Genomic DNA, 72,089 nt, shown 5'->3' on the forward strand with positions numbered 1-72,089 from the left:
CTGGTATGGAACATTGGAAAAGAAACTAAACAACTTATTAGGTATTTACAAAGGACAAAAGATTATATACTCATACATAAGAGATTGGATCAGTTATAGATCATTGGGTACCCCTACTCTATTAATTTGGATGCCAAGATTCAAGGAGATCCACTTCAGCTATATTTTAATGTTGGCTAGTATAGCTATAGCTTGGAGAAGTGATGAACAAACACTCATAACTTCTTCCATAATGGCGGCAAAATTTGTAGCATGTTATGAGGCATCTAATCATGCAATATGGCTACAAAATTTTGTTACAGGACTCATATTTTAGAGGGTGTTGAAAGACCACTCAAACTTTTTTATGACAATAAATTAGGGATGTTTTATTCTAATAACAATAGAAGCTCTACTAAGGCTAAACATATAAATATTAAATTCCTAGTTGTGAAGGATAGAATCTAGAGTGGATACTTTGTTGGAATTGGTGTCCTAAATCTCTTATATTCTCGTAATTTGTAAACTTGTATAAAAGAATTGTTAATTATAAAATAATCGTTATTTTATATGTGTATTAACTCAATCCAATAAATTAAGATCCTAGGTTATTTTATGTAGCTTAAACATATATGTGGTGACATATAAGTGGATCATATTTAAGTAATAACCTAAATGGTATGTAGTATATGCATAAGGTTAGGTGCCTTATCCTAGTGATACTACGAACATGGTCCACTTTGTAATTGTTACAATTATTGTAAAGTGTTATAAATGATCTGGTCCTGTGAAAACAAGTAAGAAGGGATATCCTATACAAAGAGTTTTTATAAGATTGGACCACGAAATGATTAGTCTCTCTTTATAACGTCATTACTTGAAAAGACTTACATTTCACTACTATAGGTGGTTTGACCTTAATCTTGAGTGAGTTGTGAACTCCTACGTATGAGTGTGATCCTTTGAATTGCATGGGTGAGAATGACCAGATTCGCTGACTTAATATGCCTACCATTTTAAGGATTCGTCTGAATAGAGAGCTAGGAACTCAACTACATAAGATGAAATTCACTCCTTCCCGTTGTTAAGGTAAGTAGATGAATTACTCAAGGCGGATTACAGGTCTTAAACAGTGAGGGCTCTCACCCTCTCGCTAGCTAGAGAGTGGTCTAATTATAGTGGGACTATGACTAATTATTTATTAGAGGGAGTAGTGGTACTTAGGAGTTAGATGTAACTACAGGGGTAAAATGGTAAATTTGTCCCAATTGTGCTTATGAGTAATTTGTGAAGAGTATATTGAGTTTTTTGCCCTAAAATTCATAGCTAGAAAATGTAAATAATTTATTGTCATCAATAATGAGTTATCGGTGTTATTTCAATAAGTATTATTGATTGTATTGTATTTGTTGTCTTAATAACCTAAATTCAATAAACTAACATCCTAGGTTGACTTACGAGTCTTGAAATATACGTAGAGACATACAGGAATCAATGTTCAAGATACAGCACAAGGGTCAGTAGTATAGAGATAAGACTAGGTACCTTATCTTGGTGACAACATCACAAGGGTCAGTAGTATAGAGATAAGACTAGGTACCTTATCTTGGTGACACTATGCATACGGCCCACTTTGTATTCAATACAAATGCAATGGTCCAACAAATTTATGTAGGTGATATGAGAAATGGAGTATCTTATGAAATGAGTTTGCATAAGACCGAACCATGAAATAGTAACCACTAGATGTAATTCCATTGACTAGTTAGATTTATATTTCAATAGGATGACCTAGGCAACTTAGTCTTAATCCTAGGTGTATATGAACTGTTCGCAAGGGATTTTCCTTTGATTTGTTGAGTGTGAGTGGTCAATTCACCGACTCAATATACCTACAATTTTGTGGACAAGACTGAATGGGAGCTAGGAACATAATAATATAAGATGGATTTCACTCATTCCCAACATTAGGGTAAGTAGATGAGTGTTCCCTTAAGTGGTGTCTTCGAAACTTGAATAAATAGCTCTACCCTCTCATTGGTCCGAGAGAGGTTTCTATTTAATGGTTGGACCATAAACATGTTGTTCATTAGAAGAGCACTGATACTTAAGGATACTGAGGTAACCCAAAGGTAAAACGGTAATTTGATCCAACTGGTATTACAAACACTCTTAAAGGACTAACTTGTTGTTATTGGTCTATATTCATGGACACAGAAATATATCTGCAGTGAGAAGAGTGCAGTTGTGGGTCTTTAGTGAAGTGTACCCACAATTAACGAATATTGATTTATGTTGTTAATGAGTTTAGCCAATTAATCTCATATCGTTGGAGCTTTTGATCTGTAGGACCATGAGGTCCCCTTCCTAGCTCGTAAAGGGAATTGGGGTAATTATGTTTTGAATAGAGTTTGAAATGTTCAAATTCGCTTAGGAAAATAGTATAATGTATAATGACAAATTATAATATAATGTTTATATTTTAATAAACTTTATAATACAAATTTAATTTTGGATATGATTCAAAATTAATTTATGAGAGAATTAAATATTTGAAGGAGTTCAAATATTAATTGAATATGAACTGGATTCATATTAAAACTACAGGTTAAAATTAATGTGTATTAGATGCACATCATAACTATAATTTATGAGAGAAATACAATTGAATATGATTCACTTATAGGCTAAATTATATATGTGATATTTAATTTAGTAATTAATTAATTGGAAGATTAATTAATTATTTGATTTGATTTAATTTAATTTAATAAATTAAATTAAAACTATAGGTTATGTGATAGATGTTCATTTAAATATGATTTAAATGAAATTATAAATGAAATTAGATTTAATTACTTACTAATTGTTTGATTAATTGATTAAATTAATTATTTAATTTAATTAGTTAAATTAAATGAATTTATTGGATGACTTCCACGTACTGGAGTTATCAGAAAATGTGGGATACTTCCCATGTTTAACTCTTAATCTCTCAATCCTAAATAAACCTGGAGAATGAAGATTTTTTTAGGGATATAGAAACGTTCTGCTAAAAAACTCTCTACAAAAATTCTCTCTTTTTCTTTTCTCAATTTTGTGATTGGTTCCTACAAACCAATAACCCTAAATTCTCAGAGAATAAGGAGGTTCTCAATCGATGGTGTTCGTGTATTCAATCCCAAGACCAATTAGGATTTTTCCATTTGAGTCATCAATGAAAGTAAGTGACATTCTTTTCTTTGTAGGATTAAATTCCTAGTTTTAAAGTATGTTTAACCTAATTTTACTATTGAGATTCTAGATCTCCCATTTATTACTCCGTAATTTTTGCCAGTGTATTGGTATTACAATTTCTCAATTGCTTTCGAGTTAGGTTTTCATTATTCTGCTACGTTAAGGCTTCTATCCCTACAATTGGTATTAGAGTCAAGTCGTATAATTAATTTAGAAATTACAAAATTTTCACTATTTTAGTGGGTTGAATTGAATTCTAGAATGTGGTTTGTAAATGAATTTTTACAGTATAATTTGGTCTTAGATTTACATGTTTTGATTTAATCAGTTTGTAAAGGCCCTTGCATTTTGGGTGTTTTATCATATAAATCGAGTCTTCTGTATGTCTGTGTCTAGAATTAGGGTTGTTTATGATGAAGATTGAGACCAACTTTAGCCAAATCAGAAAAACAGTCGCAAATCTGCCCAGATCTATTTCCAGATGTCACAGCGTTGCAACAGTGTAGTGATAACGGGCAGAAATGCACATTATCATAGTGTTATCATAGTGTCAAGTTCTTAAATAATGTTGGATTGTGTTGATAAAACATATTGAATTGCATCCAAAAAGCATCAGATTCATAATACTACGGTCGTATGCATTCATCACCTTAGAACAGATGATTTTTGTATTTTTGTGCAGAATATGTGATGATGCAAGGCAGAAATTGTGATCATAGGAAATCATTGGTCGAGCGCAGTATTACCGCAAGGCTTTGCGGTGATCGTGTTCGCAAACATTTGTTCAAGAAGGATTGCCGCAACTTGGTCGGCGCAACATGGTGGACGCATCTAATGCAAAGGCTAATTAATCGCGATGGGAAGGAAAGTGATGACAGGCGCAATCCGAATTAAGTTGACAGCCGCTAACGATTACAAGTACATCCAGCTTTTCGGTGACAAATATTCGGCGCATCTGTCAAGAAATTAAAGTCGTTCCATCTGTGAATCATAAGAGAGAAGCCAGTCGTTCACCCTGGATGTTCTTAAATACCAAGGGCATCTTCAGAAAGGGGTTCACTGTTCCACTAGTTCGGATCGTATGTCTTTTTTTATAGTTTCCTTTCGTTTTAAGGCAGAGCAAGAGAAAAGAGTGGTGATGCTGGAGACGTTCAGGGCAACTCGAGAGAGAACCTTGAGACGTAGAAGCAGAGAGCGAGCCGACTCCTCGCGAAAGCGAGATTATCTTTTGAACACGAGTAGAAAAATAGTGTAAAAGCCTGGACAGCAAGAGATTGCTACCAGGCTCTTTATTCTATTCTTGCATTGTTGTTTTGTACTTCATCTTTACATTTATACAATGGAAGTTCTTATTCTACATATGTTCACTCTCCTAGTACGTACGAGTAGCTAAACTAGTCGAATGGGTTGAGAAGAACTAAGCTAACATGACCTAGGAAGTTCATTGCCTGTGATTATCTTGTGTTGTGTTGTGCCAAATACCCTTTAGAGCTACTCGAGAGAGAGTCTGAAGAAAGAACCTAAGACTCGAAAGAGCTAGGTTAGAATCTAGACTCGAGAGAGCAAGATTAGAACTGCATAAATAAGAGATAGGGACTTAGAGATAAGCTTTGTTTGCCATCCTGCATCGCATGCATCCTAGAGATAAGAATGATATTATGTGGTCGCCTTATTTGTGTGTGTGTATTCTGTTATCGCATAAATAAGAATAGAAACTTATGTGTAGGTCCTATTGACTTATCGCATATATCGCATGCGTTCTAGCATTAGAAGCTGTAGCATTTGCATCGAGAAATGGTTTACAATTGTATGCACGCAAAGCATGAATGCATCTTAGGAAGTGTTAGCCGAAACCCTTCTCAACCCGTTCACCGCATACTTATCGTATCTTTTGTCTACCAACTCTTTTCAAACTCAACCGCATTTGTTATTTTTTTTATCATTGCAAACAACAACCTCAACAACTATTTGTTTATTTGGTTACCGTAAAGTTTTCCTAAAAACTACCAACGTAACCTGTTTTCATAAGTCCCTGAGTTCGACCCTGGACTTACCAGGAAACTCAGTGGAGTTTACACTTGGATTCCGCTGAGGAAACTTGAGTGCTCAATGCAATCTCACCATCGCATATCATCCATAATTCACTTCGGCAAAATAGTGTGCTAATGGTAATTTTTCTGATTTATTTGCAGACTCTCAATCTCTGGCGAATTACGACCCAGAGATTGAGAGGACGTTTAGAAGGAGACTTGGAGACCGCCAACAACAACAACAGTTAGATAAAGAAGAGATGGCGGAGCATCCTGGAAATGGAGCACCAAACGAAAACAACGTCATGGCGAATCCAATCCTTTTGGCTAACGATCGCAATAGGCCCATTAGGGACTATGCATCGCCAAACCTCTATGATTTCTCTCCAGGAATCATGAGGCCTGCCCTCGACAGAAGCCGATTCGAAATGAAGCCGGTGATGCTGCATATAATCCAGACTGTAGGACAATTCGGAGGAAGGTGTGGCGAAGACTCGCATGCCCACCTCTGAAGCTTTATTGAAATCTACAATACTTTTGTGTTCCCGAACATCTCTGCCGAAGAAGTTCGACTAACTTTGTTCTCATTTTCTCTCTATGATCAAGTAAGGAAATGGGCATATTCTCTCGAGCCGGGAGAGATCACTTCTTGGGAACAGGTCGTGGAGAAGTTTATGAAGAAATATTTTCCACCTACTGAGAATGCCAGACGAAGGAAACTCATTATAAATTTTGAACAAGACATGGACGAATCGCTCAGCGATGCCTGGGTGAGGTTTAAAAGGTTGGGCACGGATTGTCCACACAATGGTTTGCCATACTGCCTTCAGATGGAAATCTTTTATCATGGTTTGAATCCCGCTTTGTAAACTGCTGCCAATGCGGCAGCCGCTGGTGGTCTGCTTGATAAAACGTATGATCAGGCGAAGAATATATTGGATCGCATCTCTAAGAACCACGAAGATTGGAGAGAGAATGATTAGAGATTGAGAATCAAAGACAATGATGTAAGTAATGGTGCTATTGCTTCACTACAAAATCAGATGATCGCAATGATGAACTTAATCCAGGGAATTGCGATTAGCAGCCCAACACATCAAAATGGGCAAATCAACACAATCAGTCAAAACACCGCAAGGTGTGCGACTTGCGGTGATGGGCACGCGATGGAAGATTGCCTGCAAAATTCACAGTCCGTTTACTTTGTAAAAAATAATCCCTTTTCAAATACCTACAACCCCGGGTGGAGAAACCACCCCAATTTTGCTTGGAAGAATCAACAACAAAATTTCCAACCCGTGGCGCAGAAAGAAGGGCCACCAGGATTCTTCCCACGTAACAACAGTCAAACGAGCAATCAAGCAAGTAGCTCGCAACCACTGCAATCCTCTTCCTTGGAAAGCATATTGAAGAAATACATAGAGAAAAACGAAACTGTGCTTCAAAGTCAAGCTTATCCATCCGCAACCTAGAGTTACAGATGGGCCAGATTGCGAGTCAGCTAAAGAGTAGACCGCAAGGGCTTTACTGAGTTCAACAGAACTCTCATGTAACTTGGGGGGATCAGGTAAAGAGCAATGTATGGTTATGACATTGCGAAATGGGAAGACTGTGGAGGGAGAAAAGAAGGAGCTTAGTCGGTCAGCTCCCATCGCGGCTGAACCTGAGATTTTAGTGACGCAAGAAGAAGAAAAAGAAAAAGAAGCAGTAGAACCAGACGTTGCATTGACCTCAAAGTCAACTAAGACAAGGACCGTGAAAGTGCAGTTACCCCCTTTCCTGCAGAGACCAAGGAAGAAAAAGAATGAAGAGGTACAATTCCAATGCTTTCTGTCTATGTTAAAGCAATTACATATTAATATTCCATTCAGTGAAGCGATTGAGGAAATGCCTGCCTACGCAAAGTTTCTAAAGGATATGGTAACCAAAAAGAGGGGCACTGGTAAGTTTGCCATGGTGGCATTAACACAAAGTTCAAAATCAATAATTCCATTGAAGATAAGCAATCCTGGGAGCTTCACTATTCCTTGCTCCATAGGAGGACTGTACATCGGGTAAGCCTTGTGTGACCTTGGAGCCAGTATAAATTTGATGCCTCTGTCGATCTTTAAGTAGCTAAATGTAGGGCAACTTGTGCCCACAACCGTGATTCTCCAACTGGCTGATAGATCTCTGGTGTATCCAGAGGGAAAGGTGAAGGACGTGTTGATCACCATTGAAAAATTTATCCTACCAGCCAGCTTCATCATATTGGATTATAAGGCCGACAAAGATGTGCCCATCATCTTGAGGCGACCATTTTTATCAACAGGTCATGCTCAGATTGATGTATATAAAGGGGAGATCACTTTGAGTATCAATGGACAGAAGCTCAAGTTTAACATAATTCATTCCATGAAGTTTTCGGATGAAGAAGACCTGCATGACTTAAAATGATGACCAAAATTCGACTAAAGAAGAAAAGTTTGATGAAGAGAATGAAGAAGAGGATGCCAGCGCATTCGTTGCTGCCTGTAATGCAATCATGACAAAAACAAGCAAGGGAGAGAAGATGATCGCAAATCAAGAAGAAGAACCAATAGAAAAAGAAGAAAGAAAAACACTGCAATCATCCCTAATAGAACCACCAACACTGGAATTAAAGACCCTGCCGAATCATTTAAAGTGCGCGTTTTTTGGGCAGAATGAGAAGCTGCCTGTTCTTATTTCCTCTGAGTTGAACGAAGACTAGGAGAATGCGTTGATGAGCATTCTGAGGAAGCATGTGCAAGCAATTGGCTGGACGCTCGCCGATGTTAGAGGAATTAGCCTAGCGTACTGTATGCACCGTATTCGTCTCAAAGAAGACCATAAAGCAACGATCGAACATCAACGTAGACTCAACCCTGTGATGAAAGAGGTCGTTAAAAAGGAGATCATTAAATGGTTAGATGCGGGAATCATCTTTCCTATAGTAGATAACACGTGGGTCAGCCCTGTGCAGTGTGTGCCGAAGAAGGGTGGCATGACGGTAGTCCCGAACGAAAACAATAAAATAATACCGCAAAGGACCGTCACTGGGTGGCACATTTGCAAGGACTACCGCAAGCTGAATGCAGCCATAAAGAAAGATTGTTTCCCTCTATCTTACATTTAGTCTAGCTGGAAATGACTTTTATTGCTTTCTGGATGGTTATGTCGGGTACAACCAAATTATGATAGCTCCAGAAAACCAAGACAAGACCACATTCACCTGCCCATATGGGACCTTTGCTTTTCGCCGCATGTCGTTTGGCCTCTGCAATGCACCAATCACGTTCCAAAGATGCATAATAGTCGTCTTTTCAAACTATCTCGAGGACTCTGTTGAAATCTTTATAGATGACTTCTCTGTTTATGAGAATACCTATGAAGTCTGTCTAGCCAACTTGGAAAAGATACTGAAGAGATGCGAAGAGTCGAATCTGGTGCTTAATTGGGAAAAATGCCATTTCAGGGTGAAGAAGAGTATAGTGTTGGGACACAAGGTTTCTCGGGATGGGTTGGAGGTGGACAAAGCAAAAATCGAAGCAATTGAAAAACTTCCACCTCCAACAAGCATGAAGGTTGTACGAAGCTTCTTGGGCACACTGGATTCTACAGACGCTTTGTCAAAGATTTTTCCAAAATAGTGCGACCATTGAGTGCGTTGTTAGAGGCTGACAGAAAATTTGATTTTGACAACAACTGCCTCAACGCATTTCGAGTTTTGAAGAATGCGTTGATTACCGCACCCATATTAATTGCACGTAATTGGACACTGCCCTTTGAAATAATGTGCGATGCAAGCTGGTATACGATGGGAGCAACTTTGGCACAAAAGAGAAAAACAATCTTGCATCCCATCGCATATGCGAGTAAAACATTAAATCCTGCTCAGAAAAATTATACCACAACAGAGAAAGAGCTTCTAGCGGTAATTTTTGCGTTGGAAAAATTTCGAGCATATCTGCCGGGGACAAAGATACTCACCCATACTGATTACTCGACAATAAAGTACTTAATGACAAAGAATGACGCAAAGTCGTGATTGATCAGATGGGTTCTTCTCCTTCAAGAATTTGACATAGAAATAATTGACCGAAAGGGGACGGAGAACCAAATTGCGGATCATTTGTCTAGATTGGAAAATCCTGAGGTTGTCCGCAATAATCTGAGGTGCATGCGGTGTTCCTGGATGAGCAGTTGTTCCATATTGAAGAATTGCATTGGTATGCAGACATAGTCAATTATCTGGTTTGCGAACAATTTCCTGAAGATTACACCTACCACCAATAGAGGAAGCTCAAACATGAATGCAGACATTATTATTGGGATGAGCCAAATCTGTATAAAAGAGGGACAGACCAGATTTTGCGATTATGCGTACCAAATGCTACTCAACAACGCATATTATCGCAATGTCATGACTCACCATATGGTTGGCACTTCGGAGGACAACGCACCGCAGTTAAGGCTTTACAGAGTGGATTCTTCTGGTCTACATTGTTTAAGGATGTAATTAACTACGCCATGAAGTGCGATCGGTGCCAACGCACAGGTAACATTTTATGGAAACATGCAATGCCAATGAACACCATCTTGGAGCTTGAATTTTTCGAAGTTTGGGGGATTGATTTCATGGGACCATTCCCTCATTAAATGGTAAACATTATATTTTATTAGCTGTCGATTATGTATCCAAGTGGGTAGAGGCAATAGCATGNTCATGGGACCATTCCCTCATTAAATGGTAAACATTATATTTTATTAGCTGTCGATTATGTATCCAAGTGGGTAGAGGCAATAGCATGCGCCGTAAACGATGCAGCGGCCGTCTCTCAATACCTGAAGAAACATATTTTCACTCGTTTTGGCACTCCTCGTGCCATCATAAGTGATGAAGGGTCCCAATTTGTCAACCATAATATCAAGGAGCTGCTACGCAAATACAACATCCTTCACAAAGTGGCCACTACATACCATCCGTAGATGAATGGTCAGACCGAGGTGTCCAATCGGGAGATTAAGCTGATACTCGATAAGGTAGTAAGGCCTTCGTGAAGAGATTGGGCAACAAAGCTTGATGATGCATTATGGGCATACCGGACTGCATTTAAAACACCAATAGGTATGTCCCCATATGTGTTGGTATTTGGTAAGGCGTGTCATTTGCCTCTAGAGCTGGAATATAATGCATTCTGGGCGGTAAAGAAGCTGAACTTTAATTTGAAGGAAGCAGGAGAAACGCGAAAAATGCAATTGGTCGAGCTAGAAGAATGGAGGATTAACACATATGAAAACGAGAAGATTTACAAAGAACGCACCAGGCGCTGGCACGAAAAACACATATACGGCAAAAACCTCCAAGTTGGGCAGAGGGTCTTACTTTTCAACTCACATCTGTGGCTCTTCCCAGGAAAACTAAAGTCACGTTGGTCCAGACCATTCATAGTTAGACAAGTATTTCAACATGGCGTGGTTGAATTATCAAATGATGATGGAACCAACATATTCAAAGTTAATGGGCAGCGAGTAAAGGCATATCATGGAGAAGGCTGGCATCGCCAAGTCGACTCTGTAGAACTAAAAGAACTTTGAATAAAGAAGGAAGTAGGCGGTCCCTGCATTATCAGAAGTTTGCAATCCATTAAGGACGCAAGTTTTAGGAAGCATGGAGTCTTCAACTTTTCTCTACTATTTGACCCTCTCTCTGTTTTTTTGCAACGATCGAAGTGCTGGATTGCGGAGATGTTACGCGAAGAAGCCATTTATCTTACTCCGTCACCGCAATCCAAAGAAGATAGATCGCCATTAAAGATGGATGCATCAATACACAATGCGGGTGATAGCGCAAATTTGGGGGTGTATTCTTCCTTATCTTTATTTCAAATTTTTGCTATCACAATCGCATGTTATCTTAAAAGTTTTATCACCGTATCCTCTTTGATTACCGCAATCATTTGACATAGATTAAATTTAGTACGTTACCCATAATGTCTCTTTGCCAATTATGATTTCAATGATGAAAACGTACTTCCTATTCTTTCGTATATACTAGAGTCAACTTAACTTTTGAGATAGTCACCTCATGAAATATTTTCTAGAAGTTAGAGGTTTTCTAGCTTTCTTTCAAACTCTCTTTACGAAGCTTTCTATGACATCGCATGAATTATTTCAATCTTTTGGAAATGAGGACATTGTCGCATTTTAAAAATTTGAGGGTGAGGTATTTATTTTCAACCTTTGCTCATTCCTAACAAAAAAAAAAAAAAAAAAAAAAAAAAAAGAGAAAAAATTTGAGAATAACAACTCCACTGTCAACGCAATGGGAAACCTATGTTGATAAAAGTTAAGTTGTGAAAGGCACTTACCCGTAGTTGGATGTCTGCATGACACACGTGGGAGCAAGCCAAAACGAAAGTAAGTCACCAAGATCAATGCATAAATAAATTACTGCAACTCTACTGCCAAGTAGGTATGAGTTTAGTCTGAGAAAGAGTGCATTGCTCGTAGTTGGCTGTCCGCATGACACACGTGGGGGCAAGCCAAAACGAAGGCAAGGCACTTGGATCAGCGCAAGGTCAGAAAAATAATAATGTCAAGAAATATGCAAGGATAAAATCATTTGACACCCCGGTGAAAAAGTTTCTTTTTGAAATGAATCATGCAATGTTCCGGAAATTAGTAAAGTCCTTTTGAAGGTTAAGCTTGCAGTCCCTAGGTCTTAGAAATATTTTAAGAAGATACTTGAATAAGACTTAAGGAAATTTTAGTATATAGGATTTAAACAAAGTATCCTTGAGAAATCTAGGAACAGAACATTACGGTCGACTTGCTAAAAGAAATCTTTAGCTTATGCTTGAGGACAAGCATTGTTTAAATTTGGGGGTGTGATAACGGGCAGAAATGCACGTTATCATAGTGCTAAGCTCTTAAATTATGCTAGATTGCGTTGATAAAACATGTTGAATTGCGTCCAAAAAGCATCAGATTCATAATATTGCGGTCGCATGCGTTCATCGCATTAGAACAGTTGATTTTTGTATTTTTGTATAGAATATGCGATGATGCAAGGCGAAAATTGCGATCATAGGAAATCATTGGTCGAGCGCAGCATTATCGCAAGGCTTTGCGATGATCGTGTTCACAAACGTTTGCTCAAGAAGGATTACCACAACTTGGTCAGCGTATCTGGGTGAAAGGTTAATTAATCGCGATGGGATAGAAAGCTGATGACAGTCGAATCCGAATTAAGTTGACAGCCACTAACGATAACAAGTACATTCAGCTTTTCGGTGACAAATATTCAGCGCATTAGTCAAGAAATTAAATTCGTCCCATTTGTGCAATCATGAGAGAGAAGTCGTCGTTCACCCTGGATGTTCTATAAATACTAAGGGCAACCTTCAGAAAAGGGGTTCACCATCCACTAGTTTGAAAATTCATACGTTCGGATTGCACGTCTTTGTTCATAGTTTTCCTTTCGTTTTAAGGCAGAGCAAGAGAAGAGTGGTGACACCGGAGATCGCTCCGGGCAACTTGAGAGAGAATCTTGAGACGTAGAAGCAGAGTGCGGGCCGACTTTCGCGAGAGCGAGATTATCTTTTAAACACCAGTAGAAAAATAGTGTAAAAGCCTGGGCAACAAGAGATTGCTACCAGGCTCTTTATTCTACTCTTGTATTGTTGTTTGTACTTCATCTTTACATTTATATAATGGAAGTTCTTATTCTACATCTGTTCATTCTCCTAGTATGCATGAGTAGCTAAACTAGTCGAATGGGTTGAGAAGAACTAAGCTAACATGACCTAGGAAGTTCATTGCCTGCGATTATCTTGTGTTATGTTGTGCCAAATACCCCTTTAGAGCTACTCAAGTTATTTTTAGGGTAAGTTTTGCAAAATTAATGTAATTGATTGCTTTATTTGATCCTAAGGGACAAATTACCAATTCATTTGTTGTTTAAATGTTTTATGGATATCATTTAGATAAATCCCACCATAGGTTAAGCATGTTCACGTATTTTAATATATTATAAGAACTATAATATATGGCATTAATGCATGATATATAATTTTATGAGTTATTTAATGTATTTTGTTATGTTAAATATATGGAATTGCAAAAGCATGATGTATGACATTACTTAGATAAATAAAGAGTTATATTTATTAATGTCTTGTGTGTGCTTGTTTGATTTTCATGAATTGATCAATAAGGGTTATATTAATAAAGTTGAAAATCAATTTCCATTGAGCATGATACATCCATAGAATAATATAATTGTTATATTAAAGTCATGAAATACATATGATATAGTTTTCTAATTAATTTAAATTTGATTGTTAATTAATTAAACCATGAAAGCATGATTATAGGGTTAATGATTAATTTTGCAATAGTTATCAAATTAATATTTAGTAATTGTTAACTTATAATAAAGAGTTGCATGCAAACTTAGGATCTTATGGAATTGGAATTAATTTTAAAATGTTTCAAATTAATTTAAACATTAGATTACATTAATTCTAATAAGATTAGAATTAAATCCTCTTTTTTAAAAATATATTTAAAATATGACTAAGACAGACAAATATGACTTAGTGTTATAATGGAACTCTACCGTTGAAGTTCTGTCTAGGTTGGGGGTACTTAAGATTACTATTTACGAAATACCTCCTACCTGAGAGCTGACTAACTTGAGTTGAATTAACTCTGGTCTTGTTAGCATGCAATAACACTATGTTAATTAAATGGTTTAATTCACCTTGAACATCAGAGTAAAGACCTTATTATAAGAGTTATAATAGGCATAAACTTAGATAGATTCATTAATCAGAATTTAACTAAGTATAATAAAACCCTAGAATGGTAGAATACTTTCAATGAGAGAAAAATGATATATGGGATATATCCATTTTTAGCTCTCACATCCCTAAGAGTTCATACCGTGAGATGCATGCTCGACTTCGTGTCGTCTTGGGTGCAACCTCTCTTCGAAAAGTGTTTACATGGGTCAATACCAAGGTGAATAGGATAAATGTTCATAGTAAGTGGGAGAAGGGTGTGTGTCAACATATCCTACGATTTCCTCCATTAAGTTGAACCGTGAGATTCCTATGATCCGCCTGCTTATTGTCCCAGAGCGGCCATACCTTCGAAGGGCCTGATCATAAGATTCGAAACAACGCAAACTCCATTAATGGTTTTTTAGGTTAATCTTCAACAGTTGTCTTTCCTTACGATAGCCTGTTGAAGCATACCTCTGGGATCTGAAAATAGTAAGGTCACACTTATGAGATGAATTAAGCTAGTTAATGAATCCTTGGCGAAAACGGTAGCTAAGAACTATAAGAATAAGAGTTATTCTGGTATTAATTAGCTAAGATTGTAGCAATTTAGGGGAAGGGTAGTTGATCACCCTTTGGTGGTTGTTGCTTTAAACCTCTGAAGTATCGTTGCAAAAACTAAATTAATAGTTTAATTAAGGTTCTTTGATTTTTTTTCTTCTTTTCGGAATTGATTGGATGTTTTTATTTTGTGTAATTGGTTAAGGTAAATATAACTAATACGACCAATTGTTTGGTTTTCAGTATGTCTTCCATAATTATATCCTTGCTAAAGAACGAAAAAATTAACCAGGTGAAAACTATGCAACGTGAAAATCTAACTTGAATACGATTCTAGTTATAGATAATTTGTAGTTCGTCTTAATGAAGGATTGTCCTTCAATACCAGCTCAAAATGCATCCCAAGCAATCAAGGATGCTCATGACCGCTTGATAAAGGCCAATGACAAAGCCCCAGTCTACATCTTGGCAAGTCTGTCTGACATTTTTACCGAGAAGCACAAGGCCATAATCACTGCACGTCAGATCATGGAGTCCCTCCAAGAGATGTTTGGGAAACCATCCACTTATATCCGGCACGAGGTCTTCAAGTATGTTTAAAACGTGCGAATGAAGGAATGTCAATCAGTCAAAGAATATGTTCTTGACTTGATGATTGAATTCAATGTCTCCGAGATGAATGATGCAGTTATTGACGAGCAAAGTCAAGTTTCCTTTATTCTGGATCTCTTTCGAAGAGTTTCATCCAATTCCGCAACAATACGGTTATGAATAGAATAGAGTACACCATAACTACCCTCCTAAATTAGTTACAGACTTATCAGTCTCTTACGAAAAGAAAGGGACTGATAAAAGGAGAGGCGAATATTGCCCATTCTAAACAGTTCCATAAGAGTTCATCCTCTGGAACTAAGTCTTTTTTCAAGTAGGAATAACTTACGTGATTAGTAGCACCTGAACCAAATATCCAGGCAGAATCATCATTCTCTACCAAACACGTCTCCAAGATAAATAAATCACATTTATCGTCTTTAAACTTCTTCCTCTTATGGAGAGTAGTGAGATCAGTATCAGAACCTATATAAACTCTAAATTCCATTTCAGAGAACAATTCTTGTTGATGAACTTCATCTGAGTCAGTAACAATTGCTTTCTCTTTTAGTCCCTTGACATTCAAGAAAGACTAGAGGTTATCTTGGAAACTGATACTACTGGTTTCTTTGTCATTCATCCCTTTTTGCTAAAAAAGTGAGAACCTACGTTCAAACAGTTCTTGCAACGAGTCCATGATCTTACGTGCAATGACCATGTTCTCAACCCTTTTGGCCAATGCATCAAGTATGCTAGCAAAAATGTGAAGTCGGCACATCGAATTAGCCTTCATCCACACCTCACATGCATTATGAACATTTCGCAGTGTATCAAGGTTTGGGACTTGAGGAAACTCCTCAACCATGAAAAATTCGATGTCGTTTACTATGAAATATGTTTTAAGAGACTCTTTCCAATGTATGTAATCGATCAAATTAGAAAAGGCAACTAACGAAAAATTATACAATGACATGTTGCTGAAAAGACAAACATATTGATTAGATTTTAGCAAATACTCTTGAAAAAAAATCCAATCTTGTTGAGAAAAATCTAAATAAACCTCGTGTGACATCTAGTTTTGCAATAACGCTTTGATGGTTTAGAACAAAAGCCACCGAAGGATAGTCAATTTATCCCTCCTCTGAACTGAGACATTCACAACCATTCATTACACTAAAACAACTCTTATTCCTATAATGACTAGCTATTATTCATTTGGTCAAGAAATCATTAACTTGCTTAGTGACCCTTCATTTTAGATCCTAAAGTTCCACCCCAAGCAGCCAATTTGAAGGGAAAAAATCTAATTGGGGTAAAAACTAAAGCGACCCTATCCATTTCTAGAGTTTGCCTTGATATTGACCAACCGCACAAACCATCCGAAGGGGGATGCTCCCAGGGTGCCACGAGGTCGTGGAAGAAGATCTCACGGTGCGAACAATGAAGGAGACTGCAAGACATGTTGACACACATCCTTCACCTACTTACTATAAATACTCTCTCCGGTCACCTTGATATTGACTCATGCAAACACCATCCAAAGGGGATGCTCTCAGGGGCACCACGAGGCCAAGCATGAATCTCACAGTGTGAACATTCAGGGAGAAACGTGAGTGAAATTGACATATCACATATATATTTTCCTCCCACTGAGTATTTTAAACCTAGGGTTTAGTTTACTTAGAAAAACATAGCTAATTATTTTTACTAAGTTACTATTTAGGTTTGCCTAAAAGTAACTCTTACTTTGGAAAATTGAACAACTTTTGTTCATCATTCATTAAACTCTTTAATGAAGTCTTTGATCAACGGTTGCATGTTTGTAGTAAATCTATCTAATTCACCTTTCCAAGTAGGTTCTCAGGTAAGAGTGTTTCGTTTCCGTTAGCTTAAATACCCCAGCCTAGCAGAACCCGCTTTAGACAAAAGATCCCTTATAGTTAGATTTATTACAAATTTAATCTTTTATGGAAATCAATTTAATCCTATTAAACCGATTTAAAAGATTAAACTTAGGTTTCTAATCTCATTAGAACCATAAACTTAGGTCTATCTCAATCAAATTTTAAAACCTTTTTAAAACATGATTTTACCTAAGTTAGCATGCAACTCTTTCTTATTGATTTTAGTTCTAATTTTCATTATAACATAAAAGAAAACAACTAAAATCATTCACAATGTGAAGCAACACATTCTCAAGGCATTTATAACTCTTATAGATAAACCTAAGTGTCATGCTCCATGCATTGTTCATTCATTACTACTTTTATATAACTCTTATATAACAAAGCAATGAACCAAGCATACATGCTCTCATACACCCTTATATTATAACATTTATAATATAAAGATGATGCATGAATATGCTTAATGCATGCATAAATATAACTCTTATATTATATGATGCATGAGCATGCTTTAATATAATTTAATCATGCAATCTACTATATTATAAAACTTATAATATAAAGATGATGAATGAATAAATGCATAACCTAAGTTGGGTCTTAAAACTATATGTCATACATTATGGCATATAAACAAGCATACATCTCATGTACATTAGATAAACTTCGATGAACCGGGATAATTAGCTTTAAATCCTGAAGAATAAAGCTAACTATTACAAAGAGCATTGAGTCCACCAGTTCAAACAGGCGAACCGGGTATTGAACCGTTCAGGTGAAGTCGCGTCTCCTCGACCGTGTAATAGCTCTTTTTGATTGTCTAGCAACATTGTACGAGCATAAACGATCGTTTAGCATGGATCGAGTGCCTATGACTATGCGATGAAGCATGAAAGTCACAGGATCGTGCAACGCACATCGTGTAATGCATGCGTAAACGATCAAGTAGATGACAACTATGCGGTGAAGCATGATTGTCTGAACGATCGCGAAGCAAGTGTCAAGTATCGTATACCAAGTGATCGAGTAGCCAGTGACTATGCAACGAAGCATGCTGGACTACACGATCGTTTAGTGTGCGCGCCTACCATGCGACGAGTATCATAAACTCTATGTGATTGTTTACCCCAAGCGTCCATGCGATCGAGTAGCCAATGCAACACGATAGAGTAAATGCTTTACTCAATCGTTTAGCATCAGATGCAATCGTTTAGTAAATACTACACGATCGGGTAGAACTTTTCTACACGATCGTTTAGTCAAATTTAAACTATTGTTTAGCCTGGGCTACACGATGCAACCAACCTTTGGTTTTCTTCCTCTGTGAGAACAGCATCTCTATGCTTCAAAACTTCATCATGAACAACTCAAAAAACTTCAAACACTTTGAATATAGGCTCGATTGCTTGTTAATTATGCCCAAAAACACAGGGGCCCTTACAAATTAACATTTGTAAACTTAAAGAAAGCTTTAAACAGAGGCAATCATCTCGTATCCATCAACACATCCACAAACACATTTAACTCTTAAACGCATTGTAGAAAACTTAAAACCCACAATAACTGTAAAAGAAGTTCAATACAGCAATGGAATTTGGAATATCAGAAAAACCTAGCTCTGATACTAATTGAAGGAAATCTAAATAAAGATCCAGTGAGTGGAAGCGAATCGTTCCAAATCCAATTGAGAATGAACACAAACAATTACAGTCTAAACGAAAACGATTATGCATAAACAGAAAATTACAGCATGCTTCTTTAAGGAAACAAACAAAGAATAGAGTATGCGAACCTTTGAAGAACCTTTCTTCACGTATCCCTCGATCATTCAGCAAATCATTCAATCAGCATGAACTCGAATGCAATGATCAAAACTCGATCTCAACGAACGTCTGAATGAACCTCGATCCCAATCGAGTCCAACTCGATCCTCAAACGGAAGTAGAAAACCACCACAATGGTTACCTCAGTATTCTCGGTGTGAGAATCCAGGAGTTGTGGGCTCTGTATGATTTTGGATTGAGGAAAGCATGAGGTAGACGATCGAGTAAGTAGGAGATGAATGTTGTCTATTGTATAGACGAAATACTCGATCGTTTAGAAAGATGAAGCCTATCGCATAGACTTTACTACTCGATGGTGTAGCAATGAGTAAACAAGTAACTATCATATAGTAAACTCGTAGCTCGATCGTGTATGCTCTCTATGCTATCGTTTAGTAAAACATTTTTACTTGATAGCCTTTTTGTGAGATTATTCTGAATGAATCATCAATTGAATTTTGGAAAACCATTTTCCTTTTTATCTCACAGTTACCATAAAACTTCCAATAACCTCCCATTCAATTCGGTTATTAGAGAAAAAGAATAATTAATTATCATATAATTAATATGTCATAAATAAATATAATAACCAACTTATCATATTATATTTATAACCTATAGTTTTGATATTTCATCATATGAAACATATAAACCATAGTTCTTTTTCTATTTTATGGTATTTAATATAAATCATATTTATATTAATTCCTCCAATGATAATGTATCAAATACATCAAATCAATTATATCACATATAATTGAATTTCCTCTTGTTAATTTAAACTCTTCAAATTAACCCAAAATCTTATTCTCGACTTGAACTCATTGAGCTACCAAGGCGACCTCATGGACCTATAGCTTGAAGCTCCAATGGTACGTGAATAATTGATTAAACTTTTTAATCACAAGATCCACCATCCGTTAGCTATTGGTCACTCCACTAAAGACCGACAGCTGCACTCTTCGCACTACAAATATATTTTTGTGTCCATATGATCAATCAACAGTGCGATGACCCTTCATAAATCACTCGTAAGTACAACTGGGCCAATTCACCATTTTTCCTATATAGTTACATCTAACTCCTTAAGTACTACTGATTCCTCTAATGAACAACAAGTTATAGTCCTACTATGACTAAGTCCCAAACCCAAGATTGCATGGATTCTATTTCACCCACAGAACCAACAATTGCCAACTGGATAGAAAGAGAGAACATCTTCCTTCAATGACATTTACCCCGAAAAAAAAAGCCTATCCTCTCGGGCTAGGAGAGAGTGTGGCCACTATGTTCAAGACCCGAAATCAGCTCTTAAGAGTGCAACTTATCTACTTACCCCTACTTCGGGGGAGTGAATTTTGTCTTGGTAGTTGAGTTCCCAACTCCCAAATCAGTCAATCTCCAAAATGGTAGGCTTGTTGAGTTGGAAATCTGGCCACTCTCACCCATACAATCAAAGGACCACCCTCATGAGTAGGAGTTCCCAACTCACTCAGGATTAAGGTCATGTCATCTATGGTCATTCTAGTGAAATGTAAGTCTCAATTATCAACGACGTTATATAAAGAGGCTAATCATCTTGTGGTCCAGTCTTATACAAACTCTTTATATAGGATACCCTTACTTGCATGTCTCCACATGAATGGTCAAGACCAAACCATTTGTAGCACTTTACAATATTTGTAACATTTACAAAGCGGGTCGTATCTGTAGTATCATCAGGATTAGGTATCCCTCATTTATCCATCTACTACAAACCATTTAGGTTATTACTTAAGGCATGATCCACTTGTATGTCTCAACATACATGCTTAAGTTACATGAAATAATCACGGATCTTAGTTTATTGGATTTGAGTAAATGCTTAAAAAATAACATTTATTTTATTGATAACAATATATTTACAAAATGTTTACAAACTACGAGACTACCATGAGAATTATGACACCAATCCCAACAAGACTAACGTAGATTCGAGGAAATCTACTTCAGGATCAGTTTTCACTCTCAATGGATGAGTTATAGTTTGGAGAAGCATTAAACAAAGTTGTATCGCTGACTCCACGATGGAAGCCGAGTACGTAACTGCATGTGAAGTCGTTAAAGAAGCAGTATGGCTGCACAAATTCTTGGCAGACTTAGAAGTAGTTCCAGATATGTACCTACGCCTACCTATCACATTGTTTGCGACAATAGTGGTGTTGTTGCTAACTCCAAAGAACCAAAGAGTCACAAACATGGAAAACATATTGAAAGGAAGTACCATCTCATCAGGGAGATAGTACACCAAAGAGACGTGATCGTCACAAAGATAGCCTCAAAAGACAACCTAGCTAATCCATTTACGAAGGCCCTCTCGACTAAAGTGTTCAAGGGCCATCTGGTTGGACTAGGACCACGAGCGACATAATCTTGGGTGAGTGGGAGAATGTCTATGGTATTTGAGATGGCTTAGTTTATTGTATTTTCCCTCTATGTTTCTCAACAATATAAACATTGTATATATTTATGTTTATTCTCATTGGAGTTTTAGTCCAACTCCAATGTTGGGTGAGTGGGTGAGTGGGAGATTGTTGGGGATTGTTGGGGATGTCTTAAAAACTCGCAATTCGTAATTCGTGTTAAACATTCTATTTATCAATAAAATATTATTAAGTATTTTATTCAATAAAGTTGTTAATATTGCATTCTATTATGAAAATTCAATAAAAAAATCCATGGCTATAGTATGAATACTTTAACTTTATGTAGTGACATAAATAAGATCAAGTTATAGTATATAACCTAAATAGTCTATAAGTATATGGATCGAATTGGATATCTCATCTTAGTAACACAATTGGATGCGGCCCATTTTATATGTTGATACAAATGATGTGATCCACAGATCATTCATGTAGAGACATGTGAGTGAGGGTATCCTATACAATGAGTTTGCATAAAGACTGGACCTTAAAATAGTCACTTTTCTTTATAACGACCGTTTATTGTTAAAACTAACTATTTCGTACTAAAATAACTTAGGATAACTTGATCTTAATTCTGAGTTAACTATGAATTCTTGTTTATTCGGGATTATCCTTTAGTCTGCATAGGTGAGAGTAGTCTAACGGCACTTCTCAATAAGCCTCCTATTTTAGGGATAAGACTAGATAGATAGCTGGGGACATAGCCTTGCAAGATGAAATTCACTCCTACCCATCTTAGGGTTAACAGATAAGTTGTTCTCTTAAGTGATGATTCCTGGTCTTAAACAACGAGGTCCTACCCTCTCGTGGTAGAGAGGGATATGATTCATAAGTGGTATTATGAATAAGTTGTTCAATAGAGGGTCAGTGGGAGCTTAAGGAACAAGTTACATTTATAGGGGTAAATTGATAATTTTGACCTAATTGTAAATACGAACAACCTAAGAAGGATCAACTTACCGATTATGGTTAAAATGGACAAAAATATATCTACAGTGAGGAGAGTGAAACTATCGAGCTATAGTGGTATGCCTTGATAGTTAACGAATAGTAATTAATTCGGTTTTAAAGAGTTTAACCAATTAATTAAAAATCGTTAGAGCTCATGATCTATAGGTTCATTAGGTCCCTCTACTAGCTCATAAATTAGATAAATTGAGTATGTTTAGATGAAATTAGGGTTGTGAATTTGAAACGTTCAAATTCAATTTTTGGGGTTTCAATTAATTGTATTCGATATGAGTGAAATGTTTAATTTTATAAAAAATTGAACGAATGTTTTGTTAATTTAATATTAAGATATTAAATTAATGGTAATTTAATTTAAAAGGTTTAATTAAAATTAAATTTATTTTTATTTAAATTAATTACTTTGAACTAATTTTATAAAACTAATTTATTTAAATGAAATTGTTTTATTTAAAAAAATCATTTTAACCCAAAATTGAGTTAGTGGATTTGTTCAATATTTTTTGGGAAAAATCCACTAAACTCAAATTGGGTGAAATCACCAATCACCCAATTCCACTCACTTCTTCAATGATAACTCCTAGTAGGAGTTTTCCTACATGTAGTCTCTTCTCCTTGCATGGATTGAGTCTTTATATTGAACTTACATGCTGAGATTTGAGAGAGATCTTAAGTTTTATGCAGAAAGTCTGCACCTTTGTAAACCCTTGACAGCCCACTTAATATCATCCAAAATTGAGTTCAATTTGAGTGTTTCTACCACACATTCCTTCTTGAGTTTAGTAGAAAAGACCTTGATGGCAGTCTACTTGAAGTTTCAAGCTCAAATAAGTGGAGATCCAGCTATATTCTTCGAGAATTCTACAAAAGTATTGCACTATTCAAACCCTCTTATGAACTTTAATTTGTAGCATGTTTAAAACTCAAATTAAGTTTAGTTAGAGTGCTTATTAATTCTTAATTTCTTCCGTTGTATTACTCCTTCAATCCTTTCAACTATATATTATAATACTTATAATATAAATGATGTATGGATATGTTGTAATGTATGCATATATATACTATAACATTTATACTATATGATGCATGAGCATGCTTTATGCTATTTAAATCATGCATATTCATATATTATAACATTTATAATATAAAATGATGCATGAAAATGAATGCATAATCTATGGTGATTTTTAAAACTATATGACATACATTATAACATATAATATAAAACATACATCGCATATATATTTAAACAAAAAAATTGATGGACTGGGATAGAACCTCTCTAAAAAAAATAAAAGGCTAACTATTACAAAATTTGAGTCAACCGGTTCGAAACAGGTGAACCGAATCTTGAATTGCTCAAACTGAATCGCTCTTCAAAGAACACCTTACAACTAATCGTGTAACAAATGAACCACGCGTCGAGCAGCAAGACTATGCGATCACGTAGCTAATGACTATACGATGAGCATGAAAGTCTACACGACCATGTAGCAAGCATGCATGCGTCGAGTAACAAATTAACTGTGTGATCATTTAGCAAACGCCTATATGATCTTGTAGCAAATGCAACACAGTCATGTAGTAAACTTTACATGATCGCGTAACATTAGCTACACGATCGTTTAGCAAATGTTACACGATCGTGTAGCAAACTCTACACGATCGCGTAACAAGAACTACTCGATCGTTTAGCTGTAGCTACATGATCTAGAACCTCTATTTCATCTTTTCCATCGAAACAATGCTCTGCAACCCTTCTTTGAAGCCTCCGGAACATCACAAGCGACTCAAACTAACAAATTACAGACTCGGTTGTAATATTAATGCTAAAAAATGCAGGGGCCCTTACAAACCAAAATTGTAAAATAAAGAAAGCCTTAAACAGAAAGTTTTATCTCGAAACATCCATCAACAAAACCATCCACAAACATTTATCACATAAACAGAATGTAGATTATAAAACCTACCATTACTGTAAAACAATTCAATACAAGAAAGAAATTTGGAATAAAAAACCTACAACCTAACTTTGATACCAATTGAAGGAACTCGTATGAGGAGAACCTTGACCGGAAGCAGATCGACCAAATTCCATTAATTATTGAATACAAAGTTTACAGTAAACATACAACTAGATATGCATTTACAATTAAATTACAACATGCTATAAACAAAAATGGGTTTCAAGAAACCTCACCTTTGAAGAATCTTTCTTCGTGTTTCTCCCTCGAACAAAATCACGAACTTCTTAAAGACCTTCTTCAAGATAACCTCGAACCAAAAACCTGGACACTACCATAATGTTACCTTGGTATTCTCAGAGTGGTGACCCAGGAGTAGTGGGCTCTGACTATTTTGGTTTAGAGGGAAACTTTTAATGTGGAGGAAGAAGAAGATCGAGAACTCTTACAACTCAAGACAAAGTACAAAACCCTTTTGTCTTTCTCAATTGTTTAACAACAACATTCGTTCAAGAAGAAGAAAAACTGTTTTTCTTTTATTCTACTTGCCATAAAAACATAACCACCCCACTAATGTGGGTGGAGAGAAAAGATGAGGAAAGGAATTGTAACTCCCTTCCATATTATTCAAATGATAATAATATAATATAAATAAATATGATAACTAACTTATCATATTATATATATTAATACTATATATATATTATATATTATATTTATATATCAAATATAGCATATAACCTATAGTTTTGATATTATATCACATAAAATATAACTATAGTTTCTTTTCTCTATTATATGCATTTAATATAAATCTCATTTATATTAAATTTAACAACTATGAATCCCATTCATAGAAAATATATTTGAATCTCATTCAAATATTTATTTCCTCTCATTAGTCTATAATGTATCAAATACATTATGACAGTTATATCATATATAATTGAAACAATTTAATTATACCATATATAATTAAATCCCTCTATTAATTTGAACAATTCAAATTAATCCAAAAACTGAGTCTCAACTAAATCCTATTGAGCTACTAAGGGAACCTCATGGACCTATAGATTGAAGCTTCAATTGTACATGAATAATTAATTAAACTCTTTAATCACATTATTCACCATCCGTTAACTGTCGGACACTCTACTAAAGACCGACAGTTGTCCTCTTCACACTACAGATATATTTCTGTGTCCATTGGATATAACCAATCAACAGTACAATGATCCTTCATAAATTGCTCGTAAGTGTAGTTGGGCCAAATTACCGTTTTGCCCCTGTAGTTACATCTAACTCCTTAAGTACCACTGATCCCTCTAATGAACAATAGATCATACTATGACTAAACCTCTCTCGGGTCAGGAGAGGATGTGGCACCACATTGTTCAAGACCCGGAATCAACCCTTAAGGGAGCAATTTTTCTATTTACCCCTACCTCGAGGATGGAGTGAATGCTATCTTGCATAGTTGTGTTCCCAATTCCCAAATCAAACGAATTCCCAAAATGGTAGGCTTGTTGAGTCGACGATCTGGCCACTCTCACCCATACAAATCAAAGGACTGCCCTCATAGGCAGGAGTTCATAACTCACTCAGGATTCAGATCATGTTACCTATGGTCATCCTAGTGAAATATAAGTCTATATTATGAATCGTGTTATATAATGAGACTAAATATTTCATAATCTGGTCTTATACAAGCTTCTTTATATAGAATATCCTCACTCGCATATCTAATACACGAATGATAAGGATCAGATCATTTATAGCACTTTACAACAATTGTAACACCTACAAAGTGGGCCATACTCGTAGTGTCACCAGGATAAGGTATCCAGCCTTATCTATCTACTACAAACCGTTTAGGTTATCACTTAAACATGATCCACTCGTATGTCTCCACATACATGTTTAAGTTACAAAGATAATCTTGGATGTTAGTTTATTGGTTTGTCGTTAATGTAACTAAAATATCACATATTTTATAGACAATGAATAAAATATCATATATTTTATTAAATACAAAATGAGTTTGTTCATACAATGTTTACAAACTATAGGACCTTACGAGATTTAGGACATCAACCCCAACAATCCAGAGAGTCTAAGTCTGCGAGACATATACATTGCATAATCTAGGACAAGTGGGAGATGTGTAACGGGTATATGGATGCCCTAGTTTATTGTATTTTTTTTACCATTTTTGTCGTTTTGGGTTATTGATATTATGTACATTCCACTAACTAGAGTTTTAGTTCAAGCAGGAGTTAGTTGGGTTTTATGCCCTCAAACTCGTAGATAGAAAATGTAAATAACTGATAGTCATTAAAACAGAGTTATCGATGTTATTTCAATAAGTGTTATTGATTTTATTATATTCATTTTATCTTAATAACCCTAAATCTAATAAAATAACATCATAGGTTATCTTATGAGTCTTGAAATTTATGCAAACATACAGAAATCAATGTTCAAGATACAACCCAAAGAGCTTATAGTACATGGATAAGGCTGGGTATCTTATCTTGATGACACTATGCATACGGCCCACTTTGTATTTGATACAAATGTAATGGTCCAACGTGTTTGTGTAGGTGACATGAGAGTGGGGGTATCTTATGCAATGAGTTTGCATAAGATCGGACCATGAAATAATAACCATTAGTTGTAACTTCGTTGACTAGTTAGGCCTCTATTTCAATAGGATGACCTAGGCAACTTAGTCTTAATCCTGGGTGTATTATGGACTCCTGTTCACGAGAGATTGTCCTTTGATTTGTTGAGTGTGAGTGGCCAATTCACTGACTCAATACCTACCATTTTTGGAACAAGACCGAGCGGGAGCTAGGAACATAATAATATAACATGGATTTCACTCCTTCCCGATACGTAGATGAGTGTTCCCTTAAGTGATGTCTTCGGAACTTGAACAAAGGGCCCTACCTTCTCATTGGCTCGAGAGAGGTTTTTGTTTAATGGTTGGACCATAAATCGGTTGTTCATTAGAGGAGCACTAATACTTAAGAATACTGAGGTAACCCAAGGATAAAATGGTAATTTGATCCAACTGGTGTTACAAACACTCCTAAAGAACTAACTTGTTGTTATTGGTCTATATCAGTGGACACAAAAATATATCTGCAGTGAGAAGAATGCAGGTGTAACTCTTTAGTGGAGTGTACCCACAATTAACGAATATTGATTAATATGGTTAATGAGTTTAGTCAATTAATCTCATATCGTTGAAGTTTCAAATCTATAGGACTATGAGGTCCCCTTCCTAGCTCGTAAAGGGAATTGAGGTAATTATATTTTAAATAGAGTTTGAAATGTTCAAATTCACTTAGGAAAATAATATAATGTATAATGATATATTATAATATAATGTTTATATTTTAATTAAACTTTATAATATAAATTTAATTTTGGATATGATTCAAAATTAATTTATGATAGAATTAAATATTTGAAGGAGTTCAAATATTAATTTAATATGAATTGGATTCATATTCAAACTATAGGTCAAAATTAATGTGTATTAGATACACATTAAAACTATAGATTATGAGAGAAATACAATTGAATATGATTCATATGTAGGTTAAATTAAATATGTGATATTTAATTTGGTAATTATTTAATTATAAAATAAAGTAATTAATTATTTAATTTGATTTAATTTAATTAAATAAATTTAATTAAAAATATAGGTTATGTAAGAGATGTTAATTTAAATATTATTTAATTTAATTGATTATATTAATTATATTAAGTATGTTTAACCTAATTTTACAGTATATTGAGATTCAAGATCTCCCCTTTTCTATTATGTAATTTTTGCCACTGTATTGGTATTTCAACTTCTCAATCGATTTCAAGTTAGGTCTTAATAATTCCGCTGCATTAGGGCTTTTATCCCTATAGGGTCAATGCACTGTTGATTGGTTATATCCAACGGACATAGAAATATATCTACAATGCGAAGTGTGTAGCTGTCGGTCTTTAGTGGAGTAACCGACAGTTAATGAAGGTTGATTAATTTAGTTAAAGAGTTTAATTAATTAATCTCGTATCATTGAAGCTTCAATGTCTTCCATAAGATCCCCTTTTTAGCTTAATAAGGATTAATGAGAATCAAATTAATTTTGGTTTAATTTAAATTGTTCAAATTAACTAAAAAGAATTAATTGTATGAGATACTTAATATAATGTATATTGATATAATATAAAGTATAATGTATGTGATACATTATAATATAAAGTTTTAATGAGAGATAAATATTTGAATATGATTCAAATATTAATTATAACAATATGATTCATATAGAAACTATAGATTAAAATTAATATGAATATGATTCATATTAATACCATAGACTATATGAGAGAATATAAACTATATGTTCTATTATATGTGATATAATAAACTATAGGTTATATGTTATAGTAATATGGGATATAACATATAGTTGGGTTTTAATTATATTAAATTGGTTTTTGAAAACTCCTTAAGAGTTATTATTAAATAAAATGGTGGAGGGAGTTATTAAAAACTCTCTCACTCACATTCTCTCAATAGCTTATTATTATTATTATTATTATTATTATTATTATTATTATTATTATTATTATTATTATTATTATTATTATTGTTTTTTGGAAGAGGAATTGTACGTGTTTTACAATTTGGCAAGAGAGAAAAGTTCTCTCAACCTTCATCTTCTTCTCTCTGCTTTTCTCTCTATGAACGGTTACTTCTCTAATACCAAAATTAATCCATAGACAAGTCCACCACTCTGCCATTGGATCTCTCCTTGAGAATAACAAGAAAGACTTCTTGCATTAGTGTCCAAGAAATTTTGTATTGCTGTGTTCAAGAGATTTGTTCGTGGCAAAGAGGAATTTCACTAATCATGATCTCACTGGAAAAGAAGCGAGAAGATTGGATCTTCAAGGAAATGTACACTTTGTACTTTTTCCCCTCTATATTTTGTGTAGAAGCATGCTTAAAATCTGTATGTTTATCGTAAAGTTTCCGTCTCCTCTATTTCTTAAATTCAATCAAACAAATTTCTAAGATACCGGCGTTTGTACGCTTCTGCTATGGGAATTCAAATCTCTTCACACATATCTATAGAGCACAATGATATAAAGTCAATGCTTGCAAATCCGCTAACAAAGGGATTACCACCCAAGGTCTTAAACAAGTATAGTACTACTCATATGAGGATTGTTTTGCACGAGGATTTCATGTTTTAATGTGGGTTTGTACGACTTCATTTTGATTTAGACATAGTTATTATGTAATTTTGGATAATTATTATGATCATAAATTAAGTTCCTTTTACCACGTCCCATTATGTTGAAGATTTTGATCTCACTCAAGTAAGGAAGGACCAGTTGGAAATACTAGGGGTGTGCATCAGTTCGGTCGGTCGATTGTCTTTTTTTTTTCTTTACAAGCAAAGCCAAAGTGAATGAAAATAAAAGATGAATTGATGAAGTGTTGTTAGGTTAACCCATTATTTTATTGTTTTTTTTAAAAAAAAAAGTTTAAAAAATAATATTTATATATATCGGTCGCTCGGTCAATTTTTCAAAAATTTTATATGAAAATCGAAAATCGATCGAACAATCAACCTCAACTCGGTCAGTTTCAATCGATGGGATCGGTTTCCAGTGCCTTTATGCTCACCCCTAAGAAGTAGGCATGTTATCACTAGTTTTATTATACATCCATTGTTTGATGTATGTCATTTAGTTCTACTGGAATTGTGACTATTTATGGGTTTAGTTACTTTTAATTGCAACAAAAACCTCTTTAATCCTTACTAATATGGACCAGATTGTTTAAGATAACTCCCTTGTAGATTAGCAATTTTTAAGCTCATAAGGTCAAACATATTTAATTGATATATGTCACCAAGTAGGAGATTGTTGGAAATTTCTCTATTAAGGGCCCCACATGTCTATTAAATGTGGTTTTATTGTTTTACAATCACAATTAATATAAGAAAGATTAGATAATCATACGATTTTTAAAGAATAGTTTTCTATTAATGAACCATGGGCAAAAACATATTTGTATGAATACTCTCCCAGTTCTAATTTGATGAAGGGATGAATTAGAATTGAATCATGAGAAACCAGTTAGTAGCTTATTTTGATCTATTATGAAGAATTTATGGTCCCTAATATCAGATAGATATTATGTTAGTTTTTCCTCTCATCCCCGTCAGGAAAAATTCCTTCTTCTTCTTATAAAAAAAGGGGAAATTAAAGAAACTAAATATAAAAAGAAAATGTGATATATATGGACTTGGAAGATCATTTGTCCAGTATTTTGGGCCTTATAATAGATATAGATATGCTTCCACTTTTAAAGTTTAATTCTTTTGAATTTGATACGGGAAATAAATCAATGACTTTAAGTTTATTGATTTAGATTTATTGATTTAGAGTTATCTTTCAATATTTCCCTCAGTGTATCATCTAGAGTTACCCACTCATCTTCCATCCATAATATGTTCCATGTCCACCAATAGAAGAAAATGTTGGGCAATGTGAATGTTATGTAGTCTCAACTACTCGTTCTCATCAAGGATATTGAATGGAAGCTTGAATCTCTAAATATGTGATGTGGAATTTAAACTCCAATCAAGAGGAATTAGCTACAAAGGCATGAGCATCCCACGTGTGACGCCACTTGGGAGGCCACAAGTACATTTGTCTAACAATTCCTTATTTCCACCTTGAGGGCAAGATATAATGTTATGAGATAATCCATGCTTATGGTAGGAAGGGTATGTTTCTGTAGGGGTTTAAAGAGAGGGGGCCATGATCATCTTTGTGGTTTGGCTTTGAGAGGGAGAGGTAACTCCCAGTTTGGATAAGAGATAAAACTGAGAAATTCTAATCGTCGGCGCCGAGCAACAAAAACAAAGCGACATTCTATATGCCTAAAAAGATAAGATTGTATTTAATCTTTAACACCTACTTTGAATCCAACACTTATTTTAACTTCTATTTATGGGTAGTATACATCCCTTTCTACAACTCATGAACTAAGAAATCTCGTAACAAGATTTAGTCAACAAGAATTATGAGTTAAGAAACTCCTTATAGGAATTCTTTCACAAAGACTTCAACTCAATTCATAATAGTTCGTTATTCGGCCATAGTATTTGATTCACCAAATGTAACATTAAAGAATGAGTCGAGAAGTTTGGATCAACCAAAGCATAAAGATCTATCAACATCCTAATTGCAACACATACCACTCTTGAATCGAGCGTTAGGTTATCCTTGTTTTTCCTTTTCTTTGAACTCTTGATTTGGTTGAGATCTTGCTACATATTTCACTATATAACAGTGTTGGAGGAACTAACAATACAACAGTTTGAAATTCCTCTATTTTGGTGCCTTTTCTTGTGTATTTGCAGGTTAGATACCCAACAAAAAAATAACCAAACGAGCACATACCATTCTTGAAACCCATTTAAGAACCTTATAATTGACACTTATGATAGCAACAAAAAAACATAATTGTACAGATTATTCATAATTGTTTAGTCCAGTCAAAAGGCTCCCAATCTTGTAAGAAGTTAGCCACTGCATGCTTTTGCACCTCAACAGACTCGTATCTACGGCGTCGGTGCATATCTTCCTCAGCTAACTGCAACATGCCTCTAATAACATTGAGGCCAAAGCTGGTCTTGAAATTATTTTCGTCATCTATCACATGCACAAACCCCTTGTTCAACCCAAATTCTACGTGGAAGTATGGAAAATTCTCAGGGATTGATCCACGTAATCCCTTTTCACTTGTATCTATAAGTTTTTTCGCATTGTGCTGGCTCCACTCTTCCTCTACTTCGTCAATAGCCTGAAATGAATTTATTGAGATTATTATTGGAAGCCTATACAGATGAAATCACCTAGGATAATTGTTCGCTGAATTAATACAAAAATCCAATACAATATGAGATGACAACTATATATTTTAAGCAACGCCAATGGAGAGACATAACATAACATGATAAGAAACAAAACCATTATTGAGATGGAGTACAAAAGGAGGAAGACAAGTTATCCCTCCACACCAAATGAGTTCTAAACAAAAGAAACACAAAACAAAACAGTACAGAACAAAACAAAACTCCAATCGTCAAAGCTTTTAGTGAAGTAACATGGAATTGTACACAATGAATAACTCAAATGCTCCTTTCAAAAAGAAAAAAGAGAAAAGAAAAGAAAAAAAAAATCTATTAGAGTACTTAATAATAGTATCCCAATGTTTCTTTCCAACTATTTTTCCCACACGGAAACTATTTTACTGCAAACATACATGTAATTAATTTTCTGATTAAGGGGTGCCCACTAAAACTATTCCACACAATGACACAATTATTATAATTCTTCAGCAAGCAACAAAAGCGATTGGAAGCTTTAAACAGTTGAACCAGCACTCAATAGAATAGGGATAAAAATAAAGAAAAACAAGGCTCCAGGTTTTCCAAATTCTGTTTAAGCCAAAACCCATGCTTTCTATCTACCCTCTCCCCTCTCTTTCCCTCTCTCCTCACCTTTCACCAACCGATGACAACCACAAACCAACAACCCAACTGGGGCTACTCAAAGAAAGCTGTCAAAACCGACCAGCAAATCTTCTCCTTAGCTTTCTATGACCATCACAGAGGCTAGGGTAAGAATAAAATACAATGAACTACATGAAAGGCCCCTGAAAGGATTAGAAACGGGAAAGGGGAGGGACAATTACCTTGCCTAAGCCTCCTAGTAGCTCTAATCTTACCCCTTGGTCTGCCATTGAGGAAAATGGAGCAATTTTGTGCATCTTTTTCTCCTTTTTTCCCCCCCTCTTTTTTCTTCTTTTTTATAAGAAACATAACTTTCATTATCAAAGAAAGAGAGATACAAAAAATGGAGAGATGAGTCATCCCCACAAAACAATAACTTATAAAAAAGGAGCCCAACTGGTTTAAATTTGGGTTAGGCTATAATTACAAAAGTAGAAGTAGAGAATTAAGTAGAAGCAAGAAGAGTAACCAAGTTCCACTTTCGTCCATCTTATGCACACTAGTTATCAAGCACTGTTACACTTGCATTTTAATCCAATATGGTGTAACAACTATTGGTGTGCACAGGACAAGATATGAAGCAATGTTATATTTTAACCCAATATGATGCAACACTTCTGAACATTGACTGTTTATGTCTACAAGGGAAAAAAAAGGAACAGTAATAATAAATTGGAAGGATTTTGATTTGGGGGAACAAGAAAACGAAAAAGAATTTCTCACCTTTTTAAAATATAGAGGAGCCTCCTTTGCTATTCCTTGAGGCAAAGGAATGCACTCAATCAAGCAATGGCGTCGTTGTTTTGCCAAGCCCACAACTGTTTCAAGGAAAACCACATCTTTCTCTTGCTTTGCAAACATCATTATCAGACACTTCTTGAAGTTGCGGATTTCCTCCCACACAGTTTTATCCACACCTCTCGTGGCTGATTCATGCTGGAAAACAAACAACTCATAATGAAATTCCCACTGAAGAAGCATGTGAGAACAAGGTAAAAGAAAAGCTCATTGCAAGTCCTAAGAACATTCTACAAACTTTGGACAATATTCGTGCATTGCTTGTTGCTCTCATGAAAATTTGGACCGTTGTTCTCCATGGTCTTAGCGCACTCAACAAAAGGGGGTTTCAAAGTGCAAAAAACATTTTCATTTATTATAATTTTTTGTTTAGAGATCCAAAATACTGAAGTTCCCAAATATGTATGAAAAGAAGTAATGATTTCATTCCAATCAATCATGGTAGAAAAACTAAAAAAAAACACGGAATACAAAGAGAACTAGACTTTAAAGTTTAAACTTACTGGAATAGGTAAAATGCAGCAATGGCCAGTAACCACAGGCTGCCACTGAGGTAGCATCAAATAAGTGTAATTTGCTATTGATACAGTCAAATGTTTTGGCCTGTTAGGATTTTCAAAGCAAAAGATGCAGCGTTCTTCCTGAGTTGCCATATGCCTTGGACGAATATCCTTTGTAGATGGCCTATCATCATTACTTCCCCTTTTTCTTTGAGTCGTTTTCCTTGCATGTTCATAATCATATTCATCATCTGCCCGACCAGACATGCTGTACTGCTTGTTCTGCATTATATTTTTAGCTAGATAAAGATCTGTATCATCCTCCTTGTTCCTCCTAGATATATCTGGAAAATGTTTCCTAATCAAAGAGAAGTGCGTATTAAAAAGACTAATAAAATTTCTTAGAAAGAAAAGATAGCTGTACTGACCACCTTACTGTTACTTCAAAATTGAATCCAAAGAAAATAACAAAAAAATAATAATAAATAAATAAAATAATAATATAAATCCTTCCATAAACCACCAAATGGACTACCAAACCTACCAAATATCAGTGAATTTCATAGACAATTTATTTTCTAAGGATTAGTCACCAATTTCTAAGAACTTTACATGATGTATTTTGGAAAGGATTTATATGGAAGACAATTCAAGAAGTCAATACCTAGCTGCGATTCGTTCAATTTGCGGCTTGACGGGATTCACTTCAACACTATTGGTTGCCTTCATATTTTGTACTTCTTGCTGGAAAAATGTAAATCGTCAAAAGTTAAAATTTTAGACAGGAAGCTTATGCCTCACAGAAGCAAAGGCAGCCATATTAGCACATTCAACTTTTATTTTTTTTGGGATAAGAAACCAAATTACTGGGAAAGAATAAAGGATATATAAGGATACAAAGAAACAACCCTTGTGCCCAATTACAGAAAGCGGGCCAATCCAAAAGAATAAGGCTAAGCTGAAAGTTAAAACCCCACAATTTATTATTATTATTATTATTTTTTTTTTTTTGGTAATAGAAACATTTCATTGATGAATGAAATTAGGGGAACCCCAAACACCTAAAGGTGATTACAAAAAAGAGCGCAAAAAGATAAGCTAATATGAGAGAAAGGGTATTTTGTTTTACACCATGAAAAACAGTAGACAACGAACTTCAACTTTGATTTTTACCCACATATCCCATGCCAAGGGAGATTATTTCAAGTTATCTTATTTAGCAAGCAAATCATAAATATACAAGGGTAAAAAAATAAGCCAACAAAGTCAAGATATGATGACTTGTACAGGGACATCATAGAACATAGAATTAAAGGGTTTTGTACGCCCGTGCTTGTAGTCTTTCATTTTTTTTTCTCGATGAAAGTTGTTTTTATAAAATGAAAAAAAAAAAAAAAAAAAGAAAGAAAGAAAAATACATAGAATTAAAGGGTGGAAATGGGTAAGGGTTCTATGTATCATACTAAATTAGTACGTGTATATGAAAATTGTTTAGCATCTCATGTACCCATATGGACTTTCTCACCCGTATCAAATTTGTGGGCCTTCTATATGCCTATGGTTGAGGGCTGAACTTATCATCTATCTCTTCCTTTTCTTTTTATGTTAAGTGTTAACTGTAGAACTCACTTCACATTGACAAGGAGTGAAACATACGTGAAAGTATGACATTTTCATATGGATTTCCAAGCCCAAGTCATACCAAGCTGAACACACCAAAAAGATTTCCTCTACGGTGTTAATCAATGCTTATGTCTAAATGCCTAACTATTGCATGCAATAACAATACTCCATGAAAGGAGGACGGACATAGAATAAAATAAGAAAATGGAGTTTGTAGAGACCAAAAACTTGTCCTACCAAAAGCTTTTGGGCTTCTTCGTGTTTTCCTTTCATTTGAAGTTGAAATGCCTTTGCAGCCAACTGATTTGCACTCATTGCATCCTTGGCCGAAACACAATCTTCATTGGGCTTCTCAGATGTTGAGACAACCAATTCTGATTGCACCTTTGTCTTAATTGAATCACCTTTAGTATTTTCACTTTGTTGTCTGAGAAATTCAGATGCAAAACTTCCATCATCAGAGAACTTATTTAAACTGGACACTGCTGCAGAAATGAAGCCAGCATCCCTTGAAGAGACATGTTGATGTTTTGGCTTTCCCCAAGATAAAGAATCTCGAACTTTAGGCTCCCTCATTTCAGGATGTCTGGAAGAGATGTTCTTCAAGTAGTCCCTGCCAGAGCTCTAAAATAGAACCAGATTAGCAAGCATTATGAAGAATAAAGATAAGTTTCAAACAAAAAGATGAAGTCACATAAAGTCACATATCTAATCAAATTAACTCAATCAATGACTTCCATGTACCTTTCCAGAATCACTTTCATTTTGACTGGTTGAAAGTTGATCTTCACTGGTTAGCCCTCTCTTTCTATTTCTTATAGCATGCAAATGAGAACGTGAAGGTGCCACTTTACTAGCTGCTACTGAGACAGCAAGTTGGCCAAGAGAACCCCAACGTTCTTCAACAACCTATAAAATTTCAATTTATAGAAAACCAAAGAAATTTTTGGATAAAAAAACTGTACAGACAAAAATATTAATAATAACGATCATGCCTCTTCAAGCCTTCGTCCATCTCGAGCTGCTTGCTCCTCGGCACGCTTCAATGCTTTAAGTCTCCAACTAGCCCCCCCATCCCCTACAACCCGAGGTGGTGGAAGTTTGTCTCTATCTGATTTGATCTTGTCACTCTCCTCTGGATAACCAGTTCCATTTTCTTTAAAATAAGGATTCAATTCCTTGGGATTGACCTTATTTATCTGAACAAAAAAAGTAACTTTTACACCATCAGCTAACAACCATGTAGTTTTAAAAAATTCAGAATTGAGAATACAAAGAAGAACAAAAGGAAACAGATCTCAAATTCAGGAAAAAAGAAATCTAACCATCTTATTATGATGAATATACAGGAATACCAAAAGCAAGAGGAAGGAGACAACTCTAAAAATAATCAGAGACTAAACTAGTTCAACAGATAAAAGGCTTCTTTTCTAAATGTGTGAACAAATCAAGTACACACATGCACACTTCTCAAAAAAAAAATAATAATAATATGTATCCTTAACATCCCCTTGTTTAAGGAACTAATCTTTCGTTGAAAAAAAAATGAAATAAAGATAAAACAGCATAACCAAAAAGAAAAGGTCCAACACAAGCCTATATAGAGAATAAATCTAACTAGAAAAATAAAAAAGTAGCAAAAGAGAAAAGCCTACAATTGTAGAGAATAAATGACAAAGGATCATAAAAAAGATCCTTGCTTCCAGATACTGCGGTCACCCGCCAACTTTACACGTAATTGTAGAGAATAAATGACAAAGGATCATAAAAAACATCCTTGCTTCCAGATACTGCGGTCACCCACCAACTTTACACGTAAAAACATGATTTGACTTGAGCCCTACAACTACCCCCAATGGAAACAACACTTTTTATTGAAGAAATGAAAAGAGACTAATGCTCAAATTACAATAAAACATAATAATCAAGAAAGCCAGAAGACTAGAAGACGATAGGATCAGCAGACGCACCCGAATATCTCAACTAGGTTGACACACCCATAGCGCCCCCATCACACTCCGGTAGAAAAAACTACTAATAAAAGGAAATACAAGATGGCATAATGAACAAAACTAGTCCAAAACGTCATTAAATCAATACATGCATTCTAATTTAAGCTAATATCTTGAATCAAGTAGTCCACAAATAATTTTGATAGAGGACACTAAGAGGAAGCTTTGATTCGCGCAATCTCAAAACGCTCCATCCAAGGAAGGGCCTTGTTCTGAAAAATTCTTTGATTCCTCTCAAACCAAATGTCTGATAGAACCGCTTTGACTCCATTAACCCAAAGAAGATGAGAAACAGCTTTTAATCGAGGCCCCACCAAAACTACATAACATTATCCTTGAAAGAGTTGCACCAAATCCACTGCAAATTAAAATGTAAGAATAACTTCCTCCAAAAAACTCTTGTTAAAACTACAATCAAAGAAAAGGTGCTGGCAGTCCTCTGCATTTTCCATGCACAGAGGGCAAATTGAAGGTAATAATGAGTGACCAGAAAGCTTTATTTGCAGGCATTTAGAACAATTAAGAACTCCATATAACATCACCCAGATTGAAATATTAACCCTTCTGGGACAACTTGATTTCCACAAGGCTTTATACAAGGTTGCATTCTGGGAGAGGAGGTAGCCAGATGCTTGGATAGAGATTTAACTGAAAACTGACGAGTAGCTTCCAAACTCCAAACTCTTTTGTCTTGACAATCAACTATTTTTTGACCCTCTAAAACTGCCAATAAGTTCTGAAAATCCTGCATCTCATCATCCTTCAGTAAGCTTAGAAAATTAATGGACCAAGCTTTAAACATAATTATTTGCCAAAACTGGTGAACCTCGAATAAAATCATCAATTGGAATTCTTCAGAATCAAAGACTCTGGAGATATAGCCCGAACTTCAAGCCCACCTTTTCTTTAATAAGAATGAAAATGGCTCAAAATCAACAACTTCTGATTGATCAGGTTTGTTGACAGAAAGATCTTGCTCGAAAATATATATATATATATATATATATATATTTAAATCGCCTTCGCTTCATCCACCAAAATAACATCTAGGATTAAATGGGTAATCTGAGTCTTCACTACTCAATCTAACTTCTGAATCTCTATCTGAGTAATCCAGAAGATATCAAAACTCTTTATTCAAGTGATTGAAAGAATTGATAGTTCAAAAGGATAGGGAATTATGTAAGCAATTAGTTGTATCTCTCCGTGATTCAAATGTCCAACTTATTAATGGGGAATCAAATGTAAATGTATTAGTGAGGAAAACAAACTTATATTAAAGGAATCAAAACAAGAACTATCATTAGAGTTTTTTTTTTTTTTAATTGAAGAAATTTACTTTCATTGAGAAAAAATGAGAATACAGGGGCATACAAAAAAACAAGCCCACAAAAGCAGTCCCCTAAAGAAAGGGTTTCGAACTAAGCATGATGCTTCCTTTAGAATAGTTATAATAATAATAATAATAATAAAAAGGGCTTTGAAACCGAAGTCCAAAGCAACATATGAAACCTCACTAGGGTCCTTATCCAACCCTCTAAAAACCCTATTGTTCCTCTCCCCCCAAACGTCCCATAACACAACACACACCCCAGCAAACCACAACGAACAGCCTTTCTCTGAAAGGTGGATGGAAGAGGAACTTCCCAATTGTCGCTCTAATATCCCGTTGACCAGCTATTTGCACATCAAACTCCTACAGAAAGCAAATCCATAAGGACCCACAAATTGACAGGCCCAGAGCAGAAGATCCAGGTGTCCTCCGCCTTCTGACTGAGCGTACAGCAGAAAGGACCTATTAACAAGGTCATCTTCTTAGCAAGCCTATCCAACATGTTCACACGGCCAAGCAAGACTTGCCAAGTAAAGAGCTTGATTTTGTTTGGTATCTTAATCCTCCACACCACGAAGACTGACTCATAAGCAGGAGAGGGATTCAACAAATGTCTAAAAAAGATTTACAAGAGAAGCCTTTGAGAGGATTAGGCTTCCAAATCTGAATATCTCTCCGCCACACCACGAAGACCTACTCCTACGAAGGTCAAGGTCTTCCTTTGGTCCTTAAGAATATTCATGAGCCAAAGAAAATGTGTGAATTAGTCTATTTCCCCCTCGTTTTGTTATTTATGTTACTAGGATGAAGAATCCATTGATTACTTATTCATTCATTATCCTTTGCCATTTCGGCTTAGAATGGTTGATTAAAGAATTCAACTTTTGCTTGCCAAGTAGAATCGATGATTGCTCGGTTGAGGTCCTTGAGGGGTGGAACCTTTGAAACAGAGGAAAGGTTTTATGGGCAATGGCAATCAGTGCTTGTTTGGAACATGTGGCGGGAAAGAAATCGTCGTATTTTAGAGAATGTCATTTTTTTTACAATTTTTGTAGCAGCACCCAATTCATCGCTTCTTGATGGTGCATTGAAAATAGGAAATTATTTTGCAATTACAGCTTGTCCATGGTCCAAATGAATTTGAAAGCTGTAGTATAGTTGTTTGGTTTGTTCTTCTAAGAGAGGAGATCTCTCTTCCCCTCCCCTTTTAAGCTATATTTTTTCGGTCTTTCTGTGCATATTACTTTTTTGTTTCTTAATCTTATCTTGGATGACAACGAATGAGGTGGATTAATTAAATGTTCATAGCTTTCTTTCTTTGTAGAAAATCCCACCAAATTTGTGCACCTTTCTCCCACCAAGAATGAGGTGGCATTTGAGACCTTTCCAAGAGTAAAGACGAGGATGTGCCTAATTAAATTTGTTTCAATCTCTTTTACACTCAAAGATTGAACATCAAAAGCATCAAAAAAATGATATAAACTGCACTACCTTGGAACACAACCCATTCTCAACGGGCAAATAACAATATCGACAACCATAATATCAAGAAGAAGGCACATTACTTAGAGTATTAAAACTTCGAGGAAACGAGTAAAAGTCTACACGAAAAGGTATCTCTAAACTTGAAGACTTCTTCAAACGAGGTGATACTAAAATGGGGAAAAGAAACGTCATTTTGATTTGCATTTAATGCATCATTTGGAACCAAAAAAGGTAGTAGCAAAATCGAATTACACAGGAGAGGATCATTCAAATTTGCATCATTAAAAGCAAAGTGATTTTGAGTATTGAAAGCTCACAGGGGAGCTACATCAGTGGGATATAAAGAGCGGATTATGACTGATCATCTTACAAGATATCTTTAAACTACAAAAGTCGAATGAGTTATCCATATTGTTGAAATGGAGATGAGATGAACTCGGATATGATGGTTTTTTTTTCCTTTTTTTTTTTTTTTTTGGGGGGGGGGGGGGGTTGGAGGATAACAAACTATTGCATTGATTGAATAAACTTGGAAATGACGATGTTAAAGAGATTAATCATCACAAACTTTAGTACGAACGAGCAAAACCTCCAAAACCTTGTCCTTTAGTTCCATGGTGGCTCATAAAACCATAAGTATTCCTTGTAAATTCAATTTTGGCAAGACTACAATCTAATCCATTTAAGAAATGTGATATGAATAAGACCACTGAAATGACATCCATTTGCTTCAAAACATCCCTGCATCCAAAGATTGTGGTAAGTCCAGAAGTTCAATCCAACCTCCATAGCCCAATGTAAACTTAGGAATACTGTACTTTTCAATTTTCACATGGAAACAATCAAGTTTCATCCACTTACCAATGTCCCTGAGAATTTACACATCTTCCATGCAGAGCAAAGCTGTTAAGATACTTCCTAACTAGAATAAGATTTGAATATATCGAGATATAACTATGAAGAAATACAAGATAAACTAAGTTCAAGATACTTGGAACCTCCTCTTGAGTGTACTAACTCAAGCCCTAGATCACTCACAAATTGCCTACCTTCACTCACCCTCCTATTTATAACAAAATTCAGTAACTAACTTCCTATTTTTTTCCTTTTCTATGAAAACTAACTTCCTATTAAATTACCGCTAAACCCTTTCCTAATACCATACTAATATATTTTTATCTCGGTACCTTACAAAAGCTTTGTCATCAATTAACAAATGACAAAACATGGGACATCAAAAGATTTTTCTAATTCCAGCGTGATTCTAAAGCTATTCCAATTATATCATGATCTGGTGTAATTACACCATAGAAGGAGGGAGGGTGAGTGAGTGAGTGAGTGATTCTAAAGCTATTCCGATTATATCACAAATTGTCTAATTCCAGCGTGATTCTAAAGCTATTCCAATTATATCATGATCTGGTGTAATTACACCATAGAAGGAGGGAGGGTGAGTGAGTGAGTGAGTGATTCTAAAGCTATTCCGATTATATCACAAATTGTCTAATTCCAGCGTGATTCTAAAGCTTTATAAAGGATAATTAGTTAGTTTAATAGTTGTTTGTTATGAATTGATTGTTGATTTAAATTTGTTAGTTCTGTTTGTAATTTTGTTATGTAAACAGAACCTATACTCTATTTTCCCATAAATAAAGGTTCCCCTTCTCTCAACGGCGGAGAAAAGGGCTGCTCATCTGAGAGAATGAGGCATTCAAGCACAAGACCAAGAGGTGGAAGAAACCCCCACCCTCTCTCCAAGAACGACAACGGTACGTTTGCTGTCCATTGAAGATTCCTTAGAGGGAATTTACATATCATTGAATCAAGATATGGTAGCCACGATCGTGAGAAAGTTGGATGCTTTGACGACACCAATCCAATATGAGGAAGATACCCCGGCATTCAATCAAGCATGGGGGAGAAGGGGTAGACATGGTGCTGGACAGCCAAGAAATATTCAATTTCAGCAAGAAATTGATCAAGAAGAGCCTCCAAGATTGAATAGGCAGCTCCAAGAAAATCCAAGAAGACGTTTGAATAGGCAAGAAAGGCAGCAAGAATTCCGGGATTCTTCAAGTGAGAGTGACCAAGGAGAAGAGTTTTATGTTCCAAGAAGAAGAAGAGAAGGAAGGTATGAAGCTAGAGATGATCCGCATGATTACAAAATGAAGATTGACTTATCATTTTATAATGGTAAGCGTAACATCGAAATGTTTCTTGATTGGATCAAGAACACCAAGAATTTTTTCGATTACATGGGCACACCGGATCACAAGAAGGTACGACTAGTAGCATTCACGTTAAAAGGGGGAGCTTCAGCTTGGTGGGATCAATTGGAAGTCAATCGGCAAAGATAAGGCAAGAGACCTATCCAAACGTAGGAAAAAATGAAGAGACTGATGAAAGAAAGGTTCCTTCCTCCAAATTACGAACAAACATTATATAATTAATATCAAAATTGTAGACAAGGCCCACGGACAGTAGCAGATTTTGTAGAAGAGTTTCATCACTAAGGAGCAAGAACTAATTTGGCCAAGAACGAGCAACACCTAATTGCATGATTCATTGGAGGGTTGAGAATGGACATCAAAGAGAAAGTAAAGCTTCAACAATTCCATTTATTAGCTGATGTGATTTCTTTTGCTGAAACGGTAAAAGAAGTCAATGAAATTCACTCCAAGAAAGCTTCCACAAGTAGCATCAGCACCCTTGGCCAAAGAAAAACACTGAAGCAGCAAGCAAAAAGAAGTTCCAAAACCCTTATAACTGGACTTCATTAGGCAAATGCTTTCGATGTGGCCAAGTTGGCCATTTGTCCAATGAGTGCTCTCAAAAGAAGAGGGTAACTTACATGGAAGATGAAGAAGAAATCCTAACGGTAAATAGTGACGAAGTTTAAGAAGAAGCTGAGTTCATTGAACCCGATGATGGTGAAAGGGTATCTTGTGTTCTCCAAATGGTGTTAATTGCTCCTAAAGGAAACTCCAACCCTCACTGACATTGTCTTTTCGAGACAAGATGTACAATCAATGGGAAGGTGTGCAACGTGATTATTGAGAGTGGAAGTAGTGAGAACTTCATCTCCAAGAAGCTAGTGACAGCCTTGAACCTCAAGGTACAAGTTCATCCAAGCCCTTACAAGATTGGTTAAGTGAAGAAAAGTGGCAAGACACAAGTAAAATTTGCATCATTCCTTTGTCAATTGGCAATAATTATAAAAGACCAAATAGTATGTGATGTGTTAGAAATGAATGTATGTCACATATTGCTAGAAAACCATGGTAATATGACACTCGAACCTTGCACAAGAGGAGAGAGAATATTTATGAATTCCATTGGATGGGCAAGAAAGTGGTGTTACTCCCATTGAACAAAAGGAACGAGGAAGAAGGTAAATTCAAAGATAAAAGACAGCAGCCACTTGTTTACTACTATCAGTGGCCAGATTTTGATGAAGGAAAGGGAAACTGATATCTCTAAACTTGATGTTGTTGAAAAGTCCAAAGAAACTCAAGAAAATGAAGTTCCTTTGGAAGTGCAAAAATTGTTTGAGGAATTCCCTCAACTTAGAAAGAGGAACCCGAGGGACTACATCCATTCCGAGACATCCAACATCATGCTGATCTAATTCCGAAAGCTACATTACCAAATCTACCTCATTATAGGATGAGTCCTAAGGAGTATGAAATCATTCATCAACACATTTAAGAGTTACTCAAAAAAGGGCATATTCAACCAAGCTTGAACCTGCAAGCAGTGCCAACCCTACTTACACCAAAAAATGATGGTAGTTGGAGGATGTGTGTGAATAGTAGACCTATCAATCGAATCACAATGAAATATCGCTTTCCAATATCTTGAATAAGCGATTTTCTTGACCAACTTCGAGGAGCCTTAATATTCTCAGAAGTGGACATGAAGAGTGAATACCACCAGATTCGAATAAGGCCGAGGGATGAATGGAAGACTGCATTTAAGCCCTACTACTCATTCAGACCGATGACCAAACCAAGTTACCATATTGAGTTGCCTTATGACCTACATATTAATCCAATATTCAATGTTGGTGATCTCAAACCTTATTTTACTCCAGACGGCGTCCTAATTGTCAACCTAGAGGACGAGTCTGATTTTAAGGGGGTGGAATAGGGTGTAATTAGAAGCTTTATCTTTGAAGGATAGTTAGTTAGTTTAATAGTTGTTTGTTATGACTTGATTGTTGTTTTAAATTTTGTTAGTTTTGTTAGTAATTCTGTTATGTAAACAAAACCTATACTTTGTTTTCCTATAAATAAAGACTTCCTTCCCCTCAATGGAGAAAGAGATTCATTTTGATAAAAGATTCAGATTTGGTTTGACACCATGATCGTTCATCCTTGTAAGGACCATCATCGAGTTCCAATCAACTTCCACAACTTCTTTTCTTTTTTAACCCAATAACACCAAGATGAGTGAACTTGAAGCATAGAGAAAAGTAGAGAATCCATGATAGTGGGGACGGAAGGATTCTTACAATAGACCACTTTAGCATAAAATACTTGATCTTGATAATTATGTCCAATCGAACAATTGAACAATGCATCATGAATCATTTCCCAGAAAACCAACCAACCTCATTTATTGTTACCAACTAAAACTAGAACCATAACTATTGATTTATTACCAGACGGCTTTATAACAATACATTCTCTAGGATCCATCCAAAACAATTCATCTTCCTTTCAAATCAGCAATTCCCAAACAATCCCTTATCATGACTAGAAAATTGTGCTTTCAATGGATATTGCATAAGGTTTAGACTAGAGTTTCTTCAAACTAAAGAAGTTGCTTATGAGGAACAATGAGGAAGAAAAGGCAAAAACCATATTTTTCTTCAATCTCAAAAAGACTGTACCTAGAGGATTATAATCAAGAAAAAATTCTCCCCCACGCTAGCAATTTGGCTTCATATTCAAACTGAGCAGTATTAAATTCCTAACTGAAGAGCTTAAATGAAAGGAAGGTAAATTGGATGAAGGCTATAAATGGAGAAATTAAGAAAGGAAGGGAGAGGAGAGAGGTAGAGCATTTTCGAGAGTATGCTTCTCAACTGAGAGCATGAAACTTAGCCAAGCCCAACCCCCCAAGTAATTTCAACCCTCTAAAAAATCCAATTCCTTTCAAGCCAAATATTCCATAAGATAGCAAACAAAGTTAATCTCTAAACAATGTCCCACTAAATTTCTAATTTTCTAAATTCCTCATTGTCTTACCATTCATAATACGATAACTTTCCAATATATATACATATATGTAGTTTTTTCTTTCCTTTTCTCGCAGATACAAATCGTTCATAAACCTATTTGCATTTTTATATTGTATACTCACAATGGAGGCCCTCATTAGTTTTTCCTTACTTCATACTTAAGCCCTAAAGCCCCGTTGCTTTAGCACCTCACACATTAAAGATACCCGTTTTTGTTCAAGATCGGTCAAGGTTATTAATTGCATTTTCATTTCTATTTTTCCCAACTTCTAAAGGTGGGAGGACATAAAATTGAAGCAATGATGTGGAGACAATAAGATTCAAACTTTAGACGCGGGGGCACAACTCAATTCTCCCTGCCCACCAACCACTCTGCCAAGAACAGATTATATGTGGAGACAATAGGATATGGCAATATCTAGAATCTTCAATGTAAATATAGCTCATATATGAACGACCTTACTTCTTGAATAGGATCTATTGTTTTATAGGTTGTATAACTATGTCCTAGTTCAAAAATATAGCTCATATGTCTAATTTAAATAAGAGATATAATTATATTACTAGACTCGTGACCAACAATCTTGAAGACAAAATAAATCAACCTATAATAACTCATCTAAAGCTAGTCTTTAAACTCTTCCTTTTAAAATAAATAAAAATAAAAATAAAAATCATCATAGTTTAATGCTAAGGCACTAGGCAAAAGAGGAGCATACTTCCTCTGGAGCTTCTTCTTCTTCTTGTTGGTTATCAATACACTCATCTAAGCTTCTCTGCATCTTTTCTTGGGGTTTAAGCATCCATTCCAACCCCATTTCTCTTCTAACAATTTCTTTGTCATCTTTAGAAGAAGTGTCTCTGCTGCCATCTAAGAATTAGAAGAAATTATGAGACCACATAATGTTCTAAAATATGAAACATAACGATAAAAGAGAATATGGTACATACCGAACATATCTTCTCTAAGGTTTTGACTCTTTCTTTTCTTAGCCCGTTTGCTGTCACCTTTTCTCCTATGTTTTCGCCCTTTTTCAAAGCTATCACTAGAGCTATCATCGCTATCAGTAGATGAAGAATACTCCCTAGCCAAAGTGTTCATGTCACTCCTTGATTTCATTTTTACCCTACCATCATTCTCATAAGATGAATTGTTATTCTTATTCCTCTTACTTGCTCTTCTTGAACGATGTTTCTTTTTCTCTCTGCGAGAGTCTTCAATCATCTCACTATCTGTTGAAGATGTTGAATAGACCTTTGATGATTCCAATTTCTTCCTCCCAAATTTCTTCTTTTTTGTATCTCGATACTCCTCATCTGAACTACTGCAACGAGTTGACTTCCCCTTATTCTTTTGTTTTTCATTACCCTGTTTAGAAGAATTTAAACAATACAACAATAAGTGTGATACCCAAACCGAGTAATCATATTACATAGATACATGAACGAAACGAAGCTCATAATTAAACCTAAGCAAACTTTAGGATTAACATACTAACTTAATGGGTCTTACTTACATCACTAATTTTATCACGATGAATAAACTTCACTCCAGAAAGCATTGTCCAACCTGTTCAACAAAATAAATAATGTAAGTTACTCCGAAAATGCATCAAAATGAACCATGAAATTGAACAGATAAATGTTCTTCATAGAAACGGGAATGGTTTAGCCTTAATCGCTCGGTCAGGAATTGAGAGTTCATATGAAAGTTCAAGTCCAAATAGAAATTTCATATTCATTCAATCAATCAATAAATTCCACAATAGTTGTTGTCAAAACTGAAAAACACAAAATAATAAAGTATCAGAGCAGCAAAACCCCTAGTTCTCTCTAATAAAAACCCTAGCCACTACCTTTCCCGAAACTCAAGCCGCGACCTTTGATTGGCGCACTCTACTTCCAACTAGACGGTCGCATTTTCTCCAGCGTCCTTGCGGCGATTTCTGAGATATTCGAAATTGGATTCGGTAGCAATCTTCGATCGGACCACTTCTCCGGCGTTCGCTTGCCTTCGCGTCCGGGATCTGTTCAACCGAAAAGGGGAAGATGGGTCGTCAATTCGGCTGAGGTTTCGGGAGTCGCCCTTAAATCGATACGGTTCACAAACATGAATTTCATCACAGATGATACCGGGGTTTTAAAAAATCCGAAGACTCAGAAAAAATTCTACCAAAATTCAAATTGGGTTATCAATTATTTGGTTAGGTTGATTTAAAAACAAAGTAAAATTATGAGTTTGATTGGTTCATAACATCACTTAATATAATCGAAACCAATCCAAATATATTATTAATTTTAAAAAATATTTTTTTTTATATAAGAAAATTATTTTAAATGAGAAAACTGCTAAAAATAATATTAACAAAATATCAGTCTATCTATGAGAGAATAACGTCGACGACCGGATCGACCTTCACGCGATCAGACGATCAGCGAATGAAAAACCCACGACAAACGGAGCAATAAATCGCAGCGAACAAGAAACCCACGACGAACGGAGCAACACCGGATCGACCTACACGCAAACAAGAAAATAACGCCAGCGATCGGATCGACCTACACGCGAACGAGAGAATAACGCCAGCGACCAAGTTGACCTACACGTGAATGAGAGAATAACGTCGGCGACCAGATCGACCTTCACGGAAACGGACGACGGATGGAACGGCAAGGATTTGGAAGGGTTTGAAAGATGGACGTGCGATGAAGACTTTGAAGCCCTAACAGAAAAGACGAAGAAATAAAAATCAAAAGAACTTATTTTTAATCATTTTGAAATATTATTAGAAACTAATAATAATCTATATACAATGGTAATTTTGAAAATATAGATTTTTTTTTATTTTTTTCATCAATTGAAAATATAGATCCCTTAGCCTGAAAGAATACGTATATGTGTAATATATATATATATATATATATACATAATTCTCAAAATATTTGATAAAAGATATATATTTTTTTATAGATTTTGGGGGTCATTGATAAGATATATATTAAACCTTGTTTTTAAAACTCTTTGTAAAGGATAATATATTTTTTTTAAAGGTTTTATATATTTTTTTAAATATAATATCTTTTAAAAAATCATAAATAGTGGAGTAATTTTCAAAGATTTTTAAAATTCTTTTGGTAAAAAATAATTCAAACGTAATATTCTTTGATAAATATAATATATTTTTCAAAAAAAATCAATCAACTTTGATAAAAAAAAAGTATATAATTTTTAAAGATTTTTTAAACTCTTTTGATAAATATAATATCTTTTTGAAATATTTTCAATAACCTATGAATAATTTTCAAATGTTTTCAATGACCTTCGATAAAGAAAATATTTTTCAAATGTTGTTTAAACTCCTTTGATAAATATAACATATTTTTAAAATGTTTTCAATAATATTCGATAAAAAGTAAATAATTTTCAAAGGTTTTTAAACTCCTTTGATAAATATAATATATTTTTTAAAGGCTTTCAATAACCTTCAATAAAAAGTAGATAACTTTAAAAGAGTTTTCAAACTCCTTTGATAAATATAATATTTGTTTTCAAAGGTTTTCAATAACCTTCAATAAAGAGTAATGATTTTCAAATGTTTTCAATTACTTTCGATAATGGTAGATAATTTTCAAAGATTTTATTAATGTCCTTTGATAAATATAATATCTTTTTTAAACGGTTTTCAATAAATAGTAAATATTTTTCAAAGGTTTTTAAATCCCTCCAATTAATATAACATTTTTCAAAGATTTTTTAGAACCATTCGATAAAAACTAATATTTTTCAAAGGTTTTTTCAAAACATCTATAAATATACATCTTTTTCAAATATTTTTATTAACCTTCAATAAAAAGTATATATTTTTCAGAGGTTTTTCCAATACCTTCGATAAATGTATATCTTTTTCGAATGTTTTTTCAGAGACTCTGATAAAAGATTGTCGAAATAGCTCAATTTTCTTGTAGTGGGTAGCTGTCAATGCTGCCTATCAGAGTTAATCAGAGGTGGTCGTCAGATGATGTTGTCGGAGTTGGCCGGTGGTAGCGGTGGGTAAAGCTGGTCCTCAATGATGGTGGCCGGGGGTTGGCCAATAGTGGTGGTCGCCAAAGTTGGCCATCGATGGTGGCTAGAGGTGGCTGGCAGAGTGTGGTGGTAGTCATGACAATATAGTGGAAGTGAAGTAGATGACTTTTGAGAGTGTTTTGGTAGTTTTAAAAATTATATAAATTAGAGAGAAATTAACCATTAAATACTCAAAAATAATTTATCTAAAAGTTGATTTTAAGTGTGTATCCTAAACCAACTTATTCATAAACTTGTTAAAAAAAACTATTTTGAGTAGTTACCCAACATTCCAATTTTACCTAAAATAAGTTTTTAAAAAATTAAATCAAATACACCCTAATTCGTCTTTGGTGACCACAAAAAGAATATGATTTATAAATAGATTAATCTTTTTAATCTCTTCAAAATGAAATATTTGGGCTTGAGTGTGAATGAAATTTTAATATTTGTTAGACAAATACTAGATTAATATTTGTTGAGGAAGGTGCCAGATTTATTTTTTAAAAATAAATTTTAATATTCTCATCTCTTCAAGGGACAAGGATAATTAAAACAACAATATATCAATAGTAAGTTTCAAAACAATTATATTTCAATAACAAGTTTCCAAAATCACAGTATTAGTGAAGTAAAATAAAAAATCACTTTCTCTCTTCCATTGCACGGAAAATTTATAGTCCTACCATAGTAGGAAAATTTCCATACTTCCTCTTCATTTATCTCTTAAATTATATGAGTTCATTCATCTTACGAACATAAGCAAATCTTTGAGTTATTATGTTTTAAGTTTTTATTGTATTTTATTATCTATGTGCTTTTTCTTTTTGTCATTTTCAGTGGCATTATTGTTAAATCATAGGTTATAGTTGATACTTTTGTTGTCAGATCTATGGTTAGCTCAAAACTTTAGTTTTTCTCATAAATGAACATACAAATTACACCTTTTACTTGATATGTTTATTACAACGTTAATTATTATAGTACATATATAGGTGATATTGACTTAAATTCTGTACAAGTAAACAATGCAATTAAATTATAGCATAAAGTAGAGTTAGAAAAGACAATCTTCGTAACTTTTAGGTCATATGAGAAACATATTTATAGCACCAAAAATTGCTATCTGGCATCGCTGAATTCAAGATTGTCATTACTTAGTTTTATGTGTTTATTCAATAATTTTATAGGTATCGAGCACCTGAGAAGTAGATTTGGACTAGTGGGGCCAAAATAGAGCTCAAATGTATCAACTGGAAAAGAGAGAGCTAAATTACAAAAAATACTCATGGGATGCATGGTGCAGTTGCACCGCTAGGCACCACCACGATGTGTTTTCCCAACTATTTCAGATCTACATTGAGCGTCATGGTGCTGCGAGGTTTAAAGACGCAATGACACGTCGCAGCGCTACCACCGCGCTGCGACAAGGCATTGCACACTCAAGGCTTGATTTTCATACAACATTAGAACGTTATACCCTAGCGCCACAAGACCAGATCAATTTTTATGAATAGCTAATCACTTGGGGTTTTCCAAGTCCGATTCGAACTGATTTTCTACTGCTTTGTCTTTATTTTTATCTGATTTTTGGATTCTGAATGTATTAAAATGATTCCTCCTTGATCGTCATATCAATTATGGGCTAAGGTACTCGTTCTAGCTTGGGTTATTAGGATTTTTCCCTTTTTCATGTAAACTTATGAGAATTCAAATTTGGTTTCTATATGTTTGTTGATTTCTATTCTAAATTTATCGATTATTATTTATTATCTTGCAATTTGTCTGAATAACTTATTGTGGATATTAAATTGAAGCTATGGATTGATTTACAATATGTGGCATGTAATTGTATTTTAATTCGATAGTAGCAAAAGATTAGGTTAGCTTGTGAACTATTGTCTATGACGATGAATATTGTTCTAATCAACCTAGGAAAAAATCATATGAATAAATCATGACTTTTCCTGTTAGATATTCAACCTAACTTTCCCCTAGAACTTAATGCTATTACACCAATTGAATTTGCATGCTTTTTATTTATTCAACTTGGACTAATTAGATAACTAGGTATGTTGATTAGCTTTTCTAATTAATTAAGTTGAGTGTAAATAAATAATTGAGAGGAGAATTCTTATGTTGATTAGCTTTTCTAATTAATTAAGTTGGAGTGTAAATAATAATTGAGAGAGAATTCTGTGATCAATTAAATTGAATTGGGTAAATCCAAATTAAACTCAAGCTACACATTTTTCTCATTGATTATCTCAACTTACTTCTTTCATTATTTTGTATGCAATATACTTTCCTTGCAAACAACTCATCTTAAACCCCCCCCCCCCCCCCCCCCGCCTTGGGCTTTAAGCAATTCATTAGAGAATACACATGTTCCCCGTATTCGATCCGTGCTATATATTAGGTAGAAACATAAATTATTTGATCCAAGATTGATGGGGCGATCAAATTGAGTGAGCATATTTTTGTGTGAATATGTTTTTTATTCTACCTTACTCGAGGACGATCAAGAGTTAAGTTCAGGTGTTTCATAGTACAAAAATGTATTATCTCGCTCTGCTTAATTCAATGTCCTTACTTGGTTTTATGTATTTATTTAGTGATTTTATAGGTATCAAGCATCAAAGAGGTAGAATCGAGTATTAAGATCGAAATAGTGCTAAAACATGACAAAAGGAGCTCAAATGTATCGACCGGGCAAGATGAAGTCAAATTACCAAAATGCCTTTGAAGCTCGCGCGGTGCCTAAGGCAGTAGTTGTACAGGCATAGAGTGTCACAATGTTGCCTTGGTGTTGCGACATGACGCTAAAGGCAGAAGGCCTCGGATCAGGGCAGCGCCGCGACACTACGTACTTTGACGGAATGAAGCACGCGCATTATGGCATAGAACCACAACGCTCTTGCAATGATATTCAATTTAGGTCAATGGCAGAAGAGATTGAGTCGACTTTTAGAACACTAGGCTCCGTTTTGGCCATTCTTGCCCAAAACCCATGATATTTATGAAGGATATGTGAATACTCGCATCAGAAAATTTTGTGTCCCATTTTTACATTTTACAGGACAATGATAATACAAAGGACGAAAACTTGATTAAAAAAAAGAAACCTAATTACGCATGCATTGCCTTGAAAATACAGAGGAAATAAAAGATTAAGTACAAACCTGCCCTTGAAGACCAATTCTTTGTGAATCCTCTCTGATCATAGCAAAGGTCATGAACAACCTTCCTCTTGTTTCAAATTCATAAATACAACAAGAGATCTCTGTTAGGTCGATATTTGCATCATTAATGCCTTGACCTAAATAAATAATATTTGTAATCACTGAATCTACTCCTTATACTACCTAGTAGTATAAGTGATAAGTCTGAGGTCGATCTTCAGGGAATTGATTGAAAAATTAAATCAAATAAAAAATTCCTTTGGAAAAAGGGAGTTTTGGTTTGTAAAAAGAAATTAAAATAAAGTAAGATGTAGATTTTTATTATTTTGAGACACAAAAATTGAGCACAAAATAAACTTGTAACTTCTCTATGAAAAGATTCTTGGAAAATATTATCATTAGGTGTATTTTTATCATCAAATTCAAAAATATTATGTGAAGGATCCCTATGAAAAGGTCCTTGAGCAGAAGCGAATCGTCCCAATTTTCCAAAATTTAAAGAAATTAGATTTTACAGGGAAGAACAGAAACTATGCATTTAAAGCAAAATTTACAGCATGCTTTCATACAAAATACAAAAGACAAAAGAGATTCAGAACTCTTTCCTTTGAAGAATCAAATCTTCACATTTCCTCTTCTCCACAAAGTAACGAACAGAACGAAAACCCACAATCGAAACCACCACTAGATTTCCTCTGTATTCTCAGGATGAGAACCTAGGAGTTGGGGCTCTGACTATTTTGGTAGAGGGAATTTTGAGAGAGGAAATGGGAGAAGTCACAAAACCTTTATGTGTTGAGAGAGCTATGTATATCCTTTTTCCTTTCTTTCATCAAATGGAGAAGAAAACAAACAAAAACCAGAAACCTCCTACTTACGTGATGGAGAAGAAGAAGGAGGAGGGAGTTACAACTCCCTCCCATTATTTATTTTCAAAAAAAAAATTAAATTAAATTATTTAATATATATACATATGATAACTACCTCATCATATAATATATATTAAACTATATGTTATATCAAATATAGCATATAAACTATAGTTTCAATATTGTAACATATACAATATAACCTATAGTTTCCTTTCTCTCAACAATGGCTTTTAATATAAATTATATTCATATTAAATTTAATTATATGAATCCAATTCATGTAATTAATATTGAATCATATTCAAATATTTATTTCCTCTCATAAATACTTTATATTATAATGTATCAAATACATTATATCAATTATATCATATATAATTAAATCCCTCTATTAATTTGAACAATTCAAATCAATCCAAAACCTAATTCTCACTAATTCCCGTTGAGCTACAGAGGGGACCTCATGGACCTGTAGCTTGAAGCTATGAATAATTAATTAAACTCTTTAGTTAAATTATTCACCATCTGTTAACTGACGAGCACTCCACTAAAGATTGTCAGTTGTACTATTCGCACTACAAATATATTTCTATGTCCACTAGATATAACCAATCGACAGTACGATGACCTTTCACAAATTTCTTGTAAGTACAGTTGGGCCAAAATTACCATTTTGCCTATGCAGTTACATCTAACTCCTTAAGTACCACTGATCCATCTAATGAACAATAAATCATAGTCAATTATGACCACTTTTCCCTTGGCTTACACCTCTCAGTGATCGGCTACGTTCCCACATCTCTATGGTGAAACAGGGATGAACGTAATGAACGCAAGGTTGCTTCCATCTCTGGAAGTACTACTCGCTTTAGTTAATGTATTATTCTAACCTTCTCTCGACAGATCAGAATGGCATCTTCACTTCTGCTCTCACAGGTGAAGATGTTGTCTAGCATGCCTTAGCTAAACGCATTTATCTCTTTAGCACAGGTTAAGTCACTCGTCTAATCCATATTAATTATCAAGGTATTAAGAAAACTTCATGGAGAAATCGATTAATGGAGGAATGAAAGTAGACAGAAAAGTGGAAGTGAAAGTGATCGAGACATTCAATAAAACTATTTAGCGTCTGATACATGATTTGTGAATGAAGAGATTAAGAAGATGAAATACACTTGATGAAATAGAGTTAGAAACAAATACAAATAAGCGCCAACGTCTTAGCGTCGATCTGGATGGAGATTTGCTTGCCAGTGTGGATGAAGTGAACGGAAAGATGAGCTTCCCTCTCAGGCTTGCTCAACCGGTAGTAGGGATCTAGGCACAAAGCTTCACGGCGAGGATCTGGCAGATTCACACTAAGACTCACCTCTCGACCTTGTCTCTTCTCTTCTCGGATTTCTTCCGATCAATACTAAGCTCAGCCTTTCTCTCAATAATCCAGCAGCAATTAACCTTCGTATCAATTATACCCGTATCAAGTATATCTTCTCTGAATTCTATGGGGGTATTTATAGGTAAAAAGCTTTGACTTTTGGCTTGTGGACCCCACCTCTTGTTATGGAAATTCCGAAGATTGAGGAATAAATATTCCTTCTGTTATACAATCAGACCGTCAAATCTGCACAACGGTTAGTTGTACACGTGTCACAATCCTCCGCGTTTGCGTTGCTCAGCTGCATCTTTCAATCGGTTGCTCGCATGCGGTGTTGTTTTTATTACCGCATGCGGTTGAAATTCAGCTCTGGATCGACTGTCGCATTGCGCCATCATTGCGTTAATCGTTTCTTCATTGTGATTTGACGAGCGCAATGTAATAGAGATGCATTGTTCAATTTCTCGTTGAACCTTGATCGCAAGCGGTGACTTGGTTTCCTGCAAACCAGAGTAAAAATATCATCTTCTACCATCTTGATGATGTTAGTGGGTGTAATTGCGATAATTTATATTTATTGTATTTCTGAGCTAATTTTCATACAATCGACGCATATTCCCTCTTTTTTGGCTGTAATATCTAGATAAGGTAGTATAAATAACTTGTATTTCTACAAGTCATCACACCCCTAAATTTAGATATATGCTTGTCCTTAAGCATATCTTCTACTAAGGCAATAAAGCTAAATTCCTCTCCTATATTTTTGCGTTGATTGGCTACTCCGAATGTTACATTTAGGCACATTTCTTAACAACGCAATTTCCTTCTATCCTTGCTAATTCTTAACAAAACCCTACCAAAATCTACTCAAAGATGATTTTCTAGTTTTTAAAATATAATGTTTATCTCTTCTTTGTCAAAACAAGTTGATATATCTATATGCGGTGGTCAAACTTTGTGTTATTTATTAGAGATTGTTGGTCATGGTTACACTCTTCGTTTTGGTTTGTTCCCCAGGGTGTCATGTGAACATCCAACTATGGTTGTGTGCCAATTTCAACTTTAACTCATGATATTCAGAGGATTTGTCTCTTACACTCTTTTATTTTCTTTCATATTGCGTTGTTCTTGGAAACCCACCTTCGTTTTGGCTTGCTCCTATGGGTGTCATACGAACATCCAACTACGAGCAGGCTCCTTTCACAACTAAACTCTTATTAGGTTGGGACATTTTTTAGGTTTTCCCTTACGCTGACATTAGAGTTTTGTAATTTTTTTTTTTGGAAGTGAAATGAACGCATTTTCTTGAAGATCGCATATTCTTGATCTTATCTGCTCAGACCTTCCCCACCCTCAAATTTAAAGATAAGCAAGGTCCTCATTGCGTTGTTTGGATAGACTAGACAAACACTTAGAATAAAAATTTCAAAAAGAAGGTTGGGCAGAACTTTGAAAGATAAAAAGTAAAGTACTGCTAAACTAAGAATTAACTAAGTGTTAGTCAAAATTTACAAAGTATGGGAAATGTTTCTAAGTATAAATGTATATTACATCATAGAAACGCAATGAATAACAAAAGTAAAAGATCAAAACATTGCAAATATTGACAAAGGATGATAAAGAAAATGGCACAGGCAAAAATGAGTGAATATGTACTCATTTGTATTGAATATTAACAAAGTATACAAATAATTAAAAATTAACGCAATACAAAATTTTTTGCCTATACAAAGAATCAAAGAATTTCGCTATTATCTTTTTTAATTTGATTCAGATGGGTGCACGCTAAAAATTAACACTGCGCTTCTAATAATGCAAATATATTTTTTGCTGAGGACGGGCAACAACACATGCACTCCCACAACACACCCCTTAACTAAACACGTTTCTGGAGGATCGGGCGCACGGTATTGCTACCAGGGCAACGCTACCTCAACATAATGCATTTAGCCAAGGACGGGCAAAGAACACATACATGTGCAATACATCCATCAACGCAATGCATTTCGGTAGAATGGATGCAAAGTGTATCTTGTTATCACAAAATGCACCCATCTATACCAAATTTTATTTTTTTTCCTTTTTAATTCATCTTTAACGCAAGTCGAAAAGACTTTACGGTGTTCATTGTTTTATTCAGTCATTCACAAAAATTTTAAGAACAACGCTACTAATGCATACAAATTAATGAAATTAAACATGACATGGAAATACATAAAGCATTAAAGGCTAATTCTAATAAGTAGTAAATGACACAATTTTGAAAGTAGTAAATGAAACCTGTAAAGAAAGCAATTAAACATAGATATAGGAATGCTGATTGAAAGAAGTTTTTCAGAGTTACCATAATAGCATCCCCTACAGGCGGTCAAGCTTGCCTGCACAATGCCATCAAGGACATTGTTCACCTCCTTGCCTTATCCCGCAGTGTGTATGGGAAGAGATATAATCTAGTTCCTTCAGGAGTCACACCAAGTATGGAGAATGCGTTGCACATTTCTTTCTGATGTGTTCCTGTGCGAAAAATACACTTGATCTCTAGGTCAGTTTAGAATTTCTGGATCATTCCAGTACTCATAAACCATCAGACTGCTCTCCGCGATAAATAACCAGTACAAAGAGATCTGTCCTACACATACTACAAATGTACTCAACATTAACCGTTAACCAATCCCTAGCAACGACGCCATAAACTTGTAATGCAGGATTTGTAATGCAATGCAAGCCTATGCCATAAACTTGTTGTGACATAGATTTTATGCGATGATATGTGATACTACTTCTAGATATGCGTTATTAACAAATGTTCTTGTAGTATGTTGTGCGTCGTCACAAGTTTCCTTGCGTTGAAACCAAGTATAATTTCACTGCAAGTTTCTCGGTGTGATCCGAGGTCGAATACAGGGACTGTTTTAGGTTATTGCATTGTGCTTGTGATATATGTGACAGGGGTTTTTCAATTTATAAAAGAATTTGTGTACAAGTAATTAAACATGCGACAACGTAAAGTAAAGCGGTAAAAATGCGATAATAACATAAATTGCGTTAAAGTAAATTGCGATAAAGTAAATCTAAGTTAAGATGATACAAGATACAAGACTCATGATACAAGATACTGAGGTCAAAGTTGGCTGTGAAGATTATGCAAAGATGGTGTAATGCGGTGACAAGTCTTATGTACGAAGCAGAAACAGAAAAGATAACTAATAAACATCGCAAGTTCCTTAATTGCATTAAAGATATAAGTACTGTTCTACTTTTCCCTTGGCTTACACCTCTCAGTGATCGGCCACGTTCCCACATCTCTATGGTGAAACAGGGATGAACGTAATGAACGTAAGGTTGCTTCCATCTCTGGAAGTACTACTCACTTTAGTTAACGTATTCTTCTAAACTTCTCTCGACAGATCAGAATGGCATCTTCACTTCTGCTCTCACAGGTGAAGATGTCGTCTAGCATGCCTTAGCTAAACGCATTTATCTCTTTAGCACAGGTTAAGTCACTCGTCTAATCCATATTAATTATCAAGGTATTAAGAAAACTTCATGGAAAAATCGATTAATGGAGGAACGGAAGTAGGAAGAAAAGTGGAAGTGAAAGTGATCGAGATATTCAATAAAACTATTTAGCATCTGATACATGATTTGTGAATGAAGAGATTAAGAAGATGAAATACACTTGATGAAATAGAGTTAGAAACAAATACAAATAAGCACCAATGTCTTAGCGTCGATCTGGATGGAGATTTGCTTGCCGGTGTGGATGAAGTGAACGGAAGGATGAACTTCCCTCTCAGGCTTGCTCAACCAGTAGCAGGGATATAGGCACAGAGCTTCAAGGCGGGGATCTGGCAGATTCACACTGAGACTCACCTATCGGCCTTGTCTCTTCTTTTCTTGGATTTCTTCCAATCAATACTCAGCTCAGCCTTTCTCTCAATCATCCAGCAGTAATTAGCCCTCGTATCAATTATACCCATATCAAGTATATATTCTTTGAATTCTATGGGGGTGTTTATAGGTGAAAAGCTTTGACTCTTGGCTTGCGGACTCACTTCTTGTTATGGAAATTTCGAAGATGGAGGAATAAATATTCCTTTTGTTATGCAATCAGACCATCAAATCTACACAACGGTTAGTTGTACACGTGTCACGATCCTCTACGTTTGCGTTGCTCAACTGCATCTTTCGATCTATTGCTCGCATGTGATGTTGTTTTTATTACCACATGCGGTTGAAATTCAGCTCTGGATTGACTATTGCATTGCGCCGTCATTGCATTAATCGTTTCCTCATTGTGATTTGACGGGTGCAATGTAACAGAGATGCGTTGTTCAATTTCTCGTTGAACCTTGATCGTAAGCAGTGACTTGGTTTCCTGCAAAACAGAGTAAAAATATCCTCTTTTACCATTTTGACGATGTTAGTGGGTGTAATTGCGATAATTTATATTTATTGTATTTCTGAGCTAATTTTCATACAATCGACACATATTCCCTCTCTTTTGGCCACAATATCTAGATAAGGCAGTATAAATAACTTGTATTTCTACAAGTTATCAACTGGTACGATAATTCTTTGTAAACGGTCTGCATATGTATTATGAAGTCTAAGAGCAACTCAGTCATTTGTTTCCAGCATGTTTGTATTAAATATTGGTAGGATCTAGAGAATATGCCTGATGAATTATTTATTTCCACTTATGTTGGTGAGGTGCTAGTAGTAAAAGAATTCTATAAGAACTCTAAGTTGTGATTAAGGGACAAAACATGTTGACTGGTTTTATTCCTTTAGAATTGCTTGAGTTTAATGTTATACTGGGAATGGATTTTCTATTTAAATATCATGCCTCTGTAGATTGTTATAAGAAAGAAGTGGTGCTCAAGGACTTGAAGAAGTTGGGATAGTGTTTATAGGGAATAGGAGAGTTCTTCCTAATAGTTTGATTTCATTAGTTAAGGCCAAGAAGTTGTTGAGTAAAGGATGTACAACATACTTGGCCCATGTGACTATTCCACAAACAAAGAGGCTGGGACCATAGGATGTTCCAGTACTTCAGGAGTTTGCTGATATGTTTCCTGAAGAGTTGTCAAGATTATCGCCTAATAGAAATGTAGAGTTTACGATTGAATTGATTTCAGGAACAACGCCTATTTCTCAGGCACCTTACAAAATAACAATTGCTGAGTTGAAAGAATTGAAGATTCGGTTATAGGAATTGGTGGACAAGGACTATATTAAGCCCGGTGTTCGCCATGGGGAACACCGCTCCTATTTGTAAAGAAGAAGGACGACACCCTCAGGTTATGTAATGATTATAGGCATCTGAACAAGGTGATGATACAGAATAAGTATCAGTTACCTCACATTGATAATTTGTTCGATGAGCTAAAGGGAACGTCAGTGTTCTCTAAGATCGGCTTGAGATCAGGTTATCATCAACTGAAGGTTAGAGAAGCAAATGTTCTAAAAACGGCCTTTAGAACCAGGTATGGGCATTACGAGTTCTTAGTTATGCCCTTTGGCTTAACCAATGCCCAAAAAGTGTTTATGGATTTGATGAATAGGATATTCCATCCATATTTAGATAAGTTTATGATTATTTTCATAGATGATATCTTGGTTTACTCAGATAGTAGGAAGAAGCATACAAAACATCTGAAGATATGCGAGAAACAGTTATACGGTAAGTTCAGTAAGTGTGAGTTCTGACTCAATCAAGTAATATTCTTGGGACATGTAATTCAGCTATAGGTGTTAATATAGATCCTCAGAAGACGGAGGTGATAGTTAAGTGGGAACGACCTACCTCAGTAACGGAGGTATATAGTTTCTGTGGTTTGGCAGGTTACTACAGAAGATTTGTTTAGGGCTTTTCGAAGATAGCTCTCCCATTGACACATTTAACTAGGAAAGTGATAATGGGCAGAAACACACGTTATTACAATGCAAAGATGTAAAACAACGTAGGATTGCGATGGTAAAAATATGTAAAATCATGTCCAAAAGCATTAAGTTGAGAACATTGCAATCGCATGCGCCCATCGCATTGAAGCAGCTAATTTACGTATTTTGTGTAGAAAAATGCGTTGGGGCAAGACAGAATTACGATCCAAAGAATTCAGAGTCCAAGCACATTAGAAGATCATGATCGCAAAGCTATGCGATCGTATGCGTTCGCGAAGATCGGCTCAAGAAGGTGGCCGCGTAGAGACGACGCATCAAGGTGAAAGCTTAATAAATCATGATGGGATAGAAAGCTAATAACAGTCGAATCCGAATTTAGTTGACAAGCCGTTAACGACAAACTGTAGCAAGTACACTCAACTTTTTGGTGACAATTAATCAGCGTATTAGACAGAGATTTACTGACATCCCATCATTGCAATCATTTGAGAGAAAAGCTCTTCACCCTGAAGTTCTAAATACCGAAGGCCACCTTCGTTAAAGGAGTTCCATTCAGTTCCGCTCTAGTTCAACAGTTTTAGAATTTTAGAGTTCTTTTCCACCATATACATAGATAGCCGTATTCTATAATTTCTATATACTTAGAAGGCAGAGACGAAGGAAGAGAGACAACGCCGGAAGATTGTTCCTGGTGAGCTCGAGAGAGTGCTGGGAAGCACTAAGAATAGAGAGAGGGCCGACTCTTGTGAAAACAAGAATATTCTTTTGGGTAGAGTAGAGAAAGATACAGTGTAAAAGCCTTGGGAAGCAAAACATTGCTACCAGGCTCCTTATCCTTACTTCCCATTGTCATTCTGTATTCTGATTTCATTTATAAAATGGAAATTGCATCTCTACATCTATTCACTCTCTTTACATTAGGCATGAGTTACTAAACTTCTGAATGGGTTGAGAAGCACTTAGCTAGCATGACCTAAGATCTTCATTTTATGCGATCATCTTGTCTTATGTATGCGTCCATAACCCCTTTAGAGCTACTCGAGAGAGAGTCTAAAGAAAGAACCTAGACTTGAGAGAGCTAAGTTAGAATCTATGCTTGAGAAAGTCAAATTAGAACCGCATAAGCAAGAGATACAAACTTAGAGATAAGTTCTGTTTGCTAACATGCATCGCATGCACCCTAGAAATAGGTTATGGTAGTATGGATCGCCTTATGTATGTGTGTGTCATTCATCATATCATAGACAAGAATAGAGGCTTAGGCGTAAGTCCTATAGACATCATCGTATACATCGCATGCGTCCTAAAACTAGGAGCTATAGCATTTACATTGAGAGATGACTTGCTGTTGTATGTGTGTAGCGTGATCGCATAACTTGAACGCAATCTTAGGAAGTGTTAGCTAAATCCCTTCTCAACCCGTTCCCTGCATACTCATTGTAACTTTCGTTGTATTAACTCTTTTCTCAATTCCGCTGCATAGAATATATACCTTAAACTAACATACCAACCAATTCATTGTTTTATTTGTCATCGCAAAGGAATCAGAAATCACCATCGCATACTGTCTCCATAGCCCCTGTGTTCGACCCTGGGCTTACCAGGCAACTTACTAGAATTTATACTTGGATTTTGCTATGAAAACTTGCATGCACAACGCATACATCACCATCGCAATATACACCATTATTTCATCATATTCACAACGCATCAAGTTTTTTGCGCCGTTATTGGGGACTACAACTGTACATATTATGCTAATGGTAACTTTTTTATTTTCTTTGCAAACTTTCCATCTCTGTGCACTGCCTCTCCTTTGGTGAGGGAAAAAGCGGTCGTCGTATGAGCGAAGGACAAATTCCGGAGCCCAACTACAACCCAGAGATTGAAAGAACTTTTTGAAGAAGAAGAATAAACAACCGCCAACAATAATAAGAGAGAAATCCCATCATGGCGGAGAAACCGGAAGATAGAGCACCCAATGCAAATAATATTATGGCAAACCCCATTCTCTTGGCGAACGACCGCAATAGGCCCATCCGGGACTATACGTCACCAACCTTTATGATTTCTCATCAGGAATCATGAGGCCAAACTTGGATGGATCGAGATTCGAGATGAAGCCGGTGATGCTACAGATGATTCAAACTGCCGGACAGTTTGGCGGTAGGCATGGCGAGGATCCGCACGCTCACGTTTAGAGTTTTATTGAAATCTGTAATATGTTTATGTTCCCAAACATCTCCGCTGAGGAGTTCGATTAACGCTGTTCCTATTTTCGTTGCGTGACCAAGCACGAAAAATGGGCTTACTCTCTCGAACCAGGGGAGATTACATCATGGGAACAGGTAGTTGAAAAGTTCATGAAGAAGTACTTCCCCTCGACAGAGAACGCCAGAATGAGGAAGTTGATTACTAATTTTGAGCAAGATATCGATGAATCGCTCAGTGATGCCTAGGAGGTTTAAAAGATTGGTGCGAGATTGTCCATACAACGACTTACCAAATTGTCACCAGATGGAAATTTTCTACCACGGTTTGAACTCTGCATTGCAGACAGCTGCCAATGCGGCAGCAGCTGGAGGTCTGCTCGACAAAACTTACGACGAGGCTAAGAACATACTTGATCGCATTTCAAAGAATCATGAAGACTGAAGAGAAAGTGATCAACGACTGATAATTAAAGATAGTGACACAAGTAATGGGGCCATTGTATCCCTACAAAACAAAATGAATGTGATGATGAATTTAATACAAGGAATCGCAATTAGCAGCCTAGGAACGCATAGGGGGTAGGTCAATGCAATCGACCAAACGAGCTCAATTTGTGCCACTTGCAGAGAAGGCCATCCAATGGAAGAGTGTCCGAGGAACCCACAGTCTGTTTATTTCGTGAAGAATAATCCTTTTTCTAATACTTACAACCCTGGGTGGAGAAATCACCCTAACTTCGCGTGGAAAAATCAACAACAAAATTTTCAACCAATGGCACAAAAGAAGGGCCACCAGGATTTTTCCCGCGAACAAACGGTCAAACACAAAATCAAGCTAGTAGTTCGCAGGCGCCGCAATCTTCATCTCTAGAGAGCTTACTGAAGTAGTATATTGAAAAGAATGAAACAGTACTCCAGAATCAAGCGACGTCCATTCGCAATCTTGAAATTCAGATAGGACAGATTGCGGGCGAACTCAAAAGTAGACCGCAAGGGGCACTGCCAAGTTCAATAGAGCTCCCGCGCAACCCAGGGAGTATAGGAAAAAAGAAATGTCAATTTGTGACTTTGCGAAGTGGAAAGATAGTGGCGAAGGAGAAGAAAAAGCCAAGTCGGACTGCTCCAGTTGCGATGGAATCACAGACCCTGTTGACTCAAGATGAGCCAGAAGAACAGAAGACGATGGAACCAAAAATTGCGTCCACTTCGAAGCCGATAGAATGGGGAACCATGAAAATACAACTGCCACCATTCCCTCAGAGACTTAAAAAGAAGAAAAATGATGAAGTGCAATATCATCGCTTCATGGACATGCTGAAACAATTACATATCAACATCCCTTTCACTGAAGCGATTGAACAAATGCCAAAGTATGCGAAGTTGCTGAAGGACATGGTGACGAAGAAAAGGAGCACAAGTAAGTTCGCAACGATGGTGTTAACATAACGGGTAAAAACCATTATTCCATCGAAAATGCGCGACCCTGGAAGTTTCACAATACCCTGCTTGATCGACGGGTTATACATTGGTCAAGCACTTTGCAATCTCGGGCTAGTATCAACTTAATGCCCCTTTCAAATTTTAAGCAGCTGAATGTGGGGTAGCTGGCGCCCACAACGGTGACTCTCCAACTAGCTGACAGGTCCCTTGTGCATCCAGAAGGAAAGATGCAACAGATGTCTTGGTCTCGAATTGACAAATTTATCTTACCGGCAGACTTCATCCATCCTTGATTATAAAGTGGACAAGGGTACCCACATCCTAGGACAACCATTTATATTTATCCACTGGTCGCGCTCAGATTGATGTGTACAAAGGAGAGATCACATTGAGCGTGAATAGATAGAAAATCGGGTTTGATATTATCAGAGCCATGAAATATCTGGAAGAAGAAGATTCCCTGAGTTCAATGATAAACCTAGTTTGTATGAAGAAGAAAAGTCTGAAGATGAAGATGAAAGAAGAGGATGCGACCGCATCTATAGTAACCTGCAATTGCGATCGGAGAAACAACAACCAAAAAAGAAAATTTGAAGATGAATGATGAGAGAAAACACAAAAACCATCCTTGGAACAACCATCAACAGTAAAGGTTGAAAACCTTGCCAAACCACCTAAAAGTATGCTTTTCTGGGAAAAATAAAACGCTAACCAGTAATAATTTCCTCTGCACTTAAGAAGATCAAGAAAATGCGTTGTTGAGCATCCTTAAAAGTACAATAAAAAGCAATAGGATGGACGCTAGCGGACATTTAGAAGGATCAACCCTGCATATTGCATGCACAGGATACATCTCGAGGATAATAAAAAAGGAATCGATCGAACATCAATGTAAACTCAACCCTGTGATGAGAGAGGTCGTGAAGAAGGAGATAATCAAATGGTTGGACGAGGGATTATCTATCCAATCGCCGACAGCACGCTGGGTCAGCCCCGTGCAATGTCTGCCAAAGAAAAGAGGATGGCGGTAGTCTTAAATGCAAATAATGAACTAATACTGATGAGGACCGTCACTGGCTGGCGGATTTGCATTGACTAATGCAAACTAAATGCGGACGCAAAGAAGGATCATTTCCCCTTGCCTTTTTATCGACCAAATGCTAGACCGCCTAGCGAAAATGATTAATTTTGGTTTTTTTGGATGGATAATGTAGGCTACAACCAAATCAATGATTGCTCTTGAAGATCAAGAGAAAACCACATTCACTTGCTCCTATGGAAATTTGTGTTTCGACGTTATGTCGTTCGGCCTATGCAATCGCGAGCACATTCCATGTGGTGTGATTTAGGCCATCTTTCCTGAGTATCTTGAAGATTCTGGAAATTTTCATGGATGACTTCTCAGTGTATGTGGCAAACATACGAAGTCTATCTCAATAATCTAGAGAAGATACGAGGAGATGTGAAGAGACGAACCACTGTGCTGAATTGGGAGAAATGCCACTTCATGGTGAAGGAAGGTATTGTGCTCAAACACAACAATACTCCAAGGACGGGCTGGAGGTGAGATAAGGCAAAGATTGAGGCGATTGAAAAGCTCCCACCTCTAGCAAATGTGAAGGCTGTTAGGAGCTTCTTAGGACATGTAGGCTTTTATCGACGTTTTGTGAAGGACTTTTCGAAGATTGCACGACCACATGAGTGCGTTTACTAGGGTAGAAAGAGACGTTTGACTTTGATGAACAATGCTCAACGCATTCAAGATACGAAGAATGCATTAATAACCGTATATTGTGATCTGATGCACCAGACTGGACACAAAACCTCTTTGAATTAATGTGTGAGCAAGCAGTTATGCGATGGGCGCGGTTCCTGGCGCAAAAGAAGAACAAAGCTACATCCCATCACATATGCGAGTAGAACCTTAAAGCCTGCCAAACAAATTACACTACCACAGAAAAAGAACTGCTTGCGGTGATCTTTGTGCTGGAGAAATTCAGAGCTTACCTGTTGGGATCCAAAGTGATCGTTCACACTGATCACTCGACAATCAAGATTTAATGACAAAGAAAGATGCGATACAAGGTTGATTCGATGGGTTCTCCTCCTTCAAGAATTCAACATGGAAATCATTGATCGCAAGGGAACGGAGAACTAGGTTGCGGACCAATTGTCAAGATTTGAAAATCCAGAAGTCGACCGCAACCAGTCGGAGGTGAATGCAACTTTCCCAGATGAGCAGCTGTTTAAAATTGAAAAGCTACCATGGTATGTGGACGTGGTCAATTTCCTGGTTTGCAAACAATTTCCTTAGGACTACACAGCCCACCAAAAGAGGCGGCTCAGACATGAATGTAAATCATATTATTGGGACAAGTTAAATCTTTATTAGAGGGGACCAGACCAAATTTTGCGCCTATGCGTACCAGATGCTGTTCACCAGTGCATACTATCACAATGCCATGAATCGCCATATGGAGGACACTTTGGAGGCCAACGCACAACAACAAAGGTGTTACAAAGTGGATATTTTTTAGCCAACTTTATTCAAGGATGCAAGAGACTATGCATTGAAATGTGATTGATGCCAGCGCACGGGAAACATCTTATGGAAGAATGCGACGCCCATGAATATCATCTTAGAATTGGAATTATCGACGTCTGGGGCATAGACTTTATGGGACCATTGCCCCATCAAATGGTCACAAATACATTATGTTGGCCATTGATTACGTTTCCAAATGGTTAGAAGCGATATCGTGCGTCGCAAGCGATGCGGCGGTAGTCTCCAAGTTCTTAAGGAAAAATATTTTCACTCGTTTTGGCACTCCACGTGCCATAATAAGTGATGAAGGCTCTCACTTTGTTAATAACATTATCAAAAAATTGCTGCTCAAGTATAATATCCTCCATAAGGTAGCCACCGTAATCCACAAACAAATGGTCAAGCTGAAGTGTCCAATAGGGAAATCAAGCTGATATTAGAGAAGGTGGTAAAACCTTCATGCAAAGATTGGACAATGAAGCTGGACGATACCTTGTGGGCATACAGAACCACCTATAAGACACCTATGGCATGTCCCCGTATGCGCTGGTGTTTGGAAAGACATGTCATTTACCGCTTGAGCTGGAGCATAAAGCAATGTGGGCAGTGAAAAAGCTTAATTTTGAGTTAAAGATCGCAGGGGAAGCAAGAAAACTTCAGTTGGTCGAGCTTGATGAATGGAGAATTCACGCATATGAGAATGCCAAAATCTACAAGGAGTGAGCAAAACATTGGCATGATAAACAACTATGCGAGAAGAAGCTCCAAGTCGGACAAAAGGTCTTTACAATTCTAGGCTACGACTCTTTCCTGGCAAGTTAAAATCACGATGATCTGGTCCTTTTATAATCAAAGAGGTATTCCGCATGGAGCGATTAAGTTATCCAATGATGACAGGACCAACGCATTCAAAGTCAATGGGCAAAGTGTCAAAATATATCATAGAGAAGACTTGAATCGCGAGAACACCTCCGTGTACCTGAGAAACTCCGACTAAAGAAGAAGTGGGCAGTCCTTGCACAATCATGCGATTCAAATTCATCAGGGACAGAATTTTTGGTAGTATCCTTGAAATTTTCAGTTCATGAACTCGAATCTACCTTTTTATATCCGTTATCATTTTTATGTCCTTTTTACTCCTTGCATCTCTAAAAAAAAAAAAAAAAGAAAGAAAATTTTTGTTAGCTCTGTCTTTTATTTGACCCTCTCGATTTTTTTTTTGCAATGATCGTGGTGAACGATTACGGGGGGCTACATGATAACCGAAAGACGCGACTAGTTCGAACAGCCACCAAAATCGAAGAAATCGGCTCGTCCAAAAGAAAGATGTGATCACAAAAGATGCGGGCAACAGAGCAAATTTGGGGGTTGCATCTATCCTTGACTTTGTTTATTCCAAATTTTGCACTCTCACATCTCATTTTTAACTTTGATAATTTTATCAATCATTAAATATGGATTACTTTAGTAAGTCACCACATTGTTTTTCTATGCCAATTATGATTTCAATGATGAAACGCATGTCGCTATTTCTCATCGCATGTACTAAAATAAACTTAATTTTAGGACAATCAGTTCATGAAATATTTCTAGGAGTTAGTGGTCCACCAGCTTTCTTTCAAACTGACTTTTACGAAACCTCCTAAAAAGCATCGCATGAATTCTTTCAATCTTTCAGCAATGAGGACATTGCTGCATTTAAATTTGGGGATGCGGAATTTATTTTCAACCTTGCTATTTTCAGGCATTCCAAAAAAAAAAATTATAACGTTGCAATTAGATCCTACTCGTAGTTGGATGTCTGCATGACACCCATGGGGTAAGCTAAAACGAAGGTAGGAATCGTGATCAACGCATAAATAAAATGATCGCAACTCCGCTGCCAAATGGGCATGACTGTAGTCTTAGGAAGAGCTCCTTTCTCGTAGTTGGATGTCCGCATGATACCCGTGGGGGCAAGTTAAAACGAAGTCTAGGCACTCGGATCAGTGCAAGGTCATAGAAAGAATATCTAAACTATGCAGGGATAAAAATCATTTGAAAACACCCCAGTTGATAAAAGTTTTTTTAAAAAAATAAATCATGCGATGCCCTGGAAACAAGTAAAGTCTTTTTGAAGGTTAAGCTTGTGGTCCCTAAATTTTAGAAATATTTTAAGAAAAGACCAGGATAGGAATTAAAGAGATTTTAGTTCATAAGATTCGAATAAGGCACCTTGAGAAATCTAGGAAAGAAAAAGGCGGCTGACTCTCTAGAGGAAATCTTTAGTTTATGCTCGAGGACAAGCATTGTTTTAAATTAGGAGGCGTGATAACGGACAGAAACACACATTATTACAATGCAAAGATGTAAAACAATGTAGGATTGCGATGGTAAAAATATGTAAAATCGTGTCCAAAAGCATTAAGTTGAGAACATTGTGATCGCATGCGCCTATCGCATTCAAGCAGCTAATTTATGTATTTTGTGCAGGAAAATGCATTGGCACATGGCAGAATTTCGATCCAAGGAATTCAGAGTCCGAGCGCATTAGAAGATTGTGACTGCAAAGATATGCTATCGTATGCGTTCGCGAAGATCTACTTAAGAAGATGGTTGTATAGAGACGGCGCATTAAGGTGAAAGCTTAATAAATCAAGATGGGATAGAAAGCTGATAACGGTCGAATCCGAATTTAGTTGACAAGCCATTAACGACACATTATAACAAGTACACTCAACTTTTCGTTGACCATTAAACAACGCATCAGATAGAGATTTACTGACATCTCATCATTGCAATCATTTGAGAGAAAAGCTCTTCATCCTTAAGTTCTATAAATACCGAAGGCCACCTTCGTTAAAGAAGTTCCTTTCAGTTTCGCTCTATTTCAGCAATTTTAGAATTTTAGAGTTCTTTTCCGCCATATACATAGATAGCTGTAGTCTATAATTTCTATATACTTAGAAGGCGGAGGCGAAAGAAGAGAGACGACACCGGAAGATCGCTCCTGGTGAGCTTGAGAGAGTGCCGGGAAACGTTGAGAATAGAGAGAGGGTTGACTCTTACGAAAGCAAGAATATTCTTTTGGGTAGAGTAGAGAAAGATACAGTGTAAAAGCCTTGGAAAGCAAGACATTGCTACCAGGCTCCCTATCCTTACTTCCCATTGTCATTCTGTATTCTGATTTCATTTATAAAATGGAAATTGCATCTCTACATCTATTCACTCTCTTTACATTACGCATGAGTTACTAAACTTCTGAATGGGTTGAGATGCACTTAGCTAGCATGACCTAAGATCTTCATTTGATGCGATCATCTTGTCTTATATATGCGTCCATCACCTCTTTAGAGCTACTCAAGAGAGAGTCTAAAGAAAGAACCTAAACTTGAGAGAGCTAGGTTAGAATCTAGGCTTGAGAAAGTCAGATTACAACCGCATAAGCAAGAGATAGAAACTTAGAGATAAGTTCTGTTTGCTAACATGCATCACATGCACCTTAGAAATAGGTTATGGTAGTATGCGGTCGCCTTGTTATGTGTGTGTCATTCATCATCGCATATACAAGAATAGAGGCTTAGACGTAAGTCCTATAGACATCATCATATACATCGCATGCGTCCTAAAACTAGGAGCTATAACATTTACATTGAGAGATGACCTGTTGTTGTATGTGTGTCGCATGATCGCATAACTTGAACACAATCTTAGGAAGTGTTAGCTAAATCCCTTCTCAACTCGTGCCTTGCATACTCATTATAACTTTCGTTGTATTAACTCTTTTCTCAATTCCGCCGCATAGAATCTATACCTTAAACCAACATACCAACCAATTTTTTTATTTGTCACTGCAAAGGAATTAGAAATCACCGTCGTATACTGTCTCCATAGTCCCTGTGTTCGACCCTGGGGTTACCAGGAAACTTAGTAGAATTTATACTTGGATTTTGCTATGAAAACTTGTGCACAACACATACATCACCATCGCAATATACACCATTATTTCATCATATTCACAACGCACCAGAAAGATGTTAAGTTTGAATGGTCAGAGAGTTGTGAGCAGAGCTTCTAGGAGTTGAAGTAAAGATTGGTGTCCGCACCAATTCTAACTTTTCTAGTGCCAGGTAAGAAGTTTGAGATTTATTGTGATGCTTCCAGACAGGGTCTAGGATGTGTGTTGATGTAGGAAGAAAATGTGGTAACTTATGTTAAGAATGTCCTAAACTCGCAGTTTGTAAATAATGTTAACATATTTTATTTATCAATAAAAATATTCTTGAGTATTTTATTCAATAAAGTTGTTGATATTGCATTCTATTATGAAAATCTAATAAACAAATTCGTGGCTATAATATGAATACTTTAACTTTATGTGGTGACATAAAATAGGATCAAGTCATAGTATATAGCCAAAATAGTCTATAAGTATATGGATGAAATTGAGTATCTTATCTTGGTGACACTATTGGATGCAAGCCATTTTGTATATTGATACAAATGATGTGATCCAAAAATCATTCATATAGAGACATGTGAGTGGGGACATCCTATGCAATGAGTTTGCATAAGACCGAACCTCGAAATAGT

At 35.9% G+C, this 72,089-nt stretch overlaps 1 protein-coding gene across 2 annotated transcripts; it reads right to left on the reverse strand.

Moving 5' to 3' along the window:
• Positions 1-31,575: 31,575 nt before the first annotated feature.
• On the reverse strand, positions 31,576-48,074 carry LOC120079767 (CWF19-like protein 2). 2 transcript variants are annotated; one of them, XM_039034141.1, is made up of 11 exons: positions 47,777-48,074; positions 47,438-47,490; positions 46,872-47,289; positions 46,640-46,791; positions 36,841-37,044; positions 36,590-36,754; positions 36,083-36,469; positions 34,887-34,966; positions 34,226-34,580; positions 33,648-33,860; positions 31,576-32,212 (listed from the first exon to the last, which is right to left on the reverse strand). In XM_039034141.1, the coding sequence occupies exons 2-11, from the start codon at positions 47,480-47,482 to the stop codon at positions 31,886-31,888; spliced, it is 2,346 nt and encodes a 781-aa protein (XP_038890069.1). In that variant the 5' UTR covers positions 47,483-47,490; positions 47,777-48,074; the 3' UTR covers positions 31,576-31,885. The 2 variants fall into 2 exon arrangements, with proteins under 2 accessions (XP_038890069.1, XP_038890070.1); XM_039034142.1 differs by lacking the exons at positions 47,438-47,490; positions 47,777-48,074 and having other exon boundaries at positions 46,872-47,005; positions 47,094-47,233.
• Positions 48,075-72,089: the final 24,015 nt, after the last annotated feature.

The sequence above is a fragment of the Benincasa hispida genome, chromosome 6, assembly GCF_009727055.1.
Source record: "Benincasa hispida cultivar B227 chromosome 6, ASM972705v1, whole genome shotgun sequence".
NCBI lineage: Eukaryota > Viridiplantae > Streptophyta > Magnoliopsida > Cucurbitales > Cucurbitaceae > Benincasa > Benincasa hispida.

What these genes read in the sequence shown, in the direction of transcription:
- LOC120079767 (XM_039034141.1), bottom strand. Translation starts at nt 47,482, where the DNA reads ATGCTTTCTGGAGTGAAGTTTATTCATCGTGATAAAATTAGTGAT. An exon ending in AAGAAGAAGCTCCAGAGGAA is followed by an intron (nt 37,045 to 46,639) that starts GTATGCTCCTCT and finishes TTTTTTGTTCAG; the next exon opens with ATAAATAAGGTCAATCCCAA. An exon ending in ATGGACGAAGGCTTGAAGAG is followed by an intron (nt 36,755 to 36,840) that starts GCATGATCGTTA and finishes GAAATTTTATAG; the next exon opens with GTTGTTGAAGAACGTTGGGG.